Source organism: Urocitellus parryii, chromosome 11 (genome assembly GCF_045843805.1).
Source record: "Urocitellus parryii isolate mUroPar1 chromosome 11, mUroPar1.hap1, whole genome shotgun sequence".
In the NCBI taxonomy this organism is placed as follows: domain Eukaryota; kingdom Metazoa; phylum Chordata; class Mammalia; order Rodentia; family Sciuridae; genus Urocitellus; species Urocitellus parryii.
The window spans coordinates 80,489,715-80,561,803 of NC_135541.1; the positions used below are offsets into that span (position 1 = coordinate 80,489,715).

General features: G+C 38.7%; 3 pseudogenes; all 3 read right to left on the bottom strand.

Annotated features, from left to right (window-relative positions):
• Window positions 1-28,024: 28,024 nt before the first annotated feature.
• LOC113178703 (COMM domain-containing protein 2 pseudogene) lies at window positions 28,025-34,132 on the bottom strand (annotated as a pseudogene).
• Window positions 34,133-37,090: 2,958 nt separating this feature from the next.
• Window positions 37,091-38,981, bottom strand: LOC144249282 (endoplasmic reticulum chaperone BiP pseudogene; annotated as a pseudogene).
• An 875-nt stretch (window positions 38,982-39,856) lies between these two features.
• LOC144249283 (rho GTPase-activating protein 29-like) lies at window positions 39,857-57,871 on the bottom strand (annotated as a pseudogene).
• Window positions 57,872-72,089: the final 14,218 nt, after the last annotated feature.

Here is a 72,089-nt window from a genome sequence, read left to right on the forward strand (position 1 = left end):
TCCTAATGGAAGTGTTCCTAAACATTTCTTTTTTTTTAGCCAGGATGAGTCAGCTTATATTAGCCAAATATGTATGTGTTTGTTTCCTTGGTAACCTATCCTTTTCCTACCTCTCCTTCAAGCTTCTTTTAGTTGATTCACATTCCAACCTTTCTTCAATATCTAGATACAAATTAATGTCTCATCAGTTTGATTGCCATACCTGTCCCAACCTACAGCCTACCCACTTGTTTCTCTCCAACCCTTGGTGTAGATACTAAATATGTTGATAATATGTTGGTTATTTGTTTAATGAATGAAGAACCTCCCTCACCATCCTACTTTGACTTCTCACTCAGTTGTTATAATTCTTGTTCCTACCAGTCCCTTCACACCAAATTTGTTCTTCAAATTACCATTATGAAAAATTACCATGCCATGTAAAAATTGCAGCAATACAAAGAAGGAGACGGAGGAGGAGGAGGAGGAGGAGGAGGTGGTGGAGGAGGAGGAGGAGGAGGAGGAGGAGGAGGAAAGTAAGAAGTATTTAAGTGCTTTTTTTCCATTTTTCATTGAGGGGAGTTAGGAGACATGGAAGAGATTTCTTTAGCAAAGATTTTTGTTTGTTTGTTTGTTTTTTAAGTCTAACTGAAGGAGGAAATGGAGTGGCAGAAGGAACAGCATACACAGCAGCCTGAGCAACATGGTGTGTTGAGGGCACAGTGAGGATACTAGTATTTTATGCTGCCACAGAAAGATTATGAGAGGAAGTGGTTATTTCAAGGAGTCTAGACTTGTGTGCATTCTGTATTTAGGGAGCCAAAACCAGAAGAGTGACTTAAACAAAGTGGTAGGTTGGCTTTAGGTTGAAATTGAGAGGAATTCTCATTTGACAGACCACCTTAGCTTTCTCAGAAATTAAGAAATGTAGACTAAGGTATGATAAAATATCAGAAAAGATTCTGCTAGTGATGGAATAGGAAGTAGAACAAAGGCAACTCCAAAAGGCCCCACTGAAATTTTAAAATATGAATTTTACTAACAGTAGCATGCACATTTATACAGTTTCGTCCAGGAATTCTCATATGTTAGGTGTAGGAGAAATTGGATGGTAGATTTGATTCAGGTTTAGAAGTTGATAGCTAGATGGAAGGGTCAATAGACAAGGGATTAAGAGTGTTGAAAGAAATTTAAGGAATCAATTATGGGATTCATATTGCATAAGGAAGGAAACCAGGTCAGGAAGATAGATCTGGAAAGTATAGAATGTTTGGAAGATGAAGGCCTCAGTGATGTCAAAGAAGGTGTGTATTTAAGCAGTAATGCAGTGATGCTGGATTAAGCTGGAGGAGAGGGAGGGAATCAAGAGTGGGTTCTTAAAGCCTGAGATTCCTTCAGTAAAGCAGTGTAGAGTGGGCAAGGTCAAGGGTGTGGGTGTTGCTGAAATGGCATGAAGGCTTGGGTAGGGCAAAGAATGCTGAGCCTAGGGTGTTAGGTTATTTGTCTAGTGTTAGGGTAGCTAGTATGATTGCAGGTGTTGGGGTGAAGAGAGAGAGACTGCAAAACAGATATTTCAACTGTAGTATCAACTAGTAGAAGAGCATGACATAACCAGACATGTTGTACCTTCAGATATTGAGTCTTAAGTTTGAAAGTAGAAGGGTGACAACCTGCAAGTGACAAGGTGCTGCAAAGTGCTGGTGCTGCCTCTGGACCTGTGGGAGATGGAGGTGGAGAATTAACCTCTTACCAGCAGGGGCATAATTCCAGTGGTATTCTCTTGAGGTAGCCAGGTTTCAGTTAGGCAGTAAGTGGAGGGTTAATGGAAAGACTGAGAATGTGCGGGTTTGTTGAATCCTGGAACAAAGGTTTCAGTTGGTGTGACAGAATGAGAGGAAATAAATTTACAATAAGAGAATGAATCAGAGTGAGGTTATGGTGTAGGAAAAAATGGACGGTAGGATTGATTCAGGTTTAGAAGTTGATAGCTAGATGGAAGGGTCAAAAGGCAAGGGATTAAGAGTGTGGAAAGAAATTTAAGCAATTAATTATGGGATCCAAATTGCATAAGGATGGAAACCAGGCCAGGAACGTTTTCTGAGTTGCCCTGTTTATATCAAAGAAGACAATTGTCATTAGTTTTTTTAGGGATTGGCTAGCTTCACTTAGCTTAATCTGCTCCAATGCCATCCATTTCCCTGCAAATGCCATGATTTTGTCATTTTTTAGTGCTGAGTAATATTCCATTGTGTATAAATGCCACTTTTTTAACAATTCGTCTATCAGAGGGCATCTAGGTTGGTTCCAGAGTCTAGCTATTGTGAATTGTGCTGCTATGAACATCGATGTAGCTGTATCCCTATAGTACGCTCTTTTAAGGTCTTTGGGGAAAAGTCCGAGAAGGGCAATATCTGGGTCAAATGGTGGTTCCATTCCCAGCGTTCCAAAGAATCTGAATACTTTTTTCTAAATTGGCTAAACCAATTTGCAGTTCACCAGCAATGTGCAAGTGTACTCTTTTCCCCACATCCTCATCAGCACTTGTTGTTGTTTTACTTCATAATGGCTGCCAATCTTACTGCAGTGAGATGGTATCTTAGGGTGGTTTTGATTTGCATTTCTCTCACTGCTAGAGATGGTGAGCATTTTTTCATGTACTTGTTGATTAATTGTATGTCCTCCTCTGAGAAGTGTCTGTTCAGGTCCTTGACCTATTTGTTGATTGTGTTATTTATTTCCTTATTGGTTAATTTTGTTTTGGTTCTTTGCACACTCTGGATATTAGGGCTCTATCTGAAATGTGAGGAGTAAAAATTTGTTTCCAGGATGTAGGCTCCCTATTTACCTCTCTTATTGTTTTTCTTGTTGAGAAAAAACTTTTTAGTTTGAATAAGTCTATTTGTTGATTCTTGTTTTAACTCTTGTGCTGTAGGTGTCCTATTAAGGAATTTGGAGCCGGACCCCACAATATGTAGATTAAAGCCAAATTTTTCTTCTATCATACACAGAGTCTCTGTTTTGATATCAAGCTCCTTGATCCATTTTGAGGTAATTTTTATGCATGGCAAGATAAAGGAATTCAGATTCATTTTGTTGCATATGGATTTCCAGTTTTCCCAGCACCATTTATTGAAGATGATATCTTTCTCCATTTTTGCATGCTTTTAGTCCCTTTATCAAATATAAGATAGTTGTAATTTTGTGGATTGGTCTTTGTGTCCTCTGTTCTGTACTATTGGTCCACCCACCTGTTTTGGTACCAGTACCATGCTGTTTTTGTTACTATTGCTCTGTAGTTGAGTTTGAGGTCTGGTATCGCTATATCGCCTTTTTCACTCTTTCTGCTTAGAAATGCTTTTTCTATTCTGGGTCTTTCATTTTTCCAGAAGAATTTCATGATTGATTTATCTATTTCTACAAGAAATGCCATTGGGATTTTGATTGGCATTGCATTAAACCTATAGAGAACTTTTGGTAATGTCTCCATTTTGATGATGTTATTTCTGCCTATCCATGAACAGGCTATATTTTCCCATCTTCTAAGATCTTCTTCTATTTCTCTCTTTAGGGTTCTGTAGTTTTTATTGCATAAATTTTTCACCTCTTTTGTTAGGTTGATTCCCAAGTATTTTAACTTTTGAGGATATTGTGAATGGGATGGTTGTCCTCATTTCCATTTCAGAAGATTTGTTGTATTGATTTTATATCCTGCTACTTTGCTGGATTCATTTGTTAGCTCTATTAGTTTCTTTGTAAAACATTTTTGGTCTGCTAGGCATAGGATTATGTCATCCACAAATAGTGATAATTTAAGTTCTTCTTTTCCTATCTTTATGCCTTTAATTTCTTTTGTCTGTCTAGTTGCTCTGGCCAGTATTTTGAGAACTATATTGAATAGAAGTGGTGAGAGAAGGCATTCCTTTCTTGTTCCAGATTTTAGAGTGAATGCCATCATTTTTTCTCCATTCAGAATGATGCTAGCCTTAGGCTTAGCATAGATAGCTTTTACAATGTTGAGGTAAGTTCCTGTTATCCCTAGTTTTTCTAGTGTTTTGAACATAAAGGGATGCTGTACTTTGTCAAATGCTTTTTCTGCATCTATCGAGATGATCATATGGTTCTTATCTTTAAGTCTATTGATTTGGTGAATAACATTTATTGATTTCCATATATTGAACCAGCCTTGCATACAAGGAATGAATCCTACTTGATCATGGTGCACAATTATCTTTGATATGTTTTTGTATCTGATTTGCCAGAATTTTGTTGAGGATTTTTGAATCTAGATTCATTAGAGATATTGGTCTGTATTTTTCTTTGAAGTGTCTTTGTCTGGTTTCAGAATCAGGGTGATGTTGGCCTCATAGAATGAATTTGGAAAAGCTCCCTCTTTTTCTATTTCCTGAAATAACTTGAAAAATATTGGTATTAGTTCTTCTTTAAAGGTTTTGTAAAACTCCACTGTATACCCATGCAGTCCTGGGCTTTTCTTGGTTGGTAGTCTTTTGATGGCTTCTTCGATTTCCTCCATTGATGTTGGTCTGTTTAAATTGTGTGTATCCTCCTGACTCAATCTGGGCAAATCATATGACTTAAGAATTTATCGATGTCTTCACTCTCTTCTATTTTATTGGAATATAGGGTTTCAAAATAATTTCTAATTGTCTTCTGTATTTCTGTAGTGTCTGTTGTGATATTGTCTTTTTCATCCTATATATTAGTAATTAGAGTTCTCTCTCTTCTTCTCTTCGTTAGCATGGCTAAGGGTATGTTAATATTATTTGTGCTTTTGAAGATCCAACTTTTGGTTTTGCAATTTTTTCAGTAATTTCTTTGGTTTCAATTTCATTGATTTCCACTCGGATTTTAATTATTTCTTGCCTTCTGATACATTTGCTGTTGTTTTGCTCTTCCTTTTCTAGGGTTTTGAGATGAAGTGTGAGCTCATTTATTTTTTTCTTTTTTTTTCTTTTTTTGAGTAATGAACCCCAGGCAATGAATTTCCCTCTTAAAACTGCTTTCCTTGTGTCCCATAGATTCCGATATGTTGTGTCTGTATTTTCATTTATCTCTAAGAATTTTTTTATTTCCTACTTTAGGTCTTCTGTTACCCATTGATCATTCAGTAACATATTGTTCATTTTCCAAGTGATATAGGATTTTCCCTTCTTTCTTTTATCATTGATTTCCAGTTTCATTCCATTATGATCAGATAAGATGCATGGTATTATCTCCACACCTTTATATTTACTAAGGGTTGCCCAATGGCATAATATATGGTCTATCTTTGAGTAGGATCCATGTGCTGCTGAGAAGAATGTGTATCCACTTGATGATGGTTGATATATTCTATATATGACGATTAAGTCTAGGTTATTGATTGTGTTATTGAGTTCTATAGTTTCTTTATTCAACTTTTGTTTGGAGGATCTGTCCAATGGTGAGAGAGGTGTGTTGAAGTCACCCATAATTATTGTGTTGTGGTCTATTTGATTCTTGAACTTGAGGAGAGTTTGTTTTATGAACGTTGCAGCACCATTATTTGGTGCATAAATATTGATAATTGTTATGTCTTGTTGGTGAATGATTCCTTCTAACAGTATATAATGTCCTTCCTTATCCCTTTTGATTAACTTAGTCTTGAAGTCGATTTTATCTGATAAGAGGATGGTCACATCTGCTTGCTTCTGAGGACCCTGTGCGTGGTATGATTTTTCCCAACCCTTCACCTTCAGTCTGTGTATGTCTTTTCCAATCAGATGTGTCTCCTGAAGGCAGCATATTGTTGGATCTCTTTTTTTAATCCAGGTTACAAGCCTATGTCACTTTGTTGGTGAGTTTAAGCCATTAACGTTTAGGGTTAGTATTGATATATGGTTTGTAATTCCAGTCATGTTTGATTATTTATCTTTTTTAAAAATTTGGTTTGTTTCTCCATGATTAGATTTTTCCCCCCACTCTTGCTTTACTGAGGTACTTCCCACTGTTGGTTTTGGTTGTTGTTTTTCATTTCTTCCTCGTGTAGTGTTTTGCTCAAGATGCTTTGCAATGCTGGTTTTCTGGCTGTGAATTCTTTTAACTTTTGTTTATCATGAAATATTTTTATTTTGTTGTCATACCTGAAGCTTAATTTTTCTGGATATAAAATTCTTGGTTGGCATCCATTGTCTTTCAGTATTTGAAATACATTTTTCCAGGATCTTCATGCTTTCAGCGTCTGTGATTAAAAATCAGCCGTTAACCTTATTGGTATACCCCTGAATGTAATCTGCCTCCTTTCTCTTGTAGCTTTTAATATTTTCTCTTTGTTCTGTGTATTCGATATCTTCATAACAATGTGTTTTGGTGTTGGTCTACTGTGATTTTGTATGCTTGGTGTCCTGTATGCATCTAGAATTTGTACATCCATTTCCTTTTTTATATCTGGAAAGTTTTCTAAAATTATTTCATTCAACAGATTGCTCATTCCCTTGGTTTGGTCCTCTATACCTTCCTCTATCCTGATGACTCTTACGTTTGTTTTTGTTTGTTTGTTTGTTTTTTTGTTTTTTTTTTTATGTTATCCCATATCTCTTGGATGTTTTTCTCATGGTTTCTTACCAGCCTTTTCTGGGTTGGCTAGACTCTTTTCAAGATGATATATTTTGTCTTCATTGTGTGACATTCTGACTTCTACTTGCTCCACTCTGCTACAGATACTCTTGTTTGATTTTTAATTTGGTTCATAGTTTCCTTCATTTGTAGGATTATTGTTTAATTTTTTTAATAATCTCTATCTCCTGGTAAAGTTGCTTATTTGCTTCTTGAATCTGTTTATGTAATTCATTTTAAATGTGTTCTTTCATTATCTGAATTTTCTGTCTCATGTCCTCTTTATGATTCCATTCCATCTGTATAAGGTATTTCTTGAGTTCTTTATTTGACCATTTTTCTGATGCCTCTAGGTTCTCCTGTAGATTTAGGCTGTCCTGCATTGTTTGTACTCCTTTTTTCGTTGCTTTTTAATGCTGCTCATGTTACTTCCAGTTCAGTTTGACTGCTGAGTTACTGTTTACTCCTATAAATTTATTTTGGTTTTGTGTATCTCCAGAGTCACTCCTTTGTGATGGGAGACTATGACTAGAGATGATGAATTTTATTGCACTTTAAAGCAGATTCATTTGTTTCGTAAAATGCATAAGGATTCTGATGGCATATAGCTATCTTCGGTTTGGTCTTGGGACTTATGTTTAGGTCGAGTGATGTGATGGTATAGAGGTTGGCATATCTTGGCAACCTTGGAAGATTGCTCTACTGATGAGGGATATTAACAGGAGAAAAGTCTGGAGTATTTGGGGGTAGCTGGGGAATTGATAGCACTATATAATGCCTCAGAACATTTACCTATATACATTTAGTAAATTACATATAAACAGCATCATCTTGCTTGGGAGGAAAGGTATTAGAAGGGGAGGGAAGCAGTTGCTAAAGAGAATAAGAGTAAACAGGTAGAATTCAAGAAAAGGGGAATAAGGAAATTGAAAAGAAATAAAAAGACAAAAAAATAAAAATAAAAATAAATTAAAATAAAATTTAAAAATGCAGTCTTAGAGTTCGATTAACTTCTCTTCCAATAGGTGGAGCTGTGCCCACCGGGCCATGCTTCTCCTCTCAATACACAGGAACCAATCCCTGTGAGTTGGCTCCTCCTCCCCCACTGGACAGCTCTCCAATTCTGGGCACCCAGAGCCTTTCCTGGTCTCCAGTCATGTTCCCACTTTTCCTCCAGCCAGGCCCCACCCACTGATGATGTTCACCACAAAACTGGTTACACGCCTGGTCTGCCGCTCCTGCTACCCCTATTTTCTTGAATGACTGGGCACAATCTCTCTGTTTGCTATTCCCCCAGACCCTAAGGTTGTGGAGCGAGGGGGCTGGGAACCATCAGATTATTCTGCCTGCCCTCCGGTAGCCATGCCCATGGGAGCTGGCACCAGAGATCTTGATTTTCAGTGCTGGTGGTAACGGTAGCCAGGGATCATGCTCCACTCCTGACTCCCTCGGTCTGACAATCATGCTCAAGGGAGAGCTCGGTGGGGGACCCTTGAGATTTCCCTGCTGTGTGGAGAGGAGGGGCCCGGGAATCACATACCTACAGACGTCAGTTTCCATGAAGCTGTCCCCTCTGCTGATTTCTGGTGACGTCAGTTCTCTGCCATGGTGGTGTCCATTGCGAAGGGCGGCCGACCGTTCCCTTTGTCAGGTGTTCGATGCAAAGGGTGGGTCCTGTCAGGCTCTGCCAAGTCCTGTCTCAATCCTGGGCCTGCTGCCTATGAAGGCTTCGTTGGTATCACCTCAAAAGGTTCACAGAGAAACCGAAGAGTTGTTTCTCTATTCCATGGGAGTGTCTATAGCACTGAGTCACGATGGCTTGGCAGGGAGATGCAGACAATCAACTAGAAACTGCATACAGAGAGCCTGAATTCAACCACTCCGGGCTCGGTGCGGGTTCTGAGGAGTGCAAACTGCTTGCCCCAGGTCCACTTCAGCCCAGCATTGCCTAGTGATCCTGAGCAAACAGCATTCAGTTGGTTTAAGACTCCCTTTGCCCACACAGCTGAAGAGGTCACAGAATTGATCTCTCAGTGCCCTCCACCATGTGCCAAGTTCTCTTAGTTGAATCAGCCACCAATACTCGATGTATTGCCATTGAGGAGGGCTTAATTTTAGAGTGTCTAGTCCAGAATAAAGGGAACAGCCAGAAACATCCACTGCCAAGTATCTGAACAAAGAGAGAAGGATGAATTGCAATCTTCACAGTGAACTCTACAAATGCTGAGGCCTTTTCTGCAGCAGCCTTTATAGACATGGTCCCAGGGAAGACAGGTCAGGTCTCAGACAGAATGTGGGTGGAGGCATTGGAGCAAGACTTGGAAGGCTGAAGCCAGGTCCTTTACTCACCAGTTTGGTGGCTCTGCCCAGCTCACTTATTCCCTCCAGCCTTTGTGGTCTTATAGGACAAATGGACACTGGTCACAACCTAGCTCCAGGATGCACTGAGTATACACTTACTTTAAAAATCCCCTTCCCCCGGAATCTTGGGGACAGTTTGTTTCTTCTTTTTTTCTTGTTTTCTCCAAGGCTTGCTCAGTCTTTCTACAGCTTTACCTTGAACGTTCTCTTAAAGCAACTTAAGACTATTTTCTATCATTCAGAACCTGCAATTTTTTCAACAGGAACCTTGAGGTTTACTTTGTGTGCTTGGAGAGACTAATAAAATGCTTGGCAGGTAGTTGAATGCTACATGAGCTAATGGCTTAAAAGTCCTTCAAGGGGGTGGAAATAATTCCTAAGAATATTCATAGTGTTTGAAATAAGAGTTAGCAATAATTGGGCCTATAGAAAATATATCTGGTCCTCTGATTGTACAATCTGATTATAAATTCTTATATTTCATATAGGAACAGGACTCAGCATTATTAAAAGTGGATTTTTCTTATGCATCTACAATTTCCTCCTTTTTTCATTTCTTGGCAATAAAATTGAGATAATGAGAATGCTTTTGTAAAAAACGACCAGCTGGGACTATTGCACAGTGAAATTTTTTCAGACTCACTATATAAATGAAAGGTATTTTGCTTTAACATTTATTGAGTTTTTATGTATTTTTATTTTTTGGAAGTACAACAGTCTCTTTAGGCAAACAATTAAGAAACAAATTTTCCCTTTAAGGAGCACGTCTGAGATTCCCCACTGCACTGTGTTGCCTGATGCTATAGTGACATGTCATTCAGAAAGTGCAGAGTGGTGTCTGAGGAATGCTCAGCCATCAGCAGATGCAGTCACTCATTCTCTTCTTGGAGAAATGGAGCCCCAGAAAGGGGAGCCACTGAACCTCAGTTTTCCAGATATTAGGCAGAGCACAGAGAGGATGGTCCCCAGCAACGGGTTCACAGTTTCGCTTATGCCTCCTGAGTGTCCATGGCATCTCATGGATATGTACCCTGCTATCAGCCAGACACTTCACATCAGAGAGGAAAGCATTATCTGCAGCCTGATGCTGGGTCTTCTGCACAGAGCACAGCCTGGGCCTCTCTGGTCACCAGGGATCCCTAAGGGCCACTGTGCCTCATCACCCTTGAGTGCCATCCTGCCCTATGGTGGCAGCACACTCAGCTGTCTTAGAGCATCCAGCTCACTGGCTGTACTTGTGGATCTTCTCTGACCACTGCTGTCCACCCCAGCCAACCCCAGGGAGCACAGGGCCTTGACTGCTTGCTCCTGGCCCCTATTTACAGTGCACAGTGTACAGTTCTGGTTCCGAGATGCCAAGACAAAAGGCTATTTAATATGAGAGGACATTTTCTCCAAAGTCAATCATGGCTCAATTTAAGGTGTGAAGAGTTGAGTTATGAGCAATATGATTATCTACACATCCAGGAGTACATTCAACCTCTTCAGAGTTAGACATTGGGACTGCAAAAGAAACTAGGAAGGGCCTGTTCTCCTCGTCTCTCCAGGACTTTTCATCCCTAAGTTGGTACAGCAATGGACACCAAATGCCACCAAGGTCAGTCATTCCTTTTTCTTGAAAAGGCAAACAATTGGCTCAACTTTATTGCATAACTACATTTCTTTTGCATGATCATGGCAAGATGGTCTTTCCACCCCTCAAAATACTAGGTGTATTTTGAGCTCTGTATTTAGAATGAGATGGAAGAAGCTTAATATCTGCCAGGAAAGACCTCCTGTGGCTCTCCTTTCTCTTATCCTTTTTGGGGATGCCTGATGACCAATGTTGCTTCCCACCTGCACTGAGCACATGAGCTCCTGTGTCTGACAGCCCAACATGGTGGGCCTCCCTTCATTCTTCTTCCCCCTGAAAAATGCTGCACTGGCTTTGACTACATTGAGAAGTAGATTGGATTTTCCCTACTCTCTTTGAGTGGTAAAAGACTATCTTTGGTCTGTTGTTAAATTCAACAACAAGGAAACCCTTTTTAACATAGAGGCTGGGATGCTTTTTCCTGGAAACGCCTGCAGATGGGGTCGTGTGTGGCAACTGTCATTCAGAAGAGCCTGGGCAGGAGCTAACACAGACACATGTTGGAGTGACTCAGGGTAGGGCAACTGCCTTCCATTTTAGAGGGCAGCACAATTAACATAAAAATTTCACTGATTTTCAAAGCCCAGTCAACAATGAACTTGGAGAGAGAAGTCGTTAAAGTCTGACCTGACTTGGACATATGATTATATTCCCAATAAACATTGGGAACTTCTTATGTTACCAAATACATCTGTAAAATATATAAAACAAATTATCTCCCAGCAAAGCTCCAAGACTGGGGGGTAGAGCTGTGTGAGCTTGCTTGAGTCTCCCCTTTATAAGTCTTCCCTGACTGATGAATGGTTTCCCCAGGCCCGGGTCGGGTCAGGACAGCTGGAAGGTCTCTCCAGTCACCCTTTCAGGGCCCATGCAGTGTCCTGACAAGAGTCTGCTCCCTTCCTGGCTTCTGTGGTTGGTCCCAGCTCAGTAAGAAGTGCCCACACCCCCAGGTGTGGCAGCAGGAGTGACCCCAGAGTACAGGAAGGGACATCTACATAGAAAACCAAGTGTGCACCTCAGAACTTGCTTGCAAGCCCCTGTGGTTTTCTTTCACCTTTTTAGTGCAACACAAATCTAACTTCTGTCTTCTTACCCAGGTGCCTCTCTTAGCACCTACAACGCCCTTCTCGCTCCCTTGCAGTCCCAGGTCCTGGTACCTGAGTTATCTGTGTCCTGCCACATGGAGGCCTTTGCTTCAGCCCCATCTTGATTGGCAGGAAGCTGTCTGATCACATGACCCAGCAGCATTCACCTCTGGCTTCACTTGTTGTCTGTCCTCAGCCCTGCAGGTGCTGGGCCTTGGTCTTGGGAGGGTCTGTTCCCAGCCAGGGCCTCTCCCAGGCAGAGTTGCTTCTCTGGGTAGGAAGTCATCCTCTCAATGGGCCTCCATGCTCACAGGCAGCTTGTTTTCTAAACGTTCCTTTCATGCTTGCCTTGGATGCCTACATTTGTTGGGACTTTTCTTTTTTTAGTTCTCTCAATTGCTTTCCTCCACCAGTTGGATCACACAGAGGTCCCCTGCACACATCTCCCCAAACCTGGGTTTATCTGAGTCTGGAGACCTTCTCTTCCCTGAGCCTGCCAGGCCTCTTGAGCTGCTGGTCCTTTAAAGCTTCACCTAATTCCAGTTTCTTTCCTCCACATCTTCTTTTCTGGGTTCCCTATTTCAAATATGAGACATGCTTCTGGCTACAAATGCTAGGAACAGTATACACCCATGACATTTGTGTTTCTCTTCCATAGTCCCCCACACTACTCTGCTGATGTACCACTTCTGCCCCTTCCTGGCACAGCCCTGGGAACCCCATAAAGAAATTTGCTTCTAATAATCCCCTGCCTCAAGCCTCTCCCAATGGACTCTGCCTCATTAACATCTGGGAACTTCATTTTCTCAAGTTTCTTGAAACACAAATATGACTATGTCATATCTAGAATCAAGGTTGGCTGATTGTTTATTTCCAAATAAATTGAAATCATGTTTCTCCATCTAGCATCCAAACCCAGAGAGCCACTTTGCCACTGAGCCTCCATTGCTGCCACTTGGATGCAGATCCACTTGCCTCAGGTCCCAGGGAGGTGGGGCTGCTGGGAGCCCTGCATCAGCCCAGCTCTGCCTCCTCCAGGTTCCTCCCAGGTGGGGCTTCCATTCAGTGGGTGCAGAGCATGGCCGCTTGCTTTAGGGCCTCACATGTGGGGACATAGTGATGGCTTCATGGCCTGAAAGACAGAGGGTTTGGTTCTAGATCAGGAACTTTTCTCGTGGCAAATTTAATCTGTTTGTTTGAGAGTGAAAGAAGGCATTTACATGGAAGGAGGACTAAGTAGACCTGGAAGTCACAGATGGACCAGGTCTGACATGCAGCTGCCACGTGGAGAAGAGAGATGGTGCCTGCTGCTTCAGTTCTCCCAGCCACTCCCACTGCCCTGGGCCCCAAGTATCCTTGTTCAGGGTCAGCCATTGCATCTTAACCCACCTCCTGATGACTTCCCACCTTCTCAGACTGGTCTGTGTAGTAGCTGAAACCTCTCCCCACCTTCTCTGTGCTCTCCACCTGCCTTCCCTCTGCCTCCTGCTGATTCCTTCTGAGCCCTGGTCCCCATGTCCTCTTTGTCCTCCCTATTAGCCATGGCCTCATCTCCTAAGCCTCTTAGCATTCTGGTGATGGCAAGTCACTATGTCTGCTCATGCTGCTTCTGCAAGGGCCAGACTCAAGTCACAGGGATGTTCTGACACAACTACAGAAATGCCAGATAGCCTGCCCACCTGGAGCGCTCTGCCTCCTGTACTCAGAATACAGATGAACACAACCACACTCACCTGTCCCCAGCATACACCTGTCAGCAGAACTTCTAACCCGAGTGCATTTCTAACGACTGCTTCAGTAGTCTGTCTGTATGAGCCCTTGTGCATAGAATGCTTGGTGGCTTCAGTGCTGGCCACCACAGATCTTGCTAAGCTGGAAGGGCACTGCCTGCCCTCAGGAAGCCTCCACTCTCCTGGCTTTTTCTCCTCCTTAGAAGCACTGCTGCTCACTGAGTCACAGTTGACATGTTTCTCTCCAACACTGGAACATGAGCTTGAAAGGAGTGTTGTCTTGTATGTCTAAGAATTCTGGTTTCCTGAGTACTCAGCAGCCTGGAATCAAAAGGATGATCAATAAAAGCTGGTTGCACTACTTTTATTAATTGCAATAAATGCAGTAGCAAATGAAGTAAATGCAAATGCACTTAAAAAGATTTTCTTTCACTCTTCTGATTAGTAAAGATAAATGCACAAAAGTGATTATGAGGTGGTAATTAGAAAACTGTCTATGTGTATATATCAATGTCTATATAATAGATATATAGATATAGTATCTATGTATCTATATAATTTTATGTATCCAATATATATACATATATATATATATATATGTGTGTGTGTCTGTGTGTGTGTGTGTGTGTGTGTATGATGCAGACATTTAAAATTCAAGAAACTAGGTGGAAAAATATTCCAAAAATTAATTTTCTATACTGATGAACATAGATTTTAAAAAATATTCTCAGCTTCACATTATTATAAAACAATAGAAAGATTTTGTTTCTATAATCAAACCACACTACAGATTTAACATTTACAATAATTTGTCTTTTTAAAATTATAACAAAAGTAAAACAAAAGTGGTTAAACCTGAAGTCTAATTTCTAAGAGCCATAGCCAAGTAGTATGATGCATGGCATTTTTGGTTGATAGGTGAAGCCAGCAAGCCATTGAGATGATATGATTATGTTAAGATCTGCATTCTTATGGATATTAGATACCTGCTGTCCACCTTGGCCTGCTAAGGGACACCTGGAGAGTTCCCATTTGTTGGGGAAGTGCGGTAGGAGGGAATTCCAGAGGAGGGACTTCCTGTTGGGGTCCGGGAGAACGCTGCGTGTGTTGGTTGGCAGTTTTTTTCCGAGCGTTGGGGGCATTGGCGGCAGTTTCAAAACTAAAGTTTGTTCTTGCTTGAGTGGATCGTGATTCTGGGCCCAGCCAGACTGGGGCATTAATTGCAAAATCGACAGTTCAATTATTTTATTAAGAAGGTACTCAAGGCTTGTCAGTGACTCAAACTAATTTGTTACAAGAAGAATGAATTTCAAATTTCAAAAAGATCAGTGCAGTGGAAAAGCTCTATATTTTACTGAAAATAAAGAAATTGGCAAGCAGTATTCATATTATGTTTGTCAAAACCAAGTTAACTAAACAGTTAATGAAAGCATCCCCTGGTGAGTGGAATGGTTGCTAGAGGCCACTCCATGGGTGAGAGGAGACGCTGAACGAGAAGAAAGCCAGTGGATCTCCCAGAGCAATGAAATGCTATGTGTCTCAGAACCCACTTATGATGGAACAGACCATATTCAGGTACACTCTGTTTACAGAGTTTTATATATTTTATTATTGCTACTAAATTAGAATAAGATTTAAAAATGTGCTTAGTATGAAAAATAAGAAAGCTGTCTTTGACAACTAAAAGAAAGTGAACATGGAGTTGGGTGAGGAAGTACTTTTTCCTTCATGATGAGGGACTTTTGAGAGGAGGGAAGAAGATACCTCTCACCTACTCACTGTCTGAAGGCTCAAAATCCACAAAAGCCAGAAGTGAGATGGGGGAACTCCCAGTGTGTGCCTTTGTCATTTATTCAGAAAGAATTTTTAAAGAACTATTAAGTGCCACATGATAGATGCTATCAGTGGAAAGAAAAAGAAAAAAATACATCTCCACTCTTAAGAATATCAGTGAAAAATAAATACATGGACCATAAATAACACCTGTAGACTGTAGTGCAGTACCTAAAATTTGGGGTCAGACAGACTTGGGACTCTCAAACACTGACATTGAATTGTGATCCCTAATAACTACCCTGCATTCACACATCACTACAAGTTAAGGGATCATAATGGAGTAAATAAGATGGTGTAATGACCCCCTGCCCATCCTTATTTATCTATACCCTATGATCAATTGATTGATTCCTCTGTTAGTGAATTTGCAATCCAGAGGTGGCTTCTATTAGCATTACTCTAATTTACAGTTTAGACTGATACCACGTTTAACCCTTCTGACTTAAAAATACATGAACTTAGAAAGATGAGTGAAACAATGTGCCTGACTCTGATAGCCCCATGTATGTTCATGGTTAGTTGTTCTGAAAATGGAAAATGCATTGCAAAGAACATAGAATCAATTTAAATCAAAGTTAGAGAAACCAGGTCATGTCTCAATCACAAGAGGGTGGTCTGTTTCCATTTATGCTGCACTTGTGGTGTGTGTAGGGTGCAGGGCAGCAACCTGTTACTGGGACCAAATCTCACCATAGCTCAGCTCCTTGCTTCACCTACCTGAGTCCCAACAGCCTGAAGCTAAAGCAATGACATCAGCAGAGTTTCCTGTGATAAGGGGAGTGATCATTCCTGTGCTGTCTAGCGTGGTAACCCCTGACCACATGGGGCTACTGGGAAAATGAGGGGCTATGGTTCAAATTGGAGTAAAATATGCATAATGTAGAATTTGCTATGTAAGCACTTTTAAATCTGTGACATTAAACACATTGACATTGTTGTGCCTCCATAACCAACATCAATTGCCAGAAATTTCCATCTTAATATATATATATATATATATATATATATATATATATATATATATATATATGTGTGTGTGTGTGTGTGTGTGTGTGTGTGTGTATTTAGTTGTTGTTGGATACAATACATTTATTATGTTTATCAATTTTTATGTGGTTCTGAGGATCAAACCCAGCACCTTGAATGTGCTAGGCTAGCACTCTACCACTGAGCTACAACCCCAGCCCCAGAATTTCCCATCTTGTAAATGTAAAAACTTTGTTTGGACTAAACAATGATTCTGAGAACCTCATATAAGGAGAATCACATAATATTTGTCTTTGTGACTAGATTATTTTACTTAGTGTACTGTACTCAAGGTTCATCTAATTTGCAAAATGTACTAGAGTTAATTAAGTCCAAATAATATTCCACTGTGTATACACAGCACATTTTGTTTATCCATTCATCCATCACTGAAAATGTGGGATTGTTTCATCTTTTGAATGTGCAGAAAACTGAACAGATATCTGTTTGTGTCCTGAGGAGTTTGTTTCTTAGTTCACTTACTTTTAATTACTTTAAATATAACTGGCAACATGTGTGGTGGCTACCATATTGGGCAGTGATATCAAGGGTTTGGCTGGTACACAGAGCCCTTCTGGTCACTGGAGTGACATCTCTCAGAGAGAACCAGATAGGGATAGCTTAGGTGTTCTACGCTTGAGTCTTGTTGCTCACTAAATTGGTTGACTGTGTTTCTAATTGTACTGAAATATTGAGAAATAATGAAACCCACAGCCACTCTGAGAGGGGGAAAGTTGAACCTGGTGGTGCAGGGGTGGGGGAGACAGAAAAATGCACCTTTGTTTCTACTGTCATTCCAACTATGTTTCAGAAGCCACAGCGCCCAATCTGTCCTGTTGGTATTCAATGAAATACCTGCAACTGCTCTATAATTAGGATCAATATCCAAGCCATTATGCTGGCAAGAGAGGTAGCAAATCAATTTACGTGGATTGTCAGATTCATTATTATAAGCAGATGGCAGCCCATGCACTACAATGCAGGCCAGAAAAGACTGACATTATTTCAAATTAAAATCTATAATGCTAATATGCATCAACTAGTGCTTGTGTAGGCTGAAGTGCGTTAATTTCCTGAATGGTTTGCTGAGGTGCATGATGTTTCCACATAAGTAGGGCTAAAAGGAGGGCTTTTAACTGAGAATGGTTAACGCTTATTGATACAGATTGATAGAAGCTAACATGCAATTTTCCTTACTAGTAACTCCCTAATAGGAATTAATGGGACATTTTTAAACAGAAATTACAAGTTCAGATGACCCAGAAAGAAATATGTCAAAAGAAGAGAATCAGGGGCTATGGCTGTGGCTCAGTGGTATTGCACTTGTCTGGCATGTGTGAGGTACTGAATTTGAGTCTCAGCATCACATACAAATAAATCAAAAAAGGCCAACAACGATAAATAAATAAATAAATAAATAAATAAATAAATAAAGCAATGTCATGCTCCTCTGCCTAATTTCATTATATCTTTGTGTGTATTTAAAATGGTGCAGCCATTCTGCTTTCAGTCAGATGTGAACGGAAAAGACCATGAAGTGTAACTCTCAGAAGTACAGCCCTGGGTTGAAAGAAAGTTTTTTCATAAAACAATTTTGAAATTTTTTCTTCAAATTGAATAATAGTAAAGAAAAGGTTTTTTTTTTTTCTTTCAAAATACAGAGATCAGACACTGTCTTGTAATTTCTCTATTAAAAGTGATATTTTATACTGTCAAAGATTGTATTTTTTAATCATATGCAGCTGAGTTTTTACTCAGAAAGTGATATGTAAATTCTATTTGCAAACCTTCAAAAAGAGAAAAGTTTAGTGATTAATTTATGGTTTGGATTTTCCAGTTATTTCCCCAATATTTTTAAAGAATTATGATAAAGTACATGGAAATATCATGGTAGATAGACTGCTCAGGTAAAGAAAATTTTCCTTTTTTCTTTTTTTTTACTTTGAAGATGACTTGACTGGTGTAAAGCATATTTACTTGAATTCATTTATATGAAAAATAGGTATATTTCCTCAATAGATAAAAACCTATATTTTGGGGTACCAAGGTTTGAACTCAGGGGCACTCCACTACTGAGCCCCAAACCCAGCCTTATTTTGTATTTTATTTAGAGACAGAATCTCACTGAGTTGCTTAGCGCCTCACTTTTGCTGAGGCTGGCTTTGAACTCCTGATCCTCCTGACTCAGCCTCCTGAGCTGCTGGGATTACAGGCATGTACCACTGAGCCTGGCTAACATCTTTTTTTTTTTTTTTAAACAGGAACTCCTTTATTCCTTGGTAATTGCAAATTTAATTCATTCTTTTTTTAATTCATCTTTTTTTATGTACTGAAAAAAAGAATCTTCAAAAAATAAACATGAGATGTAATTTATTAACTGAGAAAACATGGAGATGGCAGAGTTAGAGAACTAAAATGATTTCTGCCCTGAAAAGACTGCATCTCTTCTCTTCCCATAATGACAGATCAGAACCAAAATGTCCAAGTAAAGGCAAAGTCCGTTGAGTGGTGCTTGTAAGATGAAATTTTTTTCTACATCCTAGTAGAAGGGCTAGTTATAAACACATTCATTACAAGGAAATAAGGTAATGTCTTATTTATACAATAATCAAAATTTCAGCTATCCAGTTACGTAGAGCAGAGCCACAAACCCTCAAAGAAGTGATTCTGGCCTCAGAGGTTCAAGAACAACTTTGATGAAGCTCAACCCTCTAATTTTTCAGGTGAGAAAATGGGAGCACAGAAATGTCAGTATGATTGAACCACACCTTAATTAGCTCCAGGCAGGCATTGCAAAGGCTTCTGGGGGCATCAGAAACCATCCCTGTAGTGATGAAAGACTTGTGTGAGAGGAGAAGAGAACACAGGTATGGGATTCAGAGAATATCCTGGACAGAGCTCCAAGGTGACTCCTTGATTCCCTCCTCTTGTGTGCTTACACTGTTCAGGCCTTGCCTTTGGGGTGCAATGTGGTGATCACAAAGGGGTGCCACTTCTGCTGAATGATCATGTGCCACATCTGATGGACTTTGTGTATGATAATGATCTCAAAATCATATTTCCTACTGATGTTGCAAATACCTTATTTTGGGTAAGCACAGTTTCTTATGTTCACCTAACAATAAAATCACCTTACAGCACATCTCTCAGAACATGCCCTACTGCTAAGGGATGACTGACTTGTATTTGGGAACAGCCCTGGGTCTGGGGTAAGGTAGCCTGGGAGCCATTGCTGACGTGGCCACTTGTGAAGTATATTGTCTGGACTGGGTTTCTGATTTCTTTTTATAAAAAAAGGGGATGATAAGTCCTATTTCTTAGGGTTTCTTTGATAGTAAATAAAGTGATGCATATAAAAATCTGTTGTGTACCTGAGGTATTGTGAGATTTACAGTTAGGCCATTCAACATCTTCTTGACTATAAAGTTCTCTGTGCACAATGAACATTCAGTGAAAATCTTAAAAGTCCTTTGATAGAAAAGCCTTTCTATCAATGGACAGAAACAATCCACTAATTTTGATGTATATAGACCACATGAACATGAAGCCAGCGTGGTCACAAGACACATTGAAGGTGACCCCAGAAGCTTTCAGGCAGCACTAGACTTGTTTGTTTAGTTCTGCAAGATTCAGGTTCTTTCAGGTCTTTTCACATTTCTTACTTCGCGAAGCCCTGGGCTCACTCCCAAGTGTATGTGGTTCTTTTCTCATGTCGTTTTGTATTTTTGCCTCTAGAAATTTGTCTGAAGGATTTCAGTGTCAAAGCAAGAAGGAGGCCTGCTTACACAGCCTCAGATATGGGAACAAGGACCCAAACAAGCTCACACTGTGGATTCAAAGCTGCCAGGACCTCAGACTCATGGGGATCTGCTGCTCCTCCTCTGGTGGCTCAGCTCCCCCCTTACGTCTCCCACCCATCTCCAACCATGCTCAGTGGCTCAGTTCCCCAAATCTCTTCTTCTACCTGTAGACTGTCTCTCTGAGCTCTATCTGGAATGCTCCTCAGTGAAGCTGTTGCCCCCATCTGTCATGTTAAATGTATAGGAGTCCTGATCAGAGACTGTGGTCATGCTTTGAATTCCTGTATAACAAATAGCCACCTAATGTAGTTCAAAAACAAACTGGAAACTAAACTCAGTAGTATAAGGAAGCAGCTAAGTCTCAGCCAATCACACATAGCTGAGCTTCAGCCAATCACAAGCTGCCTAGCACCAGACCATGCATGACCAGGCAAGGCAAACTCCTGGCTCTCAACAGGGGAGCTCTGTCTGTACTCAACTTCCCAGCTTGATCTGGAAATGCCCACCATCTACAGAGCAGAGCTCTCCAGCCTTCTCCTGGTTCTGAGAACTGCCTGCTTCAGGAATATTCAGGAATATTATTTGTTCAAATAAACTGTTCAATTTAACTTCCACAACTTTCCTGTTAACCTCTTAACACACCTCCCTTTCAAAGTGCCCTCTGAAGTCAACGATGACCTCCACATTGCTGTGAAATCCATTGGAAATTCTTGGCCTCATGTGACCGAACCCATGAATGGCATTTATTGGATAGTGTTAAGACCACAAAGGAGGGGTCAAGCCCCTGACCCCCTCTTAGTGAGAAACTAATGTAACTCCATTTTTAAAAATAAATAAATAACAGCAGCTTCTACTTCAAGGCCTGTCCTAAGGAAGAGGGCGTGACCCTTGTCTTTGGAAAAACCCACAGAACACTCCTAAGCACATACCCACCCTGCTGAGTTTTTTGTCTGTAAATAACAGGAGAGGTCTGTGGCACCAGGTGTTTCTGACTCAGTTAGGCTAGGTGAGGACCCATAGCAACCCCCCTAACAACCTTCAATCAGCATGAAACAGGGAAAATACCTGGAATGCCAGATGAACCCCAAGTAGTTTATGGTGGTTGATAACATGTTGGGAAACCATGTAGTATAGCACGTATACAACCTCATGGCCTAAACCAATCAGTTCAAACGAATCCCCCTTTTGTATTAACCAATCACCCCTACCAACTTGTTCCCGCCATTGAATGTGCTAATCAATGTTGAGAGTTGTTGTTTGACTTTCCCGTGGTATGAAATGATTTGCTGTGTGATGTTGTGATGCATACAGTATCCCCCCAAAACCTATAAAATCTCACTGAACAAAGGACCGGGACTCACTCCTGCATTGGGAATGGTTGTGAGTCCAGGCTTGAGCTTGCAATAAATACTTGTGTGATTTCATTGGATTCGGCCGCTGGAGGTCTATTGGGGTCCCATGAATCTGGCATAACATTAGCAGTTTTAAGATCTCTTAGCTCATTCAAGAGCTCAGAATGACACTCTTGTCCTGCTTCTTTCCAACCCAAATGGCTGTGCAATCTTAGGTAAAAGGCAACTTCTTTGCTGTTTTCCTAACCTCCTAAGTCAGTTTGCCTTGGGGCTCAATTCTTGAGTTCCCTGTGTAGATCTTTCCCTGAGGCATTGTTCAGTCTCCTGACCTCAGATGCCAAGTCTAAAACAATAACTCCACCCCCAGATTCTTTTTCTAGCCCTGTTTTTCCTCTCAGTCTTTCTTTTATGGAGTATTTTACATCCTCTGATCATGACAGAAAATATTCAATAGGAAATATCACAATTGCCTTATTTTGTAGATGAGGAAACTGAGGTACAGAGAGTAAGAAAGCTGAGTGTGAAGTCAAGTGAGAGCCCCAGGTCTGTATTCTTAACTAATGTACCAATCCACCCAATATGGCCAGTGAATGTCTTAGGAGAGGCAGTGATTAATTCTTTTTAGTTGCTGGGAAGTGATTTTTCTCTCCTCTGCACCACCACCCATTTGTTGGCTTTGTCCATTCAGGAAATAATTAATCAACGTTCATGTGTGTTTTGTGGAGCTTGCATTTGGACTGCAATTTTTAGTCTCCAGGATGATCTTTTTTTTTCAGAGAAATTATTATAATTATTTTATTTTATTTTGTTATTATTAATCTCTTTTTTTAGCTTCTCATTTTTAAAATTTATTTTATTGACTTTTTAAAAAATAAATGACAGCAGAATGCATTACAATTCTTATTATATGTGTACAGCATAATTTTTCATATCTCTGGTTGTATATAAAGCATGTTGACACCAATTCATGTCTTCATACATGTACTTTGGATAATGATGTCCATCACATTCCACCATCCTTGCTAACCCTTGCCCCTTCCCTTTCCCTCCCACCCCTCTGCCCTGTCTAGAATTCATCTATTTCTAGGATGATCTTACTGCATTTTTCCAACAGATCCTAGGGTAGTTAGGGCAGGAATTGTGAGTTTTTCTGTCATTTCCATTCTAGGAGGTGTCTGAACCAGCTTGGTATTCCTCGACCCTCTCAGGAGCTGCAGGTATCTAAGGAGAGGCCTGGGCACTCTACTTCCCTAGGAAGGCCTCACACTTCTCCGTTTCTCATCATGGTCCACCCCTCTATCCTGGAAACCCTCACCAAAGACCCTCAGATCACCTCTTGTTTTGCATTCTCCATGCCCGTCCCAGGACAACCAGAACTTTGGAAGGTCCCATTCCAGCTCATGGGCAGATCTCTTCCTGAGAAGCTGCCTCCATCAACCTCTCTCACTCTGATATGTGTCCTCTCTGCCTCAAAGAAACAAAATCTAACAGCAAATGATGCGCACACTCCCCCCTGACAGGCTGAGTTGGGGCTAGAAGCTGTGTCCATTGAGAGTCCTTGGGGGCATTTCCAGGAATGTCTCCTGGAGCAGGGTCCCTGATCTGTGACAATGTCAGATGTTGCTTTACCATGCAAGACATGGCTTGCAGCCTTCTCGCTTAGATAGCTGGATTATTATTCCGTTTTTATTTTTAGAGCCAGAGTAGACATGATCAATGTAATTTCAATGCTCTGATCATAAACCTCCATGTTAATATTTCCCCTTTAAATTGAGTATTTATGAGTCCTTTAAGAACCACCTGGATATTCTATCTTAAGGTCCCAAAGTCATTTAGATATAAATTATTGAATATTCTCTTAGACTTTTTTCCTTGGTCTGGACTTGATTATTTCTAATAATCATAAATGCCCCTCTAACATTTCAGACATGCACTGCTATAGTAATGCCATCAGCCAGAATTGAAGCAGGGTACAGAGTCACCCCTGTGTGCCCAGCCCAGTGCTGAGAGGTGTAACGACCTTCACACCTTTTATTGTACAAGAGAGAGGGTGAGGAGGATACTGTGTGAGGGGTCGGATCTTATTGGATATTTCTGTCTTACCTTCTGGAAACCTGTCTTACCTCTGGCCTCTCACCCAACTCTGTGAGCAGTGCCTGGTGATATCTCTGAAACCAGTTCCTTATAAACATATTTAAAAGTGGTATGCAGCATGGTCCCAAAAACAATGTGAGCTCATCCTTACCTTCAGAGGTCAGGACAGTTGAATTTTGCCAGGCTGCCATGCAGCCATCACTACAACCTGGTGCAACTCAGACTCGCTCCTGTGCCAGGCCCAGGCTCTCATCCCTACTACTCCTGACGCCTCCTGACATGCCTGTCTTCACACAGCTCTTCTGGCAGACTGAGCAGCTGCAGATACTGGTGCTGAGTCCATCAGAAGGTGCAGGCTGCCAAAGCACAGTTACAGGGAGGCGAGAGGCAGGCAACCTCTGACTGGGCTCTGACCTTTTCTGTTCTGAGCTCTATTCCAGAGCCAGTGACCTGACAGAGCAGCGGCCCAGGCAACCATCTTCTCCTCATGTGATCTCACAAACCAGAGATGCTTTTCCTCTACTCCCAACTCCCTTAAAAAATCCTGATGTATTTCTGAGCTTAATTTGGCAAACATTTGTGCCTGGGGGCTGCGGGCAGCCTGGACCCAGCACTTGCAGCCCTTCAACCGGGTACCTGTCCATGCGCTGTCTAGTCAAGCTGCAGCTCTTGAAGGTTGTTTCCCATCCCCTGGATTATTCGTCCTCCATCCTAAGAAACTCAAATAAATCATCAGCCAGGAGGAGATGGGAAGTCCATACTAAGAAAGCAGAAAAGAGTGAAAGGAAGTCTTTAAGCCTCATCCTGCCTCCAGAAAAGGAGGAGAAATTGGAAGATTTGAACTGCAATTTAGATTTAGAAATTTTGCCTTCAGTTTCTTTTCAAATAAAATGTGATAATCTCCAAAAGACCTTTTATTGAAGTCATAATAACTAGGCTTTCTATAACTATGTCATGAATTAACGAAAGATTAAATTTTTAATTTGCTTTTAAATCATCATTAGGTTTATTAATATTAAAATTACTCTGCTCATGAATACCATTTAAATGGTTTGCTGTGACACTGTGAACTAAGGGGAAAAATGTTATTTGCTAATAACGTTAGGTGACAATTCAATAGATGCTCACTTTTTGTTTAAAAACAGATAAAATAAAACCAAGAAGATGTTCATGGGACTACACCAGCATTTTGGAAACCTGAAGACAGAGGTGAGTGCAACTGGCCCCATGGAACAACTCATGAGAAGTCTGTGGGTTTCATAGTAACCATCAATCCTGCCCTCTAGAAAAGCTGTGCCACCAACAGACATGGCACAAGGAACCAAAGAATGAAAAGCAAATTTTTCTGAACAGCCCTCTGGGAGAAAATGCACAGATCACCCATTGCTTTTATTTAAAAAAATTTTTTTTTTGGAGTAAGTATACCAGGGATTGATCTCAGGGTCAGTCAACTACTAAGCCACATCCCAGCCCTTTTTTGTATTTTATTTAGAGACAGGGTCTCACTCAGTTGCTTAGCATCTCACTTTTGCTGAGGCTGGCTTTGAACTCAGGATCCTTCTGCCTCAACCTCCTGATCTGATGGGATTACAAGAATATGTCACCATGCCCTCATTGCTTTTAACCTTCTCTCAAGCTATCCAATGATTAACAAATATTTTTCTGCAGCAATGGGTTCCCAGGCGCTGCAAAGCTGGCACATCAAAGGGCCAGGGGTTCCAATCTGCTCACCATCACTACTTATCACAAACTACCTAATCACAAGCTTGAAATCCCGAGTCCCACCAGACACCCCTGAGCATCTTTCCCTCTTGGCCTCCACACCGCACAGTCAGCACATTTGCTTCCAAAGGCCTCACCTTTCTCCAAAGCCACCAAGATGGGCATCCAACTGCCTTGTGACTGCCAGCCTGTCCTCTTGCTCATCTGTCCTCTACCCTCTGCCCTGTACTCTTTGTACAAAGCAGATATGGTTGTGCTCTTCACTTGCTTGAAACTAAATTTAAATCAGGCTCAGACACCTGAAGCCTGAGAGCATCCTGTCTTGCAGGGAGTCCCAGACCTGCAAGGAGAACCCCTTGGTGAGCCTTCAGATATGTCCTTTCCTAAACTCGTTCTAAGGCCAATAAATGGGGATGTCTGGGGGTGAGATCCAGGCACTAAGAACTTCCCAGGTGACTCCAGGGACAGCCAAGATTCCACAGTTCTGTTCTCTGGTCAGATGACTGAAAAATGAGCACAGGTGTGGGAAAGTGCCTCTCCTCAGCATGTGGCCTTTGTTTTCCTCTTCCACCTCCATCCACTGCCACCAGAAATCCATGCACATCATTGAAACATTGATTACTAATTTTCCTATGTTTCAAAAGATATCAGATGCCAAAGATTCAATTGCCCATAACTCACATTGATAACACACTTACATTGTCAATACTGGCCTGCTTTTATTAAGTTTTTAGTTATTTCTCATAAACCTACCTTGAAAATTCAAGTGTAACAACTTTCATGGAAGTATACGCTTTCCCCTGCCTCTTTCCACCTTTAGGAGTCCTTATTCTCTCGCTTTTTTTGAAGTTTTATTGCAGCTGTTAGCATTCCTGACATTATATGTGTATGTGTATGTGTTTGTGTGTGTGTACAAATGCATATAAATGTATAACATTTTAGTGATCCTTTAACAAAAATATTCTGTTGAATGTATCTGCATTCTGTGTAGTCTGGGAAGAGATAAGGAGAGAGAGAATGGGAGAGAGATTAGTTTTGATGTGTTGTTTCATATTATGGGAGCAGACAATCTGAAATCCATGGCACTTGTCAGCAGGCTGGAAATTTAGAAAAAAGTAGATGCTGCAGTCTCAAGTGAATTCCATAAGTTAGCAGCTTGGAAACTCAGATGAGTCTTCTATGTTGCAGCCTTGAGAAGAATCCTTTCTGCTTTAGGAACCTCAGTTCTTGCTCTTAAGACTGTCAAATGATTAGATGAGGCCCACCTACACTATAAAGGGTAGCCTATGTTACTCAAAGTCAATGTTAATCACAGCTAAGAAGTATTTTTCCACATCTAGACTGATGCTTAACCAAACAACCTGGGACCATAACCTTGCCAGCTGGACACATAAAAATAGCCATCAAAGAGTGGTGGTCCTTAAACTCACCCACTGTGCTCACTGGTTTTGACTGGAGCCAGCCTGTGGATGTACCAGGTTGCCTTGCTCACTCTCTTGCTTATGCACTTTTGAGAGGTCTTCAGGTTTTTGCTGCTCAGAACCTCATTGCTATGAGCTTTAGGCACAGGCCTCCTTTGTGTGGGACTGTCTGTAGTATATGTTCTGGGAATGTGGCTGCTGGTCACAGGGCATATGAGAGGTCAGTCCAGGGGTCACACCCAGCTCTCTTCCTAGAAGCAGCATCAGTTGCCACAGTGTCGATTACATGTGAGATGTCCTTGGCCTAGTCCCCTTGAAGGTGTCCAGGCACTTTCTCATGGTCTCTTAGTTGTTGGCAATAAAACTTCCAGAAGGTATTCCATTATGAGGTCTGTATTTATTGCAATTGATAATGTTACATTCCTTTTCTGTGTTTGATAGTCATTTGTATTCCTTTGTAAAATTTCTGGTCATATATTTTTGTCATTTTTAACTAGATTAATTATATTTTCTTACCAATTTGTAGGTTATATTTACATATTTTTAATTTTCAAGTGTGTTAGTTATATTGAAACTATCAGTTATATTGAAAATATATTCTTAAATTTCTAAACATTTTTAGTTTAAGACATCTTTCTTCCCCCAGATAATCAAGCATTGATTACATTATTCTTGTATGCATTATTTATAAATGTAAATGACAATGTGTCTCTGAGTTGCTTTGGGTATATGGAAAAAATTAATGTTGTGAAAATATTATTAACAATCACACAAAATTGAGTACTACTTAAGTCAATGAACCATAAGTCAAACTTCAGCAATGTGGTAAAGGCTACTTATCTTTACATTCAAAGAAAAATGCATGAACTTCCTATAACAATATGGGCATATAATTTAAAAAAAACTCATACTCACTTTACATTATTCTGTAGCTAGTAACATCATGAGATGCTTTTAAAAGTCAGAAATATTGTACTATTTTGAAATACTCTCAATAGGAAAGGAATTAGCTGTAAATTTTATTCTCAAAATTGATCAATAAGGAAGAAAATACTAGTTAGGCAGACAAAATGTATCAAAAACAGGGTATTACTCATATATTCAGAAGATATGAACAGTATAGATTCATTTCTAGTTGATTCAATCCTATTTACACATTTAAAATTCAATATTACATTTTAATCTGCCAAGAAGCTGACCACATTTAGCACCAGAAAAGGAACTTGACTTTAGCTTCTGATCATGACCTCAATATCCTGGAATAGGAAAAGAAATTTCATGGAATCTAGATGCATTTATCAACACCAATTAATAAAAATTAATTCTGAAAAGTAATTCCTGAATGTCATCCATTCACAAATGAGTGAAAGGCATTAGGAGCTTAACAGTTGGTACTACTTGATGTTGTGAATTACTCTCCTACAGTGGTTTGTTTTCATCTCCTCCAAAGATTGTTACAGTTGCTGAACTAAATGAAGGAGCGTGGCTGAGTCTGTCTGCAGAACTTTGGTGTTATGGTCTCCATTCTGATTTAGGTGTAGTTTTATAGTCACTGCTGACTTAATCTGTTGCCTGAGACTTCTGCTTGCAAGCTGTACATCTAGTCGTCACTCAAGGCTGTGGTAACTGGGAAGGGTGGGTGCCAATTCACCCAGAATAGTCCTGATCTCTTTTCTGTTGTCCAGGTAAAGCTTAAGCAATAATTTGTTCAGTTATTCAGAGAATCCCAAAACAAAAACAGAGTCTTGGAAATCCATTTCAGAAATCCATGAGCTTGGAGCTCTCGGTGAGCAGGTAGGTCAACCCTTCCACACCATGCTGGACAATGTTGCTGCTCACATTTAGCTTCCTGGTGGCATCCTCGTAGACCTTGGGGATGGTCCCTCACCTCAGGAACTCCACCCAATCCACCCAAACTCCACCACCACTTCGGCAGGAAGGCCAGGTGCTCCTTATGCTCTTCCTACAAAGTTCAGCAGCATCTTCGCTGGGCACCCTTTTTCACCCAGCAGCACCCTGGTCTTCCTGTTTAAGATATCTTTGGACATACAGATGTCTTTAAATTTTTTTTAAAAATATCTTTTAGTTATAGTTGGACACAATACTTTTATTTTATTTATTTATTTTTATGTGGTGCTGAGAATCAAACCCAGCACCTTGCACATGGTAGACAAGCACTCCACCACTGAGCTCCAGCCCCAGCCCCAGATGTTTTTTAATTTTATGTGCTCAAATTACTAATCTTTTCTCATGTGATCATTTGTTTTCATGCGTGCATTCTTAGGAAATATTTTGTAAGATCAAGTTTTAAAAGCTATCCGCAATATTTTCCACTAATCATTTTAAAATTTCCTTTTAAAATATTAACATGGTTAATATATCTAGAGTTGACAATGCATATGGTATGATGTGGGAATGCAAGTGTGTATTTTATTTGTGGAATGTCAATTCTCCAGTCCCGTTTGTTAACTAATTATCTCTTTTCCTACTTCTCTATGATGCCATCTCCATCATGAATCCAAGTTATCCATGTGGACAGTTCTGCTTCTGGGATTCTTAAGAATGTGTTGATAAACTTGTGTTTTTATTCTATTGATAAATTATTTTTGCTACATCGGTTGAGAATGTTTCTTTCCACTACAGAGTAAAAATAAAAAATATGATCATAAGACATCCACGTGTATAGAAGGGTAATAATAGTAACCTGTGTGATAGAGCTTTCATTGGGAAGAATATATGTTGGACATAATTTTTTTAATGTAGTAGTATCAGAACACTGCTTATAGAACCCTCTCAACACTAAGTAGCCATGAAGCAGAGACCTGTCCCCTACCGATGGACAGCTCTCTTTCTTTCATGACATCTATTCTGACCCTATGAAAAGTCTACCCAAGTAAAATAATTGCCACTTACTCAGTATTGTAAAGAGAGTTGTGAGTGACTCTGTGTCTAATAGAAGAAAAAATAGGCCTTAATCTTCACCATGTGGGATTAGACCCACATTAGTGTTGGTGAGGATGTGGGAAAAAGGTATACTCATACATTGCTGGTGGGACTGCAAATTGGTGCAGCCAATATAGAAAACAGTATGGAGGTATGGAACCACCATTTGACCCAGCTATTCCTCTCCTCGGACTATATCCAAAGGACTTGAAAACAGCATACTACAGGGACACAGCCACACCAATGTTTATAGCAGCACAATTCACAATAGCTAAAGGAGGGGAAGGCAGGGATGTGGGGATAGGAAAGATAGAAGAATGAAATAGAAGTGAGTGAACCTGATGTCCTTCAGTGGATTAATGGATAAAAAAAAATGTGGCATATATACACAAAGGAATTTTACTCAGCATTAAAAAAGAACAATACCATGGCATATGCATGTAAATGGATGGCGCTGGAGAAGATAATACTAAGTGAAGTTAGTCAATCCCCCCCAAACAAATACTGAATGTTTCTTTCTGATTTAAGAAAGTTGACTCTTGGTGGGGTTGGGAGAGAGAGAATGGGAGAAATAGAGTAGAGGGGTGGGAGAGAAAGGGAGGGGGCAGGGGATTAGCAAGGATGGTAAAATTTTATTTATTAAGACTTGAATTGGGTGTCAACATACTTTATATACAAACAGAAATACAAAAATTGTGGTATATATGTGTATTAAAAAAAATAGCATTACCTTAGGTAGAGGGAAGTGAAAGGAGGGGGAAGGCAGGGGATATGGGGATAATGATAGACCCAACCTGATCTTTTATTAAAATTTGGAGCCATCTTGCCACAAAGCCATGAAAAGCTAATTTCGGCTTTACTATAAATTACTGCAAATTCTGAACCTGCTTGGAATGTCTGCCTGTGCCTTGAACTCACCCATGCCTGGCTCTCTGACCAGAAAGCAGCCCTCTCTGAAACTTTAGTGACACCTCATAAATATTGGCCTTCCCTGGCCAGACAACGACCCTCTCTGAGGCTCTAATGGTCCTCATAAATTCTGATGTTGGGGCCAGCAAAAAAAAAAAATGTAAACTACCATTAGTGTGATGCTTGTCAGAGTTCTGTTATCTGTAACCCCCCTTTTGTGTAACTTTCTGGGCTATAAAGCTGGGCTGTAGGAAAGGTGGGGCTGCTGTTTTGTTCCGGCCATTTTGGGAGGGAAAGGCATCCTGGCAGGTCGAAATAATAAGCTTGCTTTAATTTGATTTTAATTGGAGTCAGTGGTCTTTTCTTGCGTCCTGGTCTAACAATAAGAAAGATAGTAGAATGAAGCAGACATTATTACTTTATATATATGTGACTGTATGACCAATGTGATTCTAAAATATGTACACTCAAAAAAAGAGAAATTATATCCCATCTATGTATGATATATCAAAGTATATAGGTGCATTCTACTGTCATGTATAACTAATTAAAAAAATAAAAATTAAGAAAACGAGAGAATTGTGGCTTTGACCAATAGTGTTGCCCGCTGCATCTCCCAAAAGAGCAAGAGTGCATGGCTCTTGGAAAAGTCCCTCTGCTGAGAAGCCTTGGTTACTTCAGTCTGGTCCTCACAACTAACCTATTACACTGTTACCAAGAAAGCCTAATGTATGCATGGGAGTGGGTATGTCATGGGGAATAGAACATTCAGACATTTAGATTGTATATTGCTTCCATTCTGCATTCTTCTTGCACACTACCCTAGTGTGTAATTTTGCAATGAATTTCCTCTTGTATTTTACTGAACATTTTTTGTTGAGGGCCACAACCGAGTCGGGATGACACATGGCATTTTGCTGGAAGGCAGTCATTGAGAGGTGAATCCAGCAAGCTATTGAGATGATGATGGTTATGTTGAGCTGTGTATTCAATTGTATATAGACCTTTACTGTCCCACAATAGGGCTTCTCTTGCTGTCTAGGGCACCCTCTACTTTGGAGTTCCCATGGAGTTCTCACCATCTGAGAGAGTGGGGGCAGAGCCAGGTGGAGAGCTGAGAGAGTTCCTGGGGAGTGTGCATGGAGTGCTGGTGGAACTCGGGCAATAAAGTTTTCTGTTTGAAGATACAAGTGCGTTGTGGCGGCTCGGTGATTTGTGCCCAGCCAGACTGCTGCAATTTTTAAATTCTTCAAAAACTCTGTGATTCTAGAATGCTGAGTTGTTTTGTGAGCCTCTGTGTTTTCATGCAAAATGAAATGTCTAATTGATAGGAGGTTGCTGTTACATCAAAGTAATTTTGTACTTAATGTAATTTCTATGTCTGCACCAGCATTATACTATTTTAATCAAAACAACTTTATAATGACATTTGCTTAATTTATAATAATAATAGCTTAATAGTTAATTGATAGGCCAGACCCACTCCAGGTTCCTCTTTAGATTTCATAGTGTTTTAGCCTTCAAAATACTTGGGTGGGGGAAGGATGTACTGGGGATTGAATTTAGGGGCACTCTACCATGGAGCCACATCCCCAGGCTATTTTGTATTTTATTTCAGAGACACACTCTCACTGAATTGTTTAGTGCCTGCTTTTGCATTGGCTAGCATTCAAGTCATGATCCTCCTGTCTCTGCCTCCTGAGCTGCAGGCATTATGTGTGTGCACCACAGCACCTGGCTACCTTAAAAATTCTTTTAAAAATGACCTAGACTAAATCTTATATTGACAAATGTAGTATATGCCTTTATATATTTATGTTCTTTTGAATATCCCCTAATAAAATTTTATAATTTGTCTATAGAAGTCTTAAGTCTATTATTTGATTATTTAGGTAATTTCAGTCTCTGATACTATTGTAAATAGTATATCCTGTTCAATCACAATTTCTAATCATTTGCCACTGGAATATAAAACTTTAATTTTACTTTTGTACCTCAAGCTTTTATTCAGGAACCTTGACAATTTCTATACGTATTTTCAATAATCTTTCTGGAGATTACATTGTTTTTTTTCAAAATATAAATATTTTGGGTTGGGGATGTGGCTCAAGTGGTAGTGCGCTCTCCTGTCATGCAGGAGGTACTGGGTTCGATCCTCAGCACCACATTAAAAAAATAAAATAAAGATATTGGGTCCATCTAAAATTTAAAAAATTAAAAAATAATATTAAAAAATAGTCATCATTTGAAAATAATGCAAGTTTAAGCTTTCTATATTTTCGTATTCCATTCTTCTACTTTCTTTTATTCTCACTATATTTTACTCATGAGGATCTCCAATACAAATTTGATTAAACATGGTGATACTGGGTATGATTATTCTGATTTTAAAGTAAGAATTTCTAGGGAGGAGAGATGCTAGCAAGAAGTCTGACTAGAAGCCCTACCAGCCTTCCTCCCACAAAGACAACTCCCAAAATAAGCAATGCATTTTGGTGAGGGTATGTGAAGAGAGCCTCAGAGCACATCTAAGGATCAGCAGAAGCCAGATAGAGCATGGGAACCTGGGATGTTCACACAGAGTATAGGACACTCTTAATGTCTGACACACCATCAACAGCCAGGAGCAGCTCAGAACAAGGGAGCCTCCTCCCTGTGTGGACAAATCAAGCAAGGGGACCCCAGCAGCTTCCACCCAAACCTTAGACAACTTCCATACTCACTACTAGGACTCTTGTATTCTCATGCCACTCAGATCCCCTGAGGGGACTGCCTGGAGTCCACATATCTGAGCTGGTAGAAGAAAAGGAGGTGACTGTGTACCCGACTGTTGTGGCCAGCACAACTATTAGACCATGGCACCTGGGGACTAGAAATACTGCTGGATTGTGTCTTGCTTAGGTGACAAACAGCCATGGCACCCCAGCTTCCCTGAGACATAGGCACTGCTAAACGACCCACACTTGGTGGCCTGCCACTCCTGAGCTCAGCCCCTGTCACAGCCTACCCCATGGGGCCAGGCTGCAGTGAAGCCACACATCAGTGCTCCCAGTCTCTGGTGCACCCTTCCCCTCAGAGCCTGGGCTGGGACTGTATGCTGCCTCCTGGAAGAGGCATCTGAGTGCCCACAGCAGTCATAACCCACATCTGACTGAAGTTTCACATCACTTCTTGGGACCTAGCTGAGCAGCCAGACTTACAAGGGCTGAGATGAATGTAGTGCCATGGATTCAGAAAACAGAGCATTGGCTAAGCTGCATCCTCACCCTACAGGTCAGAAAACCCTACAACTCTGGGTAAGAGCCAGGACCCTGCAATGCTGGAACTGTGTGAGCTTCCTAGACCTTCCAGCCTAGAACTGGATAGGCCTCTGTGGGGGGCTGTTGCTCTGAGTGACCAGCATTTTTCTTCCCTGATTGGTTGCAGCTCTGTCAGTCACTTCCAGTGATCTTGCCACATTCAAAGTGGCCCTAGATTGCTGCCCTGATCCTGGAAGTAGCAGAATGTGTCTTCATGCTTAGGTGTGCCTTCCTATAACCCCAGGGGTCGAATTACCTTACCTGTCCTTGTAACCCTGCCCCTCTTGACGTTTTTTGGATGGAATTTTCTAAAGAATGAGGGTCTCCAAGTAAAAGTCCACTCTTGGACATGCTCACTCTCACCAGCCCCTCGTGACATTCCTTGCTCTCCCATTTGGGGAGCTTGAGGCAGAGGAGTTGTCCTGGCTGTTTTATTTGGTATCCTAGGAAATTCACTCAACCTTTAGTTTGGCTGTCTGTTCTGCTGAGGGCAGCAGGCCTCCCAAGATTCTGCAGTACTGGAACTGGATAAGAATCCTAGACCCTACAATGAAGTGATCTCCCACAACCCTGCAGTTCTGGAACTGGGTAAGTTTTCTGGACCACCCCCCATTCCTGGAACTGGGTGACCCCCAAGCTGCTGAGCTGCTGAGCTACTCTGCTCCCTAGAGAGGAGTCATTATATATATTTGTTTCCCTTTCCTTTGAAATGCAGCACTGTGGGAGTCCATCCTTGAACTGACTGAGTTTACTCCCTGGCTAGGTGTGAGGTGCTCAGACACTTTTAATGTGGCAGAGCTCTCCCCACCCTTCTTGGGTTTGAGAGCTTTTCCATGTGGAGGCGTGTCTCACCACTGACCCAAAGATCCAATCATTGCGCCTGACCTTGCTACATTGCCCCCCCTTGACCTTCATTGAATGAAATTTTCCCCAGAATTTTTTGTTTCCCAATAAAAGCCCTCTCCCCAGTGTTCTCTCTCTCTCTCTCTCTCTCTCTCTCTCTCTCTCTCTCTCTCTCTCTCTTTCTCTTCCCCCTTCAGTAAAACCTCACTGCCCCCCTGGGGAGCTTGAGGCTGAGGGTTCAAGGAGCCATCCCAGAGCTGGTTTAAAGGTAAAATGGTGTCTGTATCTTTAATTTAAACTCCCTGAGGATTTTCCCACGTGACCAAACTGTTCACACCATCTGTGCTGGCTGTGGACTAAATAGCACCAGGAACTCGTCTTGTAATCACAAAATGAGAAAGGGCCAACTCTTATGTAGATCAACTAGGAGTTCCTTTGAGTTTGTTGAGATGAAAAGTGCTTAGAACAGTACCTGACCTAATAATTTTTCAGTACACTTCACCATCACCTGGTTAAGATCAACCTTTCTTACTCTCAAAATGAACTTAAATACATTATTGTTCCATTCTAATGACATATATGTTTTCACTGGTTGATAGTCCAGGTAGAAAAAGTATGTAAAATGTTTTATAAGTCAAAACATTTCAAACAAAAGGACTTTTTTTGGGGGGGTTAATGGAAATTGAACTAAGGGACCATTGAGCCACATCCCCAGTCTTATTCTGAATTTTATTTAAAGACAGGGTTGCTAAGAGTTTTGCCATTGCTAAGGCTGGCTTTCTACTTGAGATCCACCTGTCTCAGCCTCCCAAGCTACTGGAATTACAGGCATACATCCAAAGGAATGTTTTTAAACAAACCCTCATAATGTCAAGAGAAAATGCATTGAAATTAAAAATATCTTAAGCACGCGTTTCTTAAGACCATTATAAAAAATACAAAAAAGGTTAAAATTGACATAAAATAAAAATATATAAAGATAAAGTTAAGGAGTTAAAAGCTATCAAATGTATTAAAATCATCTAAAGTCAAATAAGACATAATTCATCTATATAATTTAAACTATAATATTACATAAATATATTGCATATTATATAATACATATATAATATAAATTAAAAACAAGATATTTATATAACATTCTAATTTATATTATATATAATATATTTATTTTATCATATATACATATAATAAAATATATAAATTATATATATAAATATTTATGTATATTAATATATAAATATATTATATGTTCATATTATATATTCATATTCATATATTATATATAATTCATATAATATATTTACATAACATATTTGTATATTTATACACAAATTATATATATTTATTTATAATTATATAAGCATATATATTATTATTATTTTTTTCAGAGAGAGTGATAGAGGGAGAGAGAGAGAGAGAGAATTTTTTTTTAATATTTTTTTTTTTAGTTATGGGCAGACACAACAACGTTGTTTGTATGTGGTGCTGAGGATCGAACCCGGGCCGCACGCATGCCAGACGAGTGCACTACCGCTTGAGGCACATCCCCAGCCCAAGCATATATATTATATAAAGTATATATATATATTACATATCAAAATATTTATGATATATAGGTACTTAAAATAAATTAAATATAATATATGAAATACATATATATTATATAGACATATAATAGAATAATATATATAAAATAAATATATAAGTATTATTTTATTATATATAACATATTTATTATATATCATATAATATATTTAGATTTATATTAATTTATATTATATTACATATCACTGTAAGGTAATTATATAATAATATAATTTCTATAATTAATAAGATGATAATACAATTATTATATTAGTATAATTTATATTAATACAATATATAAAACATATGTATTACATTATAATTATATATAAACAACTTATAATATATCATATAGTTATATGTAAATCTATAATATGTTGTATATAATATATAATACATAATATGTACTATATAAATATAATTTAAATTATATACTTTTGTTATTTGGCTTTAGATGTTTTAATGCTTGTGATACTGTTTTATCCCATAGCTTAATATGTACAAATTTTTATTTTATGACAGTTCCAAACTTTTAGTATATTTTTTTTAAATAACAAACATTTATTGGTGTTACTTATGGTAAAAAAAAAAGTTCCTACACCAGATGTGCATGACCCAATCATTAAATTGAACATTTCTGAGGTGAACACATATTCTGACCTATATTTTTATATCCAGTTTTTTAAGATAGCCAATTCCTCCTCTCTCTCTTCCCCAAAACATGTGAGCAACTGCTAATGCAAAGCAGTAAACAGCCAATTGGGCTATAGCATTTTCAACTCCAATCTGTGGTGTAGATTCCAATTACATTCAAGACTTAAGTTCTCTCAGTTTTCTCCTAATGAAAGTTCTGAGTCCAGTATTTACAATATTACAGCACTAGCAGATCAGTGTCTTCAATTCATCTCTTTCTGCTGTATCCTCTTCACCAGTTGGGGGAGGGCCTACACTTCCATAGAATTTGCTGCTAATTGGCTGAACAATTTTTTCTAGTTCCTTCTTTTCAGTTTTGAAGTCTTCAATGTCAGCTTCTTGGCGGCTTTCCAGCCATTCAGTCTTTTCCTCTACAGCTTTTTCCATGGTCTCCTTATCTTCAGAGGAAAGTTTGCCTCTCAACTTTTCTTTATCTCCAGTCTGATACTTTAGAGAGTAGGCATAGCTTTTCAACTTATTCCTACTATCAGTATGCTCCTTGAGTCTTTTGTTTTCCTCAGCAAACTTCTCAACATCATTAACCATCTTTTCAATTTCTTCAAGTGTCAAGCAATTTTGGTCATTGGTAATTGTAATCTTATTTTTGTTCTCTGTACCTTTGTCTTCAGCTGTCACCCAAAGAATAGCATTCACATGTATCTCAAAAGTGACTTCAATCTGGGGGACCCCACAGGAGGAATTCCAGTGAGATCAAATGTACCCAGAAAGTGGTTGTCTTTTTTCAGGGGTCCTTTACCTTCATAGACCTTGATTGGAACAGTAGGTTGCTTATCAGAAGCTGTAGAAAAGATCTGAGACTCTTGGTGGGTAAAACAGTGTTCCTTGGTATCACTTTGGTCATGACACCTCCCACAGTTTCAATACCAAATGTCAGGGGACATACATCAAGCAGAGCAAGGTCACCTGTATCTTGATCATCAGAGAGTACACCAGCCTGGACAGTGTCGCCATATGCAACAGCCTCATCTGGGTTTATGCCACAGAATGGTTCCTTGCCATTGAAAACCTCTTTAACAAGTTGCTGAATCTTTGGAATTTGACTAGAGCCACCAACAAGAACAATCTCATCAATATCAGACTTCTACAAGTCAGAATCCTCCAGTACTTTCTGAACAGGTTTCATGGTAGACCACAACAGGTCCATGTTTTCTCTTCAAATTTTGCCTGAGTCAGGGTTTCAGAAAAGTCTTCTCCTTCATAGAAGAACTCAATTTTAATTCTTGCTTAATGTTGGGCAGACAGGGCCCACTTGGCCTTTTCTACTTCATGCTGGAGTTTCTGCACAGCTCTGTTTTCTTTCCTAACATATTTGCCAGTCTTCTTTTTGTACAGCCTGATGAAATGCTCCATAACATGCTGGTCAAAGTCTTCTTCACCTCGATGAGTATCTCTATTGGTGGCCATGACTTTGAAGACACCAAATTGTCATTGGGGAGAAGAGACACATAGAAGGTTCCACCACCCAGATCAAACACCAGGATGTTCTTCTTTTCCTCCCTCTTATCCAGGCAATAAGCAATAGTAGCTGCTGTAGGCTCATTGATGATCCTCATAACATTCAGGCCAGCAATAGTTCCAGCATCTTTGGTTGCTTCCCACTGGCATCATTAAAATAGACTGGTTCAGTAACAACTGCATGGGTAACCTTCTTCCCAAATAAGCCTCTTTCATTTTAGTGAGAATTATAGCAGAGATTTCTTCTGGAGCAAATGTGTTAGTTTGCCCACCTCCAATATCAACCTGAATGTATGGCTTATGTTTCTCTTCAAACACTTTGAAAGGCAAGAACTTAATGTCTTGCTGCACAGAAGGGTCATTCCCATTGCTGCCAATGAGCCGCTGGGCATCAAAGACCATGTTCTCAGGATTGGAGGTGAGCTGGTTCTTGACTGTATCGAGCTGATCAGACATTCTTCTTCAGGGGTGAAGGGCACATTAGACAGCCTGAAGCGGTTGCCCTGATCATTGGAGATGATCTCCAGTGGCCATTCTTGAACACCCCGATGCAAGAGTAAGTGGTCCCCAGGTTGATGCCCAGCACGGTACCCACGTCGTTTTTTTGTTATCCTCCTCATCCGTGCTGCGCAGAGCAGCAGCAGAACCATGGCCACCAGAGAAACCTTCATCTTTCCCTAGCTGTTGGCCACTTGCTCTCCTCAGCAGACAGCCAGAAGTCCCAGGCAATGCAGCAACAGGCCGCAGCTGAGAGGAGTGAGGGTATAGGTCTCTCACACTCGAGATGCCTCAACTCTGTCAGTCTGTGTTGTCTCTGCCAATGTCTCAAACTTTTTCGTATTGAAGTGCATTTTCTTTCTACAATGATATTAATTACCATAAGTAAAAATTGACAAGTAGAATGCTAGTAAACACAGATTTGCAAGCTTTTAGGCCACTATGTAAATTTTAAAAAGTTAAGTGAATTGCCAATGCTTCCATACATGCTATAGCAACACAATTGGTCAAAGTTGCACTAGAACATTATGTGGAAAAAAATATATATTCATACCCAATCAAGATTTTTCAGGCACATGCATTCAGAAGCATTTCATGAATCAGGACCAGGTTTTCTCCAAAATAAAGCTCATTTTCCCCTACTGCCCCCTATTTTTTGAGAGCAATATTATACATTAAAGATGCATTTACATGAATCATTTTATAGAGAAAATTATTTTAAATTTAAAATTATAATACTTATTTTATGCATAACCTCAAAAACACAGAATTTAAAGACAATACCAGTGAGGCACTATCATTCTATATGACTAAAACACTACCATTCTATATGACTAGTAAACACAATTCAAGGCAAAAAGGCAAAATATACACTTTGGCAATCCTATACAAAAGGGGTTCTTTCACTGCATTCTTTCATAAAATAAACACAATACATAAAAACGAAACAAGAAAAAGAAAAAGTGAATTTTGTCAACCCTACACAAACTGTGGCATTTCAAATTCAAGGTCTTGACACTCTTCTATTTGTTTTAGCCTGAGTCCCTGGCACATTGGATTCATGTCAGGCAGGCTGAGCTCCTCAGAGTTCTCTTTAGGCTCAGCAGCTGGCTTCAAAGCATAAGCTGATGTGCTGTCTGCCTCTGGAACATCCTTCTCCACATGACTCAGGGGAGTAAGAGCTGTACTAGGAGGCACTGCTGCTGAAGGTGAACCTGGTCTCTCCTCAGTCCCCCTGACTTTGCTGATCGGGGTAGGTGGTTTGTAAAATGTTGGCCAGAGTTGGAGTTGCAGTATTCTGGGTGCTCTTGCTGGAGAAAGATGGTGAGAATGAGAGGACAGTCTCACTGGTGTTTCTCTTGCTGAAACGGCTGGCATGTTGGGCTGTGTGTCATCATTGGAATGGTCACCACTAACCTTGATGCTCATTGTCACATTTTCCTGGAGTACACTTGGCACAATCACTGCACTCATGCCAGTTAAGTTCTTTGGTTCACATTGTTGTCCCTGATTTTTTTGTGGAATCTGCTGATCAAAATCATTAAATTGGGAGCCAACAGAAATAGGGGTATCTTTTTTATTAAGTCCTTCAAAGGTAAGATTTTGGCAAAACTTGTCTGAATTGACATTTCCCACATTTCTGCTGTTTTTCTCATTAGGAGACCTTGCAAGATGGAACCTATCTATAGGCAAACAGAAACATCTGATCTTGGTGCTTGGCATAGGCCTCTTTATATCATTTGTTGTCACATCAGATTTCAGACTAAGTGGTTTCGTGGTTTTACATGTATTGTCCATCTTTTGTGATGGTGATTTAAGTTCCTTGTGATCAGAAAAAAAGAGATTTTTTTTAACTTCATGGAGCTTGGTTAATAAGGAAGTGTGGTTATTTATTGATGGGCATTCTCTCAAACAACAGAGTCTTACATATTTTTCCAACATTATTTTCTCAGTTATCCATGCAGAGGAATCAAAAATCCATACAATATTAAAGGTACATTTTTAATTAAAGAATTACTTTTAAAAATTTATCTTACTAGAACTAATAGTCACAAATCACATAAATTTTAAAAAAAAAACACTTCCTATAGTAACTTGTTTTAATATACTACCTGTGAATGAATATTTTCTGGGTTAAGATGTTCCTGATTTCAACAGACAGACAATGGTAACTCTAGAAAAATAACACTATTCTGTACACCAAGAAATGCCATATCCTGAATCCCAAAGACTTTGTCTGTCACTTAATATGCTTTCCAGCTACATTCTGTCCATACTGAGGGTAACACACCAGAGAGGACTTGGATGCTCTCCCAGCTGATCCACTAATACATGGCAACTTCCTCTGAACAAAGGAAGATTTAAGAGCTGTCAAAATTGCCATTGTGCTACAGGTCCTGGAGACTCCAGATTTACCTCCTTCTCTTTCTCCTCTAGTCTTGTCCCAAGGTCCCTGTTTTCTCCCCTAGAAGCCTAGCTTCTCACACTCTGTCTTTGCTGCATATACCCCAGAAGCTCCTGTTGCTAGAAAAGGGCATCCCTCTGGCCATGATCCTCATTTCACTGCTGTGAAACATCATAAAACTGTGTGCCTTGCTATGGGTCTGATGGCTTTCCAACAGCCCTGTTCTAGCCCACAGTCCTCATCTGTGTCACCTGATCCTTCTCCCATATCTTTGAGCAGTGGTTTGCAGACAGGTGCACACCAGCATCATTTGCAGGTCATCATCTCATCTGACCTCCTTCTTCACCTGAGGCTTCTGGCCTTTCTTCCCTGGTTCCCAGGCAGTGCTCATGTGATTTGCTGTCCTGGGCCCTTCTCCACATTGATAGAAGGGAGCTGAGCCATTGTGGTTGGATGGCAACCACTAGAACATATTTACAGTCCTGCAGAACTTGAAGCACCACTTCTAGCTGCCTGGGTGCTGTCTCAGCCCCTGCTCCAGTTCTGCCCTGGGCAAGCCTAGTGCACTAGCCCTACCTGCCTTCTTCTGTCAAGACAAACTCCTATGTGGAGATATGTTGGCATGTGGTGTTAATGATCTTATAAAGAAAAGGCTCAGAATACCTGGTATGTAATGAAATCTTCAAATATATTAAAATTATTTATTGTTATTATTATACCTACCTGGGAATCCAATTTCATTGGACAGCGAAACAAGATTTCATTTAGGAATGAGAAAGGATGAGGTTCAAATCTTGAATAAACAATAATTTAGAGACATGACACATGGCATTATTTACCTTCCTCAGACTGTTAGCTATGGCTTAAATGAGGCCAAGGTTCATAGCACAGAAGTGCTAATAAGATCAAATCAGATAAATTGAATCAGTGAGTCCAGTGCTTTTCTTTGCAGAGAGGTAATGGACTGTCTTTGTTTTCAGACTTTCTCAGGCTACACTCATTGATATTTCATTAATTTTATATATCAAATTTAACATTTATGACTATATATTGAAAAATTCTGATTTAGCTCTACTAAAACAGTAATGAGTGAAAGTTTTTCAACCCCCTTACGAGAAAACATTCACTGAAATCAAACGGTCAAAAAACAGTGAACAAAAAGACTGGAGCCAAGAAAATGGAAGACATGTGTGCTTAATGTGCTAAAGTTAGGCCACAGGTAAAGGGACATCAATGAATTTTAGTCTATTTTTTTTCTTTCAGGAGTCCAGCTTCTTTTTTCTGCTTTGATTTTAATTGATGACAAAGAAGTAAAGGTGAAAACAAATTTCAGAAAGAGAACAAAAATAATTTATGAATTTCAAGATATCTTTTTACAAGAAAGAAACAAAGCATTTTAATGACATTCATTAAACTTTCTCAATGGCTAGAAAAGTTAACTAATAAAACCTTGAAGTTTGAACTTACCTCAATTTAAAACACCTTGATTTTTTTTAAAGGATGAATATTGTAGATGGACACAATATTTTTATCTTTATTTATTTGTTTTATATGGTACTGAGGATCCAACTCATGGCCTCACAGATGCCAAGGCAAGCATTTTACCACCGAGCTAAAAGCCCAGCCCTCACCTTGGTTTTTAATCATGACTTCTTGGCAAGGTTTGAAATATGCAAACATATATGTTACATGACCACTCACCAATGAGACATGCATCCCATTTTTCCAATGCATTTTGCTTGCATTCTGATTTCTCAAATGATATAGTCAATTCATAATTTTTAATTTCAATATCTGCAGTGTGGATATCCTATTGATACAAGAAAAGTTTTAAACTAAAAGCAAAACACATCTCAAAACAAACAGTTCAAAGACTATTAACTTGTTAATATAAACATCACAAATTTAATGCAATTCTGTAATGGTCAAAACTCACTTTCTTTGTAGAAAAATATTGTGACTTTGTGGAATGTTCTGTTGATATTACAGGTTTGGAAGGAGGGCTTTTATCCACCGGAGGTGCAACAACATCAGTACTAGATGAAATATTTTGTGGCTCGAGGGACCCATCGAAGATCATCTGTGCATTGGTAATGAGGAACTCTACCAAAAGGGCCTGATTGGCATATGCAACAAGGGAGGAGGAGATGGAACCAGGAGTGGTTGTAGGCCTGGGCCTCATCAGACAGGGTCCAAATACCACACCCAAGTTTTTTGAGTTCATCAGATTTTCTTCAGAATGGACTACAACCCTTAAAAGAAGAACACATAAAGTGTATGAGATTTGACTAATAGAGGTCCTTAATTGTAGTTTACTATGACTTGAGAAGGGTGGAGATAACATGGGCTATAGAAGACTACAAAACATTTGTCAAGGGTCAAGTTTAGTGGGTATAGGGAAAGAATCCTTTGTTTCATTATGATACTTACCACACACCAAACTGAGTTTCAGAGTACTATATTATGATAAAATGCATGTAAGTAGAAGGAACTACTGAACTCAGTAGCAGAAGGAAGAAAAACACCCCTAAAAATTGCTCCATCTTTATATGTGGGATATACTCCCCATTTCTTACACTGGAACCTGAAAAATCACTGTCAATTTCTCTTTCACTGCCCAGTTAGTTTTCTTTTTTTAAAAAAAAATAATTTTTACGTAGAGATGGACAAAATACCTTTATTTTATTTATTTATTTTTATGCAGTGCTGAGTATCAAACCCCGTGTCTCACATGTGCTAGGCAAGTATTCTATCACTAGCCACACTCCCAGCTGCCCTCACCTAGTTTTCTAGCCTAAATGATTCTCTCCTGAACATCTCTCTGTTCTATTGACACTATCAATGTTCTGGTTTTACTTCAAACACTCTCAGCTTGTTATATCTATGACTATCTAAGGAAATATGTGTCTCCCTGGTTTAGCTATCAGGATGATACTAGATTTATCTATGGGTAAAAAAGCTGTGAGATATATATATATATATATATATATATATATATATATATATATATATATATATATATATATATAATATATAGTGAATATATCTATATCTATATAACTATATAGAGATATAGATAGATAGATAGATAGATAGATAGATAGATAGATAGATAGATAGATTCACTATATATATCAAATCAGATAAATGGACTCAGTGAGTCCAGTGCTTTTCTTTGCAGAGAGGTAATGGACTGTCTTTGTTTTCAGACATATGCTAGACAAGGGAGGAGGAGTTTTGCTATTTGTCTTTCAGAGGATTCATCACTGATGTATAGAAATGCATTTGATTTCTGAGTATTAATTTTATATCTTGCTACTTTGCCAAATTCATTTATTATTCTAGAAGTTTTCTGGTGGAGTTTTTTGGATCCTCCAAGTATAAAAATATGTAATTGGCAAAGAATGATAAGTTGAGTTCTTCTTTTCCTATTCATATTTCCTTGAATTTCTTTCATCTAATTGCTCTGGCTAGAGTGGCAAGGATTATGTTGAACAATTTTTAGATGGAATGCTTCCAATTTTTCTTCATTTAGAATGATGTTAGCCTTAGGTTTAGCATAGAGAGCTTTTACTATGTTGAGGTATATTCCTACTACCCCTAGTTTTTCTAATGATTTGAACATGAAAAGGTACTGTATTTTGTCAAATTCTTTCTCTCCATCAATTTATATAATCATAGGGTTCTTCTCTTTAAGTTTAATGATGTGATGAATTACATTTATTGATTTCTGTATGTCAAACCAACCTTGCATCCCTGGAATACAAAACTTGATCATGGTGCATTGTTTTTTTCATATGTTTTTGTATGTGATTTGCCAGAATTTTAATGAGAACTTTTGCATCTATCTTCATCAGGGATATAGCTTTGAAATTTTTTTCCTTGATATGTCTCTGGCTGGTTTGGGTATCAGGTTGATACTAGCTTCACAGAATGAGTTTGGATGGGTTTCCTCCTTTTCTATTTCATGGAATAATTTGAAGCCCTTCAACAGATGAATAATTAAAAAACAACTGTGGTATATATACACAATGGACTATCACTCAGCATTATAAGAGAATGAAATAATGGCATTTACAGGTAAATGGATGGAGTTGGTGAATATCATGAAGTAAGCCAATCCCCCAAAATCAAAGGCGAAAATTCTCTCTGATAAATAAATGTTGATACATAATTGGGTCTCTGGGGATGTAGGAATATGGATTGGGCTCAGGAGAGGGAAGGAAGAGGAGGGATATGGGGTAGGAAAGATGGTGGAATGAGAGGAACATCATTACCCTAAGTACATGTATGATGGCACATGTGGTATGACTCTACATCATGTACAGAGAAATTAAAATTTGTGCTCCATTTGTGTACAATGAATTGAAAAGCATTTTGCTGTCATGTATAACTGATTTGAACTAATAATTTTCTTAATTTTTATTTTATTTATTTATTTGTATGTGGGGCTGAGGTTCAAACCCAGGGCCCTGCACACCTTACACATGCTCTACTGCTGAGCCACAATTCCAGCCACAAAAAATAAATTTAAAAAAATTTAAAAAGGATATCTTAATTGCTGACAGAAACGTCTAGCAGGCAAATCTGAATATGTGAAATTCCTGATTCCAAGTTCTTTAGTGGGTATAGAAACAATATGGTCAACTCATTTGCCAGGGAGGTAAGATTTTTTATCAAGTCTCTAGGAAGGGTAGCACAGTTCCTGCTACTGCTTGTTATATTGTAGGCTAATGAAATCAAATTTTCTAAATGTAAAATGCTTTCTTGTGTCTCCATGTTTATTACTGTCTGCCTCGTATGCTCTTCTGCACATTCACTTCCAAGTCACCCCTCAGTTCCTAAAATCAGACACAAGACCTTTTGCCTCTTCTGCTCTATCCCTACCCTCAAACTACCTCTGCATGCCTACAAGCTGTGCACAGCTACTAGAAAAAGGATGATGGTGAACTGTGGTTATATATAGATCTGTACACTAAGATGATGAGCCCACAAATAGCAGAAACCCTATGTTTCCATCCTAGTTTCACCAGCCAGAGCCTGGCACACAAGAAGCATCTGAGGGTACCATGTTTGCTGCATGAAGATGTATTCAATGTCTCTCTCTCCCAACACATAATAAAAACATCCTAAAAATTATTTTGAAAATCATACCACAACAACATAAATGTACTGAACACTATTGTCCTTTTCAATTAAAAATGGTTAAGATGGTATAAAAATTCTTACCTCTTAAGATGGACGATAAGGTAACGTAGAGTGTCAAAATTGGATGGTGGCAATTGTCTTATAAGTTCCTTGTTTTTGAGAAGAGTTTGGTTGATTTCCATACACATATTTGGAGATATGTTGTCTTCAGAGTTGTCCCTTTTGGTGTCCTGTTCTTGGTTAATATGTTGGATTATATTTGCAAGCTCCATAAATTCCTGGTACCATTGGAATAAAACCAAGGGTGCTGGTAGCTAAAGAAACAAAATAATATTAAAAATACATTTGGGCTGAGGTTGTGGCTCAGAGGTAGAGTGTTTGCCTAGCACATGTGGAGTCATGGGTTTGATCCTCAGCACCACATAAAAATTAATAAATAAAATAAAGGTATTGCATTCCGCTACAACCCAAAAATAAATATTTTGAAAAAAATCGTCTGCCTGTTTTCTTTGTTAAAGTCAACTATAAGTGAGAATTACTCAAATAATTTAGCATGTCCCTTTAGATTAACAAAATCTAACGTCAATCTGTATTTATTGATACCTTTTTCAGTACTGGGGATTGAACCTAGGACCTCAAGCATGCTATGCAAGCACTCTAGTACTGAACTTCATCACTGCCCATAAAATAAAATATATATGTTTGGTAGAGAAGTGACTTAGAAAGCAAATTAAAATCTTAACTATAAATTATATTTATGTTAATAACAAATTAATAGATAATAGGTGAAATTCTAAACTTTAAATGAAGTTTAAACTTTAAGCTTCATTATGGGATTTTAATACTCTTCATCTCTATCCTAAACACATTATATTCACATCTGCCCCCCAAATAGCATAATCTTCAGCTGTTTTATTGGAACAAACATAGAATAGTGCACAAAATCTATAAAATGAATCAGAAATCCATGGATTTTATAAGTAAGGGGTAAAAATACCAAAGTGTAAAGGGCATAGATTTTACTTGGACAAAAATGAAGATCAGCAGAAGATAATATGACCTACAAAAACATACTGTCAACATCTCAAGAAACTTTAAAACAGGATTATTTGCCATGAATAGATCAAAAGAAAAAGTTCTTACAACAAATATCCACTGTCATAATGAATTTCAATCTTTCTATTGATCTACACTAGAAAATTCAGTGAACCCTTAGCTACCTGATGTCCTATAAAATCTGTAGGAAGTTAGAGTGTTGCCCTGTGATCAGTTTCTATCTTCACAACTCTGGGATCTGAAGTAACTCACTTCACCTCTTGGAGCTTTAGGTCAATGAGTCAGATAAAGGCTACTCTCTAACACTATTTCAAGAATTGAGCACACTTTCCCAAATGAAAGTCTTAGACATACAAAAATTCCTCAACAGAATGTAAGTTTATTGTATTGGAGCCAATTCATCTCCTCTTCCTGACTGACTAAACAAGATTAAGGATGACACATTATGAGACTTATAGTCATTCAAAGGTATCAACCTCCAATTCTCAGTTGAAGGGTATGTAGAATGTGATTAAAGGGTTATAAATGCTTTCCTGGGCTAACATTGTAGATCCAGAAATTTATACTTAGTTTTTCCCTCCTGCAATTCCACTAAAATACAGTAGGCTCATAAGGACTAGGAAAATAGAAAAAAATAAAAAGCAACAATTCACAAGTAGAAAAGCATATAAATAAGTCCTGATGCATCATTTTCAAGAGAACTGACACTTTGTCACTCAACATGATTTTCAGAATCCTAAAGGGACCTGGACAATCACCACCAGGTCCTCTGATCTTGGCTTAGGTTGCAGGTGGGCCAGCTGAGAAAGCTTAGCTCTTTATAGAATCCTGTCTCCACTCCATGTACTAGAGCAATCTCCTTTCTGAAACTCTGGAAAATTTTTTATCTGGGCAATGGGATACAGAGGCTCTCTGAATAGAGGCAATGCCAAACATAAGGTACAGAGAGGTAACTGTCTTCAAATGGGGATATGTTGGCTATGTGGACACTGAAAACACAGATCCTACAGTCTTAGTAACCCTGGCTCCCAAAGTATTGGTACTGTATCTCTAGGAAAGGAAAAAAAAAACCTTTCCTGGGGGACTGGGGTTGTGGCTCATTGTAGTACACTCATCTGGCATGTGTGAGGCACTAGGTTTGATCCTCATCACCACAAAAAAATAAATTAATTAATTAAAAATATTGTGTCCATCTAAAATTAAATAAAATGCCTTCTCAGGAGGATCACAGCAGTGCCAGAACAGGGAACTAGAGACATGTAGTTAGGCATATACCAAACAGTCCACCTAGACCACTTTATAGTGAAGTTCAAAGTTTCTAAAAAGCCTTGATGTGTTCAAGTGCTTCCAAAGCTATTTCAAGTCCAAACTCTAATATATCTAGGCACCATGAAAGATAAAATTCAAAATGAGTAGAAAAAGAACAAATTGAAGGTGTAAAATGATACTGTCAATATGCTGGCAACTAGTCAGATATGGTGAAAGAGTACTGGAAAAGGAACTGATCTAAATTTAGATGTACTCTAAATGAAAAATAGATACCAGATTTCAAAAAAAAAAAGATATGAAATACAAATAAATAAAGAAACAAAATACCTCATAATTTAAAAACCTAGATATTCAAAATGTTCAATGATATATTAAAATTCGCTTCACTTTATTTTTAATTTTTATGTTGCTATAGAAAATTTAAGGTTATATATGAGGGTCACATTGTATTTCTACAGAGGTTAGAGGCCAAATAGAGTAAAGAACCCTTAATGAGAAAAATTTATGGATATCCACAATAAAAGAGCATCATATAATCATTTAAAAAATTTAATCAAAGGAATAGAAAATCAGACTTCTTGAATATTAAAACATGATCTCACAATTGGAGTAATTTACTTATTCAAGAAGAAAAAGACAAGAAAATGTCTTAGAAGGTTTTTGAAGGAAAAAAGAACAATAAAGAAAAGTTAAGGGAACTGAAGAAGAAGTATGCTTGCCAAGCAAGTGCATGACACTGAATTTTTAATTCCCATGAGTACAAATAACAAATTTATAAATATTTATATGTGTGTTTGTGTATGTGTACACATACACATCTCCAAAGAAGAGCTTCAAGTACAAGGGTGAGAGAATGGCAATAAAAATCAAGAAAAGTTCCAAGAACTAAAGTGCTCACAACTAAAGGAGCTCATGGAGTGGCCAAAATACTGGATGGAAATATATCTACATCAAAGTACATCATTATAACATCTTAGATAGAGCCGCCGAACGTGCCTGCAAGGTAGGCAGACCTGCGACCGACCAGCAGAACAGGTCCAGTGGCCCGCCAGCATGGTAGACAAATCACCCCAATTGGAGGAGGGGCAGAGCTGCTGCCCACACCTGCAAAGTAGGCAGACCTGTGACCAACCGGGATAACAGGCCCAGTGGCCTGCTTGCGTGGTAGACACATCACCCCAATTGGAGGAAGGGCCCAACTGCAGCCTGCAAGGTAGGTAGACCGCATGTACTAGAGAAGGGGCCCAGAAGCCCGCAGGCATAGTTGAAAGATCACCCCAATTGGAGGAGGGGCACAGCCGCCACCTGCGCCTGCAAGTTAGGCAGACCATGAGAACCGGAGAAGGGGCCCAGCGGCCCACCAGCATGATAGACACACACCCCAATTTGAGGAGGAGCACAGCCGCCGCCCGTGCCTGCAAGGGAGACTTTGCAAGTATACAAGAGCAATATAAATATATAGGGGGAAAATTAAATAACACAAGAGTTTCACCAAGCATAAAGAAATGTGAGCAGTATGAAAAGACAAGGAAAGAAAGGACCACAAGCAATGCAGGCAAACTCAACTTTAGAAGAGGAAATATCTGCAGCAGATGGAATGTCAGATAAAGAATTCAGGATTTACATGCTTCAGATGATCTGGAGTCTCAAAGAAGACATTAGACAGCAAAATCAGAGAATGAAATATCACTTCGACAATGAATTACATAAACAAATCCAAGGAGCAAAAGATGAATTATACAGGGAGATAGAGGTTATAAAAAACAAACAAACAGAAATCTGAGAAATGCAGGGAGCAATAAACCAAATTAAAAACTCAAAGGAGAATACTACCAGCAGAGTAGAACACTTAGAAGATAGAACATCAAACAATGAAGACAAAGTATTTCAACTTGAAAAGAACATAGACAGCACAGCAAGACTGTTAAGAAATCATGAGCAGAACATCCAAGAAATATGGGATAACATAAAGAGACCAAACTTAAGAGTCATTGGGATACAGAAAGGTATAGAGGTCCAAACCAAAGGAATGAGCAATCTGTTCAATGAAATAATAGGAGAAAACTTCCCAGACATGAAGAATGAGACAGAATCCCAAATCCTAGAAGCCTACAGGATGCCGAATGTGCAAAAGCATAAGAGATCCACACCTAGACACATTATAAGGAAGATGCCCAACATACAAAATAAGGAGAGAATTTTAAAAGCTACAAGAGAAAGGAGGCAGATTACATTTAGGGGTAAACCAATCAGGATAACACCTGATCTTTCAACACAGACTCTGAAAGCTAGAAGATCCTGGAACAACATATTTCAAACGCTGTAAGAAAATGGGTTCCAACCAAGAATTGTGTATTTAGCGAAATTAAGCTTCAGGATGGAAGATGAAATTAAAACCTTCCATGATAAACAAAAGTTAAAAGAATTTGCAGCTACAAAACCATCTCCAAAACATCCTCAACAAAACATTACAGGAAGAGGAAATGGAAAATAACAATGAAAACCAACAGTGGGAGGTAGTACAGAAAGGGAGAAAATAATCAAAGAGGAAAAACAAACCATGTTAAGTAACATAAATAAACAAATATGGCTGGAAGAACAATCCATATCTCAATAATAACCCTAAATGTTAATGGCTTAAACTCACCAATTAAGAGACACAGGCTAGTAGAATGGATCAAAAAAAAAGATCCAACAATATGCTGCCTACAGGAGAAGCATTTGATAGGAAAAGACATACATAGACTGAAAGTGAAAGGTTGGGAAAAATCATATCACTCATATGGACTTCAAAAACAAGCAGGAGTGTCCATACTCATATCAAATAAAATAGATTTCAAGCCAAAGTTAATCAAAAGGGATAAAGAGGGACACTACATACTGCTCAAGGGAACCATACACCAACAAGACATAACAATATTAAATATATATGCCCCAAACAATGGTGCAGCTATGTTCATCAAACAAACTCTTCTCAAGTTCAAGAGTCTAATAGACCACCATACAATAATTATGGGAGACTTCAACACACCTCTCTCACCACTGGACAGATCTTCCAAACAAAAGTTTAATACAGAAACTATAGAACTCAGTAATACAATTAATAACCTAGACTTAATTGACATATATAGAATATACCACCCAACATCAAGCAGTGACACCTTTTTCTCAGCAGCACATGGATCCTTCTCAAAAATAGATCATATATTATGTCACAGGGCAACTCTTAGACAGTAAAAAGGAGTAGAGATAATACCATGCATCTTATCTGATCATAATGGAATGAAATTGGAAATCCATGATAAAAGAAAGAAGGAGAAATCATGCATCACTTGGAGAATGAACAATAGGTTACTGAATGATCAATGGGTTATAAAAGACATCAAGAAGGAAATTAAAAAATTCTTAGAGATAAATGAAAACACAGAGACAACATATCGGAATCTATGGAACACAATGAAAGCAGTTCTAAGAGGAAAATTCATTGCTTGGAGTTAATTCCTTAAAAAAGAAAAAAACCAACAAATAAATGTTCTCACACTTCATCTCAAAATCCTAGAAAAAGAAGAGCAAAACAACAGCAAATGTAGTAGAACGCAAGAAATAATTAAAATCAGAGCTGAAATTAATTAAATCAAAACAAAAGAAACAATTGAAAAAATTGACAAAACTAAAAGTTTGTTGTTTGAAAAATAAATAAGATTGACAGACCCTTAGCCATGCTAATGAAGAGAAGAAGAGAGAGAACTCAAATTACTAGCATATTGGATGAAAAAGGCAATATCACAACACACACTTCAGAAATACAGAAGATAATTAGAAATTATTTTGAATCCTTATACTCCAATAAAATAGAAGATAGTGAAGGCATCAATAAATTTCTTAAGTCATATGATCTGCCCAGATTGAGTCAGGAGGATATAGACAACCTAAACAGACCAATATCAATTGAGGAAATAGAAGGAGCCATTAAAAGACTACCAACTAAGAAAATCCCAGTACTGGATGGGTATACAGCAGAGTTTTACAAAATCTTTAAAGAAGAACTAATACCAATACTTTTCAAGTTATTTCAGGAAATAGAAAAAAGAGGGAGAACTTCCAAATTCATTCTATGAGGCCAACATCATCCTGATTCCTAAACCAGACAAAGACACTTCAAAGAAAGAAAACTACAGACCAATATCTCTAATGAACCTAGATGCAAAAATCGTCAACAAAATGCTGGAGAATCAGATACAAAAACATATCAAAAAAATTGTGCACCATGATCAAGTAGGATTCATCCCTGGGATGCAAGGCTGGTTCAATATACGGAAATCAATAAATGTTATTCACCACATCAATAGACTTAAAGATAAGAACCATATGATAATCTCAATAGACGCAGAAAAAGCATTTGACAAAGTACAGCATTCCTTCATGTTCAAAACTCTAGAAAAACTAGGGATAACAGGAACATACCTCACCATTGTAAAAGCTATCTATGCTAAGCCTCAGGCTAGCATCATTCTGAATGGAGAAAAATTGAAGGCATTCCCTCTAAAATCTGGAACAAGACAGGGATGCCCTCTCTCACCACTTTTGTTCAACATAGGTCTCAAAACACTGGCCAGAACAATTAGACGAAAGAAATTAAAGGTATAAAAATAGGAAAAGAAGAACTTAAATTATCGCTATTTGCAGATGACATGATTCTATACCTAGAAGACCCAAAGGGGTCTACTAAGAAACTGTTAGAGCTAATAAATGAATTCAGGAAAATGGCAGGACATAAAATCAACACACATAAATCAAAGGCATTCTGTGATATCAGCAACAAATCTTCTGAAATGGAAATGAGGACAACCACTCCATTCACATTATCCTCAAAAAAAAAAAATACTTGGGAATCAACCTAACAAAAGAGGTGAAAGACTTATACAATGAAAACTACAGAACCCTAAAGAGAGAAATAGAAGAATATCTTAGAAGATGGAAAAATATATCCTGTTCATGGATAGGCAGAACTAACATCATCAAAATGGCGATATTACTAAGAGTTCTCTATAGGTTTACTGCAATGCCAATCAAAATCCCAATGGCATTTCGTGTAGAAATAGATAAAGCAATCATGAAATTCATCTGGAATAATAAAAGACCCAGAATAGCAAAAACAACTCTAAGCAGGAAGTGTGAATCAGGCGGTATAGCGATACCAGACTTCAAATTATACTACAGAGCAATAGTAACAAAAACAGCATGGTACTGGTACCAAAACACATGGGTGGACCAATGGAACAATGGAACAAAATAGAGGACACAGAAACCAATCCACAAAATTACAACTATCTTATATTCATAACGGGGCTAAAAGCATGCAATGGAGGAAGGATAGCATCGTCAACAAAAGGTGCTTGGAAAACTGGAAATCCGTAAGCAACAAAATGAAACCGAATCCCTTTCTCTCACCATGCACAAACGTTAACTCAAAATGGATCAAGGAGCTTGATATTAAAACAGAGACTCTGCATCCGATAGAAGAAACAGTTGGCTTTAATCTACATATTGTGTGGTCGGGCTCCCAATTCCTTGATAGGACACCTACAGCACAAGAGTTAAAACAAGAATCAACAAATAGACTTACTCAAACTAAAAAGTTTTTTTCTCAGCAAAATTAACAATAAGAGAGGTAAATAGGGAGCCTACATCATGGGAACAAATCTTTACTCCTCACACTTCAGATAGAGCCCTAATATCCAGAGTATACAAAGAATTCAAAAAATTAAGCAATAAGAAAACCAATAACCCAATCAACAAATGGGCCAAGGACCTGAACAGAAACTTCTCAGAGGAGGACATACAATCAATCAACAAGTACATGAAAAAATGGTCACCATCTCTAGCAGTCAGAGAAATGCAAATCAAAACCACCCTAAGATACCATCTCTCTCCAGTAAGATTGGCAGCCACTATGAAGTCAAACAACAAGTGCTGGTGAGGATGTGGGGAAAAGGGTACACTTGTACATTAATGGTGGGACTGCAAATTGGTGTGGCCAATTTGGAAAGCAGTATGGAGATTTCTTGGAAAGCTGGGAATGGAACCATCATTTGACCCAGCTTTTCCCCTTCTCGGTCTAGTCCCTAAAGACCTAAAAAGAGCGTAGTACAGGGACACTGCTACATCGATGTTCATAACAGCACAATTAACAATAGCAAGACTGTGGAACCAACCTAGATGCCCTTCAATAGATGAATGGATAAAATAATGTGGCATTTATACACAATGGAGTATTATTCTGCATTGAAAAAAGACAAAATCATGGAATTTTCAGAGAAATGGATAGCATTAGAGCAGATTATGCAAAATGAAGCTAGCCAATCCCTAAAAAAGAAATGCCAAATGTCTTCTTTGATATAAGGAGAGTAACTAAGAACAGAGTAGGGAGGAAGAGCATGAGAAGAATATTAACATTAAACAGGGACCAGAGGTGGGAGGGAAAGGGAGAGAGAAGGGAAATTGTATGTAAATGGAATATTATCATGGTTATACAAAATTACATACAAGAGGAAGTGAGGGGAAAGGGAAAAAAACAAGGGGGATAAACGAAGTACAGTAGATGGGGTAGAGAGAGAAGATGGGAGGGGAGGGGAGGGGGGATAGTAGAGGATAGGAAAGGCAGCAGAACACAACAGACACTAGTATGGCAATAGGTAAATCAGTGGATGTGTAACCGATGTGATTCTGCAATCTGTATATGGGGTAAAAATGGGAGTTCATAACCCACTTGAATCAAAGTGTGAAATATGATATGTCAAGAACTATGTAATGTTTTGAACAACCAACAATAAAAATTTAAAAAAATAAAAAGTAATAAAATAATAAAAATTTTAGAATAATGAGGGGGGTGATGACATAGTCTATACCAATGAAAAATATGAAATATAAAATATTTTTGCTCTTTGCATTTGATGGTAGGTTTAGAATAAAACTTGAACCTGTTGAAGGTAAAATTTTAACACTTCACAGATGTCATGTGAAGAAAATTCGGACAGATCTACTAAATGCCTTCTGTTTTCCAGAGCTTGACACAGTATTGGGATTTTTGCCTTGTTGCCACTGACTCAGTAAATTCCCTTGAAGAAAAAAGAAAAACAGAATGCAATATTTTAGTTTAGTACAAAGAGCTAAATGCAGACATCTAGACAGAGTTGATGTATCTACTTCAATTTTTATTACTATTTAAAAAATACAAGTTGAAATCAAATAAATTAACATTTTCCAAATAAATGTGAATAAATTTAGTTATTACAAATGGAGAGTGCTGATATTCTTAAAGTCTCTTTTTCATTAAGACAAATCACAAAGGCATTTATGTTTTTAGAGTTTTAAGAGTAAACAACATACTTGTAAACACAAGGCAGTCTTTTCAATTTCTAAAGTACACATTTTGATTATGAAAGGAATGCCATCTGGCTACTTTTTGGCAACACAGCACAATTCTGCTCCAAATAAGTGTATTTTCCCCCGAAGTGTCTGATGTCCACAAACAATGGTTAAGTTTGCCATGATTTTTTTATGGCAGACAAGAAGACACTAAAGAAAATGATATTTGAAAACTGATTGACTCAACTTAAAATTATTCACAACTAAGCAAAATACAGACCGACTAATAATGACAAAAATAAGTTAAAAAGTACTATTTGTAGTTTGTGAATTACATTTAACAGGAAAACAAAGAAGAAAACTATAGAAATAAACTGTGGGACTTTATTAAAAAGTACTGGCAACTCAGGTGTGATGGCATATGCCCATGATTCCAGCTACTTGAGGGGTTGAAACAGGAATTTCACAAGTTGAAGGCCAGACCAATCTAGCAAGAACCCATTTCAAAACACAATTTTAAGAAAGGGTAGATGGGCTGTGGATGTGGCTCAAGCAGTAATGTGCTCGCATGGTGTGCATGGGACTCTGGGTTCGATCCTCAGCACTACATAAAAAATAAAATTTAAAAAAAGATATTTTTTTCCACGGAAAACAGAAAAATAAATGTTAAAAAATTCTCTCTCTCTCTATCTCTCATTTCTCTTCTCTCTCTAAAAATATGGCATGTTCAAGACCCTGAATTCAATTCCCAGGAGAACAAACAACAAATTTATATATATATATATATATATATATATATATATATATATATATATATATATATATATATATATATATATTTATATGTGTGTGGACACACACATCTCCAAATAAGTAAAATCATAACAAAGAAGTATATAGCAAAAGAAAAAAATGTGATTCCATAAAGATCTTACCTCTTCACATTTAAGACCTCGAAATATGACAATGTGTTCACAGTATCTACATCTTGTGGAAAATCTCCATTTTCTGAACTAATGGGTGGCAGCTGCTTTTGCCATTAATTATTGATGAAATGTTCCAAGGGAGCTGGGTCCTTACAACAGAAATGTCAGTATAAGAAGGGTAAAATGACAAAAACATATACCACATGATATTGTACTTGGAATAATTTTTAGACTTTGAGATTATTTTTATATTACAAAAGCTATTATTTTGCATTTCTAACATATAAAGCATCTCATTTATTTATCTCTTATAAAACACATATTTTATTTTTTATTTACTTATGACAGTGGGATGCATTACAATTCATATTACACATATAGAGCACAATATTTCACATTTATGTTCATATACAAAGTATATTCATACCTATTCATGTCTTCATACATGTATTTGGCATAATGATGACCTTCTCATTTCACCATCTATAATCCCAACTACTCAGGAAACGGAGGCATGAGGATTGCAAGTTTGAGGACAACCTGGACAGCTTAGCAAGACCCTGTCTCAAAATCAAGTTTTTAAAAAGGGCTGGGGATACAGCCCAGAGGTAGAATGTTCCTGGGTTCCAGTCCCCATACTGGGGAGTGATAAAAAAGAAATTGATTTTTGGAGCCATTTCCACTTTGCGGATCCACCAGCACTTTTACAGTTTCCCTGCCATCAAAGGAGGCCAGGCACATCACAGCACCACTGTATAGCCGCATATCCTCAGTGCCCATCCATGGTGAGGATTCTGCTAAGGTCCTGTAGGCACCTTCCATGTTCCCCTCCTATACCAAAAAAAAAAAAAAAAAAAAAAAAAAAAAAAAGACTGGCATTGAACTTCACATGTTTTACCATAACCTTGGATTGAAATCTAAATTTTGTAGAACCCTGAGCCCCCAGAACCCAGTCAACCTGAAGCACATTTGCTTGCACTTGTGTTTCTGTCAAGAAAGCATTGCATTTCCTAGTGCAGCCTCTTGAAAAACAACTTGGCAATGCCTCAGAGTTAAACGTTATACTATGATGGAGTGTTGAGAGCCACAGCCGAAAGGGCCCCAGCAAACTTCCAGCTGCCAGTACCAGCTGCCAGCTGATGATTGGCTCACAGTGGCCACAGCAGAAGGGGCCCCAGCCAACTTCCAGCTGCCAGCACCAGCTGCCAGCTGATGACTGGCTCACAGTGACCCCAGCAGAAGGGGCCCCAGCAAACTTCCAGCTGCCAGCAAACTTCCAGCTGCCAGCTGATGATTGGCTCACAGCAGCCCCAGCAAACTTCTAGCTGCCAACTGATTGGCTCCTCTGCAGTGATGCTCATTGGATTGTTTCCCTGCCCTTTCAGACCACGGAGCTGCTCATTGGGGGACTTTTTCTTAGCTCCGCCCATGTGACCCAGCCAATTGGCCTCAAGAGCAGGAAGTGTGGGGGAGGTTGAGAGGCTTGTGGGAAGCCAGTGGTGGCAGTTGGGCTCTGAAGGTTTTCATGAAGAGCTGTGTGGTGTGGAGTGTGTTCTAAAAATAAAGTTCGTTTCTTTTGACAAGTGGCTCCTGAATTGTGCCCAGCCAGACTGCAGCAATGGAGGAACTTTCTAAAAGTATCAAATAAAAAGTAATCACTGTATAAGCCTAAGCCTACATGTCTATCATTTACTAAATCAGATTAGTTAGTAGAGTGACTGACTGAACTCATCAAAAATTGAGTATTGAAAAAAAAAATTTGTTTTTAACACTTGTGTACTTTACTTGAATATAATAACATATAAATAATTAGCTTAGCCTTATAAAAATCTGGGGCTTGGTCAAAATATTTACTCATTTTTTAAAAAAAATAATGGTAGAATACACATAACGTTCACCATCACAACCATTTTTAAGTGCACAGTTCATTGGGTTAATTACAGTCATGCAGTTGTATGTCTAATGTTCAGAACTTTTTATCTTACAAAACCAAAACTCCATTTCCATAATCATCTCCCCATTCCACTATTCATTCCATGACAACCACCAATCTAATTTTCTGTCTCTATTAATCTGACAACTCTGGGTCAGATTAACTAAGTTAAGTAGAATTATATAGTATTTGTCCTTAGTTCACATAGCATCGTATCCTTAAATTTCATAAATGTTGTATCAGAATTCCCTTCCTTTATAAGGATGAATACTATTCTACTATATGTGTGTATGCCAAATTTTGTTTATTCATTCAACCTTTGATGGACATTTAAAATGCCTACACCTTTTGGCTACTGCAAATAATGCTATGAGCATGGTTGTCCAAATACCTGTTTGGGTTTGTTATCAATTATTTGGGGTACTTATACCCCAAAGTGGAATTGTTTATTAAGGTTTTTCGGCAACTGCCATACTGTTTTCCATCGTGGCTGTACTATTTTACATTACTCCAACAACACAAGAGGGTTTCTATTTTTCCATTCCATTGTCAACACTTGTCATTATTATTATTTTTGAATAGTAGCCAATCCTAATGGGTGTGAGGTGGTTCCTATTGTAGTTTGATTTTCATTTCCCAAATGATAAGTGATGCTGTACATCTTGTGCTTATTGGTCATTTGTGCAACTTCTTTGGAGAAATCCTTTGCCCATTTTTAATCAAGTTTTATTGTTGTTGAGTTGAAGGAGTTCTTTATTCACTTTGTATTTTTTTATTTTTTTTATTTTTTATTATTTTTTTCATAAAAGCATGACTTAATCTTGTAGTTTATTTTTGGAAATTATAATGTAGACATCCAATGGCTTGTCTCTTACCTCTTGTGAATTTTTTTTTTATTGGTCGTTCAAAACATTACATAGTTCTTAATACATCATATTACAAATATATTTATTTTTTAGTTCTAGTTGGACACATATGTTTATTTTACTTCTTTATTTTTATGTGGTGCAGGGCCTCACACATATTAGGCAAGCACTCTACCGCTGAGCCACAACCCAAGCCCATTACTTTGGGTATTTTTAAAAAAAATATTTTTAGTTGTAGTTGGACATAATATCTTTATTTTATTTATTTTTCTATGTGGTGCTGGAAATTGAACCCAGTACCTCACACATGCTAGGCAAGTGACCTGCCACTGAGGCACAAATCCAGCCCAACTCTGGATATTAAACCCTTATGGAATATGTAATTTGTAAATATTTTCTTCCCTCCTATAAGTTGCTATTTCACTATCATCTAAACATGTTTTAATATGAATAAAACTCTTGGGTTTTTTTTAGAAATTTTAATATCCTCTTCACTCTTAAAGGTATTAAAATATTATACTTTTCTTGCTTGTACTTTTTCCCCACCCAGTTCTCGGTACAACATTCCTGCAGTCTTTTTGAGCTGTGTGATAATTTTAGACTTAAACCCCTGGGTAAGAAATCCAAACTTTTTCTCTGTTATGTAATGAGGAAGCCACATAAGATAGTAAAAAGTCTTGGACCAGTAGGGAGAAATCCCAAAGTTTAGACCTGCTCTATCACTTATTACTGTGTAATCCTTGGGTAAGTCATTTAAGTTTTTTGACCTTAAGTTACCTATTTACAAAGCAGAATGGACCATTCACCTTTAAAAAGGGTGGACAATACTTTCCCATGTGGTTCAGCAGTCATGTTCTCTGGTATTTAATCCAGTGAATTGAAAACATATCCACATAAAACCCTAACTATACATGTTTATAGCATCTTTATTCATAACTTCCCAAACTTGGAATCAATCAAGATGTTCTGATGAAAACAAATGAATTGAATTCTAGATAACAGAATATTATTAAGCACTAAAAATCAAAAAAAGTTAGGAAGACATGAAAAGACATGGAGGAAACTTAGATGCATATTACTAAATGAAAGACACCAATCCGAAAGGGCTCCATACTGTTCGATTCTAACTACATAATATTATGATAAAAATAAAAATTATGGAGAAAGTAAAAAGATTAGTGGTTGGGGAGACAGGGAAAATAGAAAACCTACAGAGGATTTTTAGGGTGGTGAAATTATTCACTATTATAATACAATGGTGGATACATGTCATTATACATTTGTCAAGACTCATACAATACCTAACACCAAGATTGATCCTTAATGGAAACTGCACAATTTAGGGAACAATGAGGTGTCAGTGTGGATTGCTGAATGTAACAAGTGTGCCTCTGTAACAAACGCAGGATAACCATGGTGGGGAAGCCTCTTTGAGTGGGAGCACAGGAGGTAAATGGAAATTATGTACTTGTTTTTAAAATAAAGTTGATTTTTAAAAATGGGGAGATGTAATACCCTCAGAGAATTTGGTAAAGGAAATAAAGAAGTGGGAGGTAAAAGTAGAGAATTCGGTTCATGAAACCAAAATACTCAAGTTTCAAGAAATAGTTAATGATAAAGTTCTGAGCAGAGCACAAACGTATCAATGAGAAAATATTGATTAGTTATGTCAACTGGAGATGACTGATGATATTAGCAAAAAAAAATTTTGAGTCAAATGGTACAGCAAGACTCAGAGTAAGGGTTAAAAGGGAGAAAAGGAATTCTTAAGAGATAGGAATTGTAGATTATTTTTTCATGAATTTAGCTCAGAATTGCATAACAAAACAAGGAGAAGGAAATAAGATGTGGGTTGGGTCAAAGATATAGGGATGTCAGGGAATAATAGGAATACTATTTTTCTGAAATGAGAGCTAATAGGCAGATGGTGATGAGGATTGAGGCCATAAGTAGAGGGGTGAGAGAGTCGCTTTGTATCTCCGGGGCCTTTGATATAAACTATTTCATGTCCATATTGGACATCCTCAGGCCTCTCAGTTCTACCTATATATTTTATCCCCACCATCCACAGGAGAAGATGAAAATGGAAGTCCTGGTCACCTATTCTCTTTCAGTTCCCAATTTCCTCTGTCTTTTTTCACTCTTTGTTTTGGATTTTTAAAAAATTTCCCTGGCCTGGTTGCCATCCTTATGCAATTTGGATCCCATAATTGATTGCTTATATTTCTTTCAACACTCTTAATCCCTTGCCTTTTGACCCTTTCATTTAGCTATCAACTTCTAAACCTGAATCAATCCTACCATCCATTTTCTCCTACACCTAACCTCACTCTGATTCATTCTCTTGTTGCAAATTTTTTCCCCTCATTCTGTCTCACCACCTCTAACCTTTGTTCCAGGATTCAGCAAACCCTCACATTCTCAGTCTTTTCACTAACCCTCCACTTACTGCCTAACTGAAACCTGGCTACCTCAAGAGTATACCACTGGAATTATGGCCCTGCTGGTAGGAGGTTAAGTCTCCACCTCCATCTCCCACAGGTCCAGAGGCAGCACCAGCCCTTTGTAGCACCCTGTCACTTGCAGGTTGTCACCCTTCTACTTTCAAACTTAAGACTCAAAATCTGAAGATACAACATGTCTGGTTATGTCATGCTCTTCTCCTAGTTGATACTACAGTTGAAATATCTGTTTTGCAATCTCTGTCTTCACCCCAACACCTGCAATCATACTATCTACCTTAACACTAGAAAAATAACCTAACACCCTAGGCTCAGCATTCTTTGCCCTACCCAAGCCTTCATGCCATTTCAGCAACACCCATGCCCTTGACCTTGCCCACTCTACACTGCTTTACTGAAGGAAACTCAGGCTTTAATATCCCACTCTTTAATCCCTAGATTAATCAAGCATAATAGCATTACTGATTAAATACACACCTTCTTTGACATCACTGAGGCCTCATCTTCCAAACATTCTATACTTTCCAGATTTATCTTTTTGGCCTGGTTTTCTTTCTTATGCAATTTGGATCCCATAATTGATTGCTTAAAATGTTTTCAACACTCTTAATCCCTTGCCTTTGACCTTTCCATCAAGCTATCAACTTCTAAACCTGAATCAATCCTACCATCCATTTTCTTCTACACCTAACCTATGAGCATTGCTGAAAAAAAACTGTACAAATGTGCATGCTACTCATACTATAATTCATATTTTAAAATTTCAGTGAGGCCTTTTGGACTTGCCTTTATTCTTCTTCCCATTCCATCACTTGTAGAAGCTTTTCTGATATTTTATCATACCTTCGTCTACCTTTCTTGATAGCTGAGAAAGCTAAGGTGGTCTGTCAAATAAGAATTCCCTTCAATTTCAGCCTAAAGCCACCTATCACTTTGTTTAAGTCACCCTTCTTTTTTGGACTTCCTAAATACAGTATGCACACAAGTCTAGATTCCTTGAAATAACCACTTCCTCTCCCTATCTTTCTGTGGCATCAGTAAAATACCAGTATCCTCACTGTGCCTTGAACACACCATGTTGCTCATGCTGTGTATGCTGTTCCTTCTGCCACTCTATTTCCTCCTCCAGTTAGAATTTAAAAAATAAAACTTTCCTAAAGAAATCTCTTCCATGTCTCCTAACTCCCCTCCACAAAAAAGGGAAAAAAAGTAAAAAAGTAGTTAAATACTTCTTAATTTCCTCCTAATTCTCCTCCTCCTCCTTCTCCTCCTCCTCCTCCTCCTCCTCCTCCTCCTCCTCCTCCTTCTTCTTCTTCTTCTTCTTCTTCTTCTTCTTCTTCTTCTTCTTCTTCTTCTTCTTCTTCTTTTTCTTCATATTTGTATAATTGCAGTTTTTACATGGCATGGTAATTATCAATAAAGGTAATTTGAAGAACAAATTTGTTGTGAAGAGACTGGTAGGAACAAGAATTATAACAACTGAGTGAGAAGTCAAAGTAGGATGGTGAGGAAGGTTCCTCATTCATTAAACAAATAACCAACATATTAACAACATATTTAGTATGTACACCAAGGGTTGGAGAAAAACATGTGGGTAGGCTGTAGTTGGGACAGGTGTGGCAATCAAACTGATGAGACATTAAATTGCATCAAGATCTTGAAGAAAGGTTGGAATGTGAATTAACTAAAAGAAGCTTGAAGGAGAGGTAGGGAAAGGATAGGTTACCAAGGAAACAAAAACATACATATTTGGCTAATATAAGCTGACTGTTCCTGGCTAAAAAAGAAAGGTTTAGGAACATTCATATTAGGAGACAAAACTGAAAGCTCAATCATAGACACTTGCAATTAGAAAAGATTTAAGAATCACCCAAGTGACCCATCTTCCTAATGAAGAATGGTATATCTATCTTTCTTTCTTTCTTTCTTTCTTTCTTTCTTTCTTTCTTTCTTTCTATCTATCTATCTATCTATCTATTGATCTCTCTCAATTTTAAGATAGGGTCTTACTAAGTTGCTAAGAGCCTGAGTTGCTGAGGCTGGCTTCAAAATTGCAATCCTCCCACTTCAAACAAGGTGCTGGGATTACAGGCATGGTGCCTAGCTAAGAATGACATCCCTGACAAATGGACAAGGCCATTCAATTGGTAATAGCACTGAGGTAGCCTCTTCATTATTGTACTCTTCTAAATGTTGAAAATTATTTGTTCTACTATTAACTGTATACAAACATGCCTCGTTTAACATCTCCCTACCAATTCTGGTTCTGACTTCTGATGTACTCAGCATAACTCTAACTTCTCTTTTTTGGACAGCTTTTCAAATATCTTAGTTATGTGAGACCTTGAACAAAATATTTTCTGAGGATCAACATTCTTATCTCTAAAACAGAGGTATACAGAAGCTAATTGTCTCCTGATAGCTGCTGTCCCCTCCATTTATTATAATTAGAATTGTTTTCTAGGTATATGGAACCCAGCAATGATTACATTTTTTATCCTTCCAGACAGTTGAATGTGACATTCTGCTTATATTCTGGTCAATGGACTGTGAGAAAAAGGGACCTCCTCATCCCCTTTCCTCATTTCCAAAGGTTGGGGATAGAATTTGGATGTAGGGTGAGCCAAGTTAATCCCTGTGGATGAGCACAATACCCTGAAAACAAGATAAAAAGAGACCAGGCCCCTGACAACTTGACAATACAGAACTACCATGCCAGTTTATACTTTATATAAGAGAGAAATAAACTTCTATTTAGTTTAAGCTTCTTCTTACTTTTTAAAAATAAATGAGTTATTACACAAGAACATATAGTCCAAATTTGTTGGTCTCCTCTAATCTGTGATCACCTGAAATTTTGGTTCAGGACCTAAGCTCGCTTTTTAATACTCAAACTTTTTTTGAAATATTTATTTTTTAGTTTAAGATGGACACAGTATCTTTATTTATTGTATGTGGTCCTGAGGATTTAACTCAGGGCCTCACATGTGCTAGGCAAGAGCTCTACCGCTGAGCCACAACCCCAGACCTTAATACTCAAACTATAAGGAAGGAAAGAAGTGCCACACAATTGCACCATGGGATGGCACATGTAACTTAGAGAACCTAACACTTAGAGTCATAGTGAGGAAAAAGAGCACAGGGTCTCCCTCACCACTCCACTCAGAGAGCAAAAGCCCCCAGTCAGCATGAAATGGGAGACACCAATTTCAATTTCTTCAGTTACTTTGTCCTTAGTTTTCTGGTAATATTAAAACATGCACATCTTGCTACACAGGTATAATTCTAGAATTTTAAGATATGTATTGTGATGCAACATTATCCTTAAAAAATGATCCAACAACTTCATTGTAAATTTATGTATAATACTTACAGAGATATGCATATACTACTGCATTTATTGTTTTGGTTTTGTGGGTGTTTCTCATTATTTTCAAGGGTAACTTTGACAATTCATGATTCTTGTATGTTGTGTGCGTGTAGGGGGGTGTACTGGGGATAAAACCCAGGCCTTCATGCTTATGAGACAAGCATTTTACTACTGAGTTACAACCCAACAATACATGATTTTTTTTCTTGACTCTATAACGCTTGATAATTACAACTCAACTATAAGGAAGAAATACAGGAAGTAAACAACTAAAAAATACTGCAGATGATATCACATCCTAAAAACTTCATGTATAGGATTGGTTTTAGGGGTCACCTAAATAAAGAAGAGTCTGTATCAGTCAGGATAGGGTCCATTATGCTTCAGTTAATATGCAACCCTGAAATTTTGATGGTTCAAAAAACATCCAAGGGTTTGTTTCTGTTCATGTTAATGTCTAGTGGAGGTCACTTGAGGCTCTGAACCATACCATATTCATTTATTGTCCAGGTTGACCACACATGGACAGCTGTTTGTAGTAAAGGAAAAGAGACACAACAAACTACATCATTTCTCTTAAACCTGCTGCCCAGAAATGGCAGATGTCACTTTTGCTCACATCTCATTGGTCAGAGAAAGTCATATGATCACTTCTGAGTTCCACAGATATTTAATCTACTGCAGAGAGAGGGGAAGAGAATACTTAGCAAACTTGCAAAGATTCTGGGATGGGGTGGTAGCTCAGTGATAGAGCACTTCACTCACATTTGTGAGGCACTGGGTTTAATCCTTGGCACCACATAAAAATAAATGCATACAAAAATATTGTGTCCATTTACAACTAAAAAAGTATTTTAAAAAAATTTCCAAAGATTCACTCTTCAACATTTCCCAAAACAGTTATTCAGATGATGCTTAGGATTCCACCATCCTCTGAAAGAAACCCATTCAATGTCCAGTCAGTACAAAGCATTGGGAAGTGCTCTTTAGGTTGATTATAAATCTACTCCCCTAGAGCTCCCACCTATTGGTCCTCATTTTGTGCTCTTGTGACACTAATGTCAGAAAAACTTCTTTTTCTTTTTTTGTAAACTTTATTTTATTTTATTTATATGTGGTGCTGAAGATCGAACCCAGGGCCTTAAATGTTCGAGGTGAGAGCTCTACCACTGAGCCATAACCCCAGTCCCAGATCTACTTATTTTCTATGAGACAGTTCCTAAACTATCTAGCACTTCAATTATTTCTCATGTACTAGGATGAATGGTCTTTTCAGAATATTTTTGTTTTTCTAAACCCTTATTCTGATAATATGCTTAACATTAAAAATTTTTAAAGTGTGTTATGATATATCTGCTAATCCAAGAAGAGTAGCAATAATTTTTTTTTTTTACTTCTGTTAAAGGGGTTTTGTAAGAATTGGGTAAAATTAGGAATGTAAAATATACATGCATATATATGCATATATAATATATATATGAGCTAAACTATACATGTATATTTTATTTTATATACTATATAAACATATATATATATATGTGTGTGTGTGTGTGTGTGTTTGTGTGTGTGTGTCTATATATATATATATATATATATATATATATATTCAATTCTCAGCATTTGAAGACCTTCATCTCTCCCCCATTCTCTTGTACTGAGGAACTGAATTCAGTGTATATTACCACTGAGCCACATTCTAGCCTTTTTAAAAATTTTGGGTCCTCTCCAAGTTGCCCAAACTTGTTTTGAATTTCAGATTCCCCTGCCTTGTGTGCATAGTTTAATGATATAATGGTGAATATTAACTTAGTGGCATAAAATGGCATTAGCAAAAGTTTTACAAGGCATGAATACCTAGTAATGAGTCTGAATATTGTAGACTTAGAACTAGAAAACCACAGCTTGAAAAATAGAGTATATGCATGAGTATTATATTTTTTATCTTTTATGTATGACTACCTTGAGGCAAATGTAAATGGTCCAGGTCTACTAACCCATGTAGTGGTATCACATATTGGAACCAATTTCCTATAACTAATATTCAGGAAAAATTATACTACATAGATTTATGTATTGGTTTTCTAAAACATAAAGCTGAGAAAGCTTACAACCCAAAACGTAAGCAGCATTAAAGTCTATGATTAAAAATGGACCATGGAGCCGGCCTGCCTCTTGGCTCTGAACTTACTAGCTGACTTTTCTATAATTCTTTGTGTTTCTATTTCTTCAGGTATAAAATGAGAGTAATAATAACAACAATGGTAATGATAGCAATAGTAATGAGAAAATATTAGTACTTCCTCATAGGATTATTTTGAGGATTAACGTAAAGACTTAAAAATATATTAGGAGTTGGTGGAGCTTAGTGCAGCCTGCTGGGCAATGCAGCCATTGGTGTGCAGGCAGGCCGCCAGTGCCAGCCGCCGCCTTTGGCTGGCCGGTGCCCAATCTCAGGGCATGCTGCCTGGAACCGGCCAGGATGCACACTTTAAACCAGCCAGGCAACAGGCTTGACACTGCTGCCCCTGGACGTGGCGTTGGGACAGCAGTGGGAACCCCAGCGGAGCCAAGAGGATGGCCTTGTTGTTCATGTGCTGCGTGGAGGACCTGCTGTTCACCAGCAGCCCCTTCGTGTGGAACCTGATAGTGTCCATGCTGTGGAGATGGAGCGGCTGCACGCTTGCCATCAGGTGCTGCAGGCTTGTGCGGGCTGCCGATGTGTACCAGATGACAGAGGACAGGCACTACAGGTGCAGCTCCTGGATGACAGAAGGCTGGAGCTGCTGGTTCAGCCCAAAGTTCTGTCAAGAGAGCTCCTGGACCTTGTGGCTTCACACTTCAACCTGAAACAAAAGGAGTACTTTGGAATAACAACGTTCATAGATGACACTGGTCAGCAGAACTGACTGCAGTTGGACCATGAGTTCTGGACCATGATCTACCCAAGAAGTCGGGCCCAGCAGCCTTACACCTTGCCATCAGGTTCCCCACAATGGACACACCACTCTGGGGCGTGGACCAGAGTAAGAAGAACACAGAGAGCAGAGCAGCTGGCCCCAGCACCAAGCCTGGGATCCACATGACTCTTCCCAGCTCCATAGTAGTGACTTTGACCTCCAGTAGGAACCAAGATCAATGTGTTGGCCACCTAAATCCAAGTGCCTATTCAAGGAAAGCCCACCAAAATAACTCCAGTGCTTGCTCTCTGACCCCCGTGTCCAGTCCTCTGGATGACAGCCTGTATGCTGTCACCATCATGTCCCACTGAAGGGTGGGCAGGTAAGCCATCACAAAAGAGAGAAGATGCTCATAGGAGGAGCTGGAAACGTGGCAGCAAAGCCTCTGGGAGCAGCTGCTCTTCCCCAGAAAGCATCCTTTGTGAAGCTGTTTGAAGTTTAACTCCAAAACCTATGCCAGTTCAACACCTCTGAGTTCATTCCAAAGCTGAAAATATAACCCTGGGCATCAACTGAACAAAATCCTGGAGAAATCCTCGCCAGTGCATGTGTAGAAAGCAAAGTGTGAGTTTTCAAAAAGGGTTCAAACAAGCCTTTATTCTGTGAGTCTGGGATGGCCCATTGGCTTCCATAAAGGAGCCCTGGGAACTGCATGGTTGGTTCATGGTCCATCTGATAGGGGTTCCTGGAGCCCATCTCCCCAAGGACCTTGTGAGGTTTCCATGAACACCCCCTAAACAGGCACTGGTTTCAGTGACCCCTGAGGCAGAGGTGGCTGGTGGATTCAGACAGCAGGTAATCGGATGCCCAGGAAGAAGCAGGCACAAAAACGGGTCACCTAGAGGTGGGGGATAAGATAGGGACTGCTTGCCTGAACCCCAAGAGTCGGGGTGAAACGTGAGAAGCCAGGTGAATGCGGAACCTCATTCCAAGGGGGATGAGCCACGAATCAACTAGTGCTGGGCCATCTGTCTTCCTGGTCTCTTGAAGACCAGCAAGAGACCAGGTCTAGTGGACAGGCTCTCTGCTTGCAATGTCCTTCCTAACTTGGTCACCTAGTATGCTAGGCCCACCTGTCCCCTCTCTGTGGATGCATCTGATGGATTTCAGCTGGGCGGCAATGTCCCTCTTGACCCATAAGCTGGGTTGACTATATCAATCTCCCTGGCCCCATAGCACTGTGTGCACCTGACATTTCACTGAGGTGGTGACTGCAGGAAGGCTCTGGATATGAACTCAGAGGTCTGACAGACCCCAGTCTGAGTCACAGCTCCAACACTGCCTAGCTGTGTGGCATGGAGAAGTTGACCTGACATCTCTGTGCCCAGCTTTCTCATGTAGAGTCCATAATTTCCTTCCTACCACATCTGCTTTTGCTGACAATTAAAGGAAGTAACTCCTATGGAGCACTCGGTTGCTCCAGCATGTAGATACCCTCTGTTAACTGGGTTCTTTGGTCACCAACAGCCACTGCTTGTGACTAACATAAACAGAACTTAAAGAAAACTAAACTGATCATGCCTTGGAAGAGATGAAAAAATGAGATCAGCAGAAACAAGTGGCTGATTCCATTGGGGTGCTGCTGGCTGAACAAACAGACTCTGCCCTCTCTGACCCCTGGTCATTCTGTTAGTATCCCACCATGAGGGAGTCTGGTCTGGCTTGGCAGGCCAGCTAGGAGGTGTGCTGAGCAGGTTTGCGCTCTTCTGCCCTACACCGACCCCCGGGCAGCCTAACGCCACGTGCATCCAGTGAGTCCTATGGCCTCTGCACCTGTGACCTGCAGGCCAGAGAAGCCTGACTGAGTCAACTTCACAGTCCCAGAAGGAAGGGACTCAAAAAGGAAGCATTGGAGACAGAGAAAATATGCACGAGAAAATCCATGGACCTTGTAGTATTGGTCTTACCTTCTCTGTTAGAGATCTGTGAAGGGTCAGACCAATACTGGAGGACAGCATGTACCATGGTGTCTTCTTACTCTCCACACATCTACTGTCCTTTGTCACCTTTGTTTTTAGGGGAAAGTACGTCTGTCTTCTCTATGAGCACAGTGTGACATAGCTGGACACGTTTTTGAGCCTAACAGACCATAATTTAGATAACCACATTGCAAGTAGAGCTGATCATTTGCATTAGATATTTTCTCTAATTCTTTGTTCTTTAATTATAAAATGGGAACTAAATTAGGTGGAGGATTCCTGTTCCATGCCTACCTCATAGAAGGCTCCAGAGAAAAGTCAGCTGTTTAATTTCCGGTATTGATGTCATCATTACTAGAGATTCCTAACACCCTTCCCAATGTCTGGTGCCTACCAGGTATTCAGAAGGTGTTTAATGAATGAGCAATTTGTACTTTTATACATACACATGATCATGTACATATAATTTATTTGAAATATATATATATATATATATATATATATATATATATATATATATGGAAAGTGCTAAAATAAGTGTTAGCTACTAGTAGATCACAGCTATTATAATAAAGTGAACTGATGATTCCATTTCCAGTGAGGATATAAAGAGTTCTTCTTACATCTTTATTTATATTAATATACAGTTGACCAAAAATTATGCACTCAATTATATATTTATTTCATAATGTTTTATTACATAGTGTATAATGATGTTTTGATATATGTGTACATTGTGAAATGGTTCAATTAAGTTAATAATTTCACCAATTTACTTTTTTTTGTTCTCAGAACATTTATCATCCACTCTCAGCAATTTCTAAATGTACATTAACTCTAATAATTATGATATACAATATATCTCTGGGACTTACTCATTCTAACAGAAATTAGAAATTCCCCATACCTTCCACCCCCATGCTCTGGAGACCACCATTCTATTTTCTGCTTCCACGAGTTGGCCTTTTTCATGTTACACATGTGCACTGTCTATGCCTGGCTTACCTCATTTAGCATAATGTCCTCCAGGTTCATCCACTTTGTCATAAATGAAATGATTTATTTATTTTTAAAGACTGAATATTATTCCATTGGATATACCACATTTTAAAAATCCATTCATGTGTTACAGACAGGTTGTTTCAGTTTCTTGGCTATTGTGAATAATGTTGCAATGAATGTGGGAGTGCAGACTTCTCTTCAGTATACTGATTTAATTGCCTTTGGATATATACCCAGAAGGGCCATTGCTGGAGCAAGGGTGTAAACAATTTTCTGTCATATAGTCAAACAGCATTTTCTAATATTGGTTACTTTTGATATTTGATATTTATTATTTTTTTTCATCATCAAAACTCAATTTAATGCAAAAGGATGAACTGGCAGTATATGTCAAATGTTTTAAAAACATGCATGCATTACTAGATATTTCCATTTCTAAGTGTTAATACTAAATAATCATGCACAAAATTGGGCTATATGGATACTTATGATGGTTTATTTATAAAAAAAATATTAATTACAAAGGAAAAA